Below are 72,089 nucleotides of genomic sequence, written 5' to 3'. Positions count from 1 at the left end.
GGTAAAAGACAGCACAGAGGTTCAAGTAGAAGAAACTTCCAGCAAATTTATTGTGAAATGTGTGTTTCGAATGTGTGTTAACAACAAGTGGTTTTCTTATGGACACAGCTGTTTAGTCCCAATCTTGTGAGTTCTCATCACATTGTGAGTGTGGAAATGCTCTTAATTTCACTATTAAACGCAGCCATGAATTCTACTGTCCATTTTCTTATGATTCAACTTCAACAAGCGTTTATGTGATCTCTGATCATGGTCAGTCAAGATTTTTTCCATCCACATTTTTTCCGCAAACTCAACAGTTCACCATGATCCTTTCAGGTTTTAATAATGTGTTGGTCAGTTCTTAACCCAATTCAAATCATTGCATCAGTTAGGGTTAAAAGAAGGCTCTTAAATATTTGCTTACTTAAATCCAAAAGGCCTTGAAATGAATAGTTTAAGGCCTTAGCATAAATGCATTACAAGGCTGAGAAATTCCTGCCTCAATGGGCCTCCATTCAGTAGCACTTGTTGCAACTCCCATGTTTGACCACTAGGTGCAATAATTACTCTATGCTATGGCGATCAATGGGGCAGTGAGCACACTACACCACCAATTGTCCAACATTTAGAAAGGTGAGCAAACCAACATTTGATGTTTTAATACCAAAAGTGAATCACTATCAATGCATAACAGCTGCAAAAACTAGCTGCAAAAACAAATCCCCTGGTCGCATGTGTTCGGTCTCTGTAGGACACTTCTTGGACCGAGTTGAGGGTTACAGTAAGGATCCTGCCAAAAAGTGTGGAGGGTAAAATGCCAAGGGACATCCTCACCATCTGAAGTTGATCATCCACATGGCTACTAATTGCAGTCTTGCTGATCTTAAAGCAGATACACAGAACCTTTATTTTTAAATACATTTCTGAGTGGATAGTATCTCCATCTTTGACTCTTGTATGCTGCATAAATGGGAATAAAAAATATATATTTTTGAGAGTTAAACTCGACCACAAAGTTGGCATTTGAGCTGCCCTGCTGAGCCAGCCATGCCTGAGTGTGTGACGTCACTGCAGGAACTGGTTTTAAGGCCAAAGCCTTTTACAGCTATAGACCAAAGTCATATAAATAAAAATTTATGGTGAAAGTAAGAAATACCATTACCGACTTGCTCAACTAAGACTGATTTGACTTCATTGGCTGTGGGTTGACTCTCATTAAAACAGGATAGGTGTTATAACTTACGCAACATATATGTACATACATGCATTTTCACTGATAAAATGTAAAAGGCTAATTAAATAATCAAATGAACTGAGACAATCACATTCTGAAGCAAATTAAATAATCTTATACTGGTAACTTAAATACACAATACAAGTTACATGTATTAATCTAAATGCAGGTAAACAACGTGTTGTTTTTGTTGTTTTTTTATCTAAATGAGAGTTGGAGCTTACCCGTCTATGTTCTCACTTCTTGAAGGCCGATCTTGTGGCTGATTGTTTTGAAACAATCTGACTTTCAGTTGTTCGCTCAGTTCTCCGTTCATTCACTTCTTCCATGTAACGGAGAGATGGCAGCAATATCTAGTTTAGAAATAAGACGGCTGGTCCATTCATTCTCTATTTTGTCCATATGGAGTACTCCACCATTACTGCTCCGCTCAGGCAATTACTAAAACCCGGGATGGAACAGGACGTCACCGATTTTAGCAACATCTGCGGAGAGGTCACTGCCCGAGCGATATGTCACGTCCCGTTCCATCCCGGGTTTTAGCAACAACCCTCGGCTCACTCCGGAAGGACTGGTGCAACTGAATTTGTTTTATAAAAAAATAAATAAATAAAATAACTGCAAGAAAAGGGGGCGGCACGGTGGTGTAGTGGTTAGTGCTGTCGCCTCACAGCAAGAAGGTCCGGGTTTGAGCCCTGTGGCCGACGAGGACCTTTCTGTGTGGAGTTTGCATGTTCTCCCCGTGTCCGCGTGGGTTTCCTCTGGGTGCTCCGGTTTCCCCCACAGTCCAAAGACATGCAGGTTAGGTTAACTGGCGACTCTAAATTGACCGTAGGTGTGAATGTGAGTGTGAATGGTTGTCTGTGTCTATGTGTCAGCCCTGTGATGACCTGGCGACTTGTCCAGGGTGTACCCCGCCTTTCGCCCATAGTCAGCTGGGATAGGCTCCAGTTTGCCTGCGACCCTGTAGAAGGATAAAGCGGCTGGAGATAATGAGATGAGATGAGAACTGCAAGAAAAGGAAAGTATTTTTCTTTTTCTTTAATTGTTGATACTGCACCCTCTTTCAATACGTGCTTATAGCCAATGCTCCTCAACAGATCAGAGGTCTCGTATGAGTCTTCAGTAAAATGTGCAGAGCAGAGGAGAGACCACTTCATAGGCGCCCAATGTGCCTGTGAACTTCTCGCAAAACGCGTCCAAATCTTTGCAGTTTGAACATTCCTGGCGGGTGCAGCAACACATCTATGTGGCATGGCGATAAATTAGCTTAAAATGGAGGATCGGAGTTGCGTTTTAGTATAGCGGAAATGGCGATGAGACCGATAGACTTCCTGCTGTGACATTACGGACATCAAGGTCATTCACTCAGACCGCTACCTATATAAATCACTTTAATCATAAAAATTACTATATTAGATGTATTGTTAATGCTTAAAACTATTCCTGTGCCATTCTTGAGGTCTCAAGGCATTTATAAACAAAAGTGAGGCCATGGCTCTGCATATATGCTTTAACTACTGAAGTAACACTGGTCAGAAAATGTCCCTGGTTAGGTTACTATCCTATATACACTATACTATAGTATCCTATCCTCAGTGTTTATTTACACTCTTTCTGCGTTGCTGCGGGGGTTGGACTGTCTACCACGGTAATTACAGTAGGCTAGCCTGGTGATGTCTTGATGAGGAAGTTTTTTATGAATGTGTCGAGAGCATCATGGTAGGAAGTGGTGGCACCCCTGGATTAACGAACATAAAAGAAAAAAACTTAAATAACTTAACTTTAACCTGGCTGGGATATTCTACACTACACTGTACATTCCCACACAACACCTGGAACCAACAATTACCTCAAATAATCTTAAAAAATACAGACACAAATGATTCTCACTGTTCTTTCTTCTCTCAAATATGACCGTGTACTGTAAGTGACATCACACTTTATGGAAACCATTCGGAAAGCAGCTCGGGTGTTTCTGGCAATATTTCTGCCTTTTTCCATACAAGTGTAATATAATGCATAGTTTCAGCCTCGTTTTACAGGTAAAGAGTTCGAGTTTGTCCGTAAGTCAGGGTTGCATCTCATTAATACACTATTTCAGATGTATAGTGAAAACAATCGACATTGTCACCTTAGTGGACCTTTAATTACAACAAAGCAATAAATCATTAGTTCCTGAGGAATAAAAATATTAATTATTTCAGTGTGGGGAAAAAAAAAAAATACTTACTGTATGACCGTGAAGACACCGAGTTCATCATGAGTTTCCATTGCAGTGTGTGTGTGTGTGTGTGTCCCCTTAACTCTCTCCTGTAAATCCTCTGTTGGGTTTTACTGCTTTTCTGTTCTCTTATTTTTTTGCACTTTTTAGCTTCATTTTTGTTTGTGTTTTGTTTGGCGATGTTCTGGAGTTCAAGCTTGCTGGAAAAAAACTAATATATAGTGTGTTCTAGTTCACCCTTAGGCAGAGAGAGAGAGAGAGAGAGAGAGAGCGCTCCTGCCTCAATAATGAAATAATGTTACGGTCCACTGCTTGGTGAATCAATGCAGAGCATCTGCAATTTGATTTGTGGGAAGCGAGAACAAGAGAGACAGAGTTGGAGACAGAATGAGAAAGCAAAAAATAATTTAAAAAAAAACCCCACATCACTTTCAGATTGTGTTTGTCGTCCTGTTTTGTAAAGTTAAGAAAGTGTGTGAGAATAAAGCAGGATGAAAGTGTGAGTGCTCAAATTATTTTAAGAGTTAACTACAAGGGTCAAAGTAAAGAGGCAGGAGTGGAAACCAGGAGCCTTATTGTTAGTGAGCTATCTCATCTCATCTCATTATCTCTAGCCGCTTTATCCTGTTCTACAGGGTCGCAGGCAAGCTGGAGCCTATCCCAGCTGACTACGGGCGAAAGGCGGGGTACACCCTGGACAAGTCGCCAGGTCATCACAGGGCTGACACATATGGCCCTTTTCCACTACCCTTTTTCAGCTCACTTCAGCTCGCTTCAGCCCGACACGGCTCGCGTTTCGACTACCAAAAAACAGCACGACTCAGCTCGCTTCAGCCCTGCTTAGCCCCTAAAACTCGCACCGTTTTGGAGTGGGGCTGAAGCGAGCCAAACCGTGCCGAGTGAGGCTGGGGGCGTGAGCAGACACTCCCCTGTGCACTGATTGGTGAGGAGGAGTGTCCTCACATGCCCACACACTCCCCGCCAGCACGCTGGGATCTGTAAACACCGTAAACCCGGAAGAAGAAGAATTACGAATTATGAGAATTTCTGAAGCCTTATGCACCTCGCCTCATCTATACGCTCTTGCCAGTATCTGTTGGTGTTGTCGGTGACAACAAGCCACAGCACCAAGACCAGCAACACTAACGACTCCATGTCCTCCATGTTTATTGTTTACTATTCGGGTCGTGAGACTACCGCTTAAAAGCTCACTGATGTCACTGTTTGCGCTGCTTAATGACATCACCTGACGTCCACCCACTTTCGCTAACTCCACCCAATGTGTCCACCCACTTCCAGCCAGCATGGTTCAGCGCGGTTGTAGTCGAAATGCAACTCCAACAGCCCCGCTCAGCCCGACTCAGCACGGCACGGCTCAGCCCGACTCAGCCGCGTTTGTAGTGGAAAAGCGGCAATAGACACAGACAACCATTCACACTCACACCTACAGTCAATTTAGAGTCACCAGTTAACCTAACCTGCATGTCTTTGGACTGTGGGGGAAACCGGAGCACCCGGAGGAAACCCACGCAGACACGGGGAGAACATGCAAACTCCGCACAGAAAGGCCCTCACCGGCCACGGGGCTCGAACCCGGACCTTCTTGCTGTGAGGCAACAGCGCTAACCACTACACCACCGTGCTGCCCTGTTAGTGAGCTATATTTAATTTTAATATGATCTGAGCCTGGATCTCATGTTGTGCATGTGTCTACAGATCTGTCGAGCATATGTAAATGCTGATTTACACTAACTGACTCATTAAAAAGAGCCAGAATTCCCATCACTATTCGCTGGCTCTTGTGACTTATTTCAAGCAATGAAGCTTAAACTGGTTAAATTATGCAAGCAGTTTGTTTCTGATTGGTTGGCTGATAAAATAGTTTTGTCAGGAGTATTTTAATTGGCCACTTCTGCCTTATGTCACTAATTTAGGTTGATTATTGGATGAATTTAAATGGAAGCTTTTGATTGGCTGATTTACAGAAATACTTGACCTGTGCAGCTCCAGAGACTTTTGTAGATTGTAGATTTTGAAAACAATAACTCTTTACTGTTGTTTGAATGTTTATTTCCAGTAAAGCTAAAATAAGCTGAGCTAACATACATGAACTAGCATATGCAACACAATGTCATGCTGTTACAGGAAAATGATCAATGATGAGGTGGTGTGCAGAAGCAGAAGGTTGACACGTAACTTTTTTCAGTTTATAGTCACATTTAATGCGGTGGAACGTCAGCGAAACAAGTTCGTTCCCATTCTCACTGACGTTATAGAAGCTAGAAATGAGCCCGGTTTCTATGGAAGTTTTACACAAAATAGAAGCAACGTTTTAAATAATTTTGATAACACAAACCATTTGCATTTGTGTTTTTCCACTGAGTGATGTTATGTGATTAAAACTGCATTTCCTTTTCTTTTTTTCAGAAAGGTAGCTTTTCCATTTGCTTTTCATGTCATGTGACTTAAATGCGAAAAAAATGGTGGAACAACTCTGACTTTGCGGGGAACAAAGGAACTGGAAGCAACCTTCAGAACAGGTGTGTTCTTTTTATTTTCACACTTTTCAGTGACTGAAACAACATATAAACACAACACACATACACAACGGGGTGTCACAGCTCTCACTCTCTCATTCCTGGCTGTCTGAAAGACACACAGAGACAGATGTTAAGAGACAGCCAGTCAGACGGCCAGACACAGGTGCACCTTATCACGTGTTACCTACTGGTTCAACCTGACTCCTCACCGTTCACAGCCGACGCTCGACCACGCCCCCGCTGCCACATACCCCCACCGCCTGACTTAGGCTGGGGAGCCGTCCGGCCTGCAGCTGACTCCCCCCCCCAAGAGGGAGCGGTAATCCGCCACCACCATCTGCGCCCCCGGCCTGTGTACCACCTTGAATTTAAAAGGGCCAGATACCAACAAGTGATCCACACACTGGCATCCCTCATGCAGTAGAGCCATTGGAGCAGGGCATGGTCTGAACAGAGGGTGAATGAGCATCCTAGCAGGTAGTACCAGAGATTGAGGACCGCCCACTTGATGGCCAGACACTCTTTTTCTACAGTGCTGTACTTTAACTCTTGCATAGAGAGTTTGCGGCTGATGTACAGCACCAGACGCTCCTCCCCCTCCGCCAACTGGGACAAAATGGCCCCCAGCCCTCTGTTCAATGGATTGGTCTGCAAAACAAAAGGGAGAAAAGTCAGGAGAATGCAACAGTGGGCCCCCCCACACAAAAGCACGGCTCTGTCCAGTGGACCGGATCTGGTGCCCCCTTTGTAGTGAGGTCAGTCAGTGGGCTGGTGACATCCAAAAAGTTAGGCATGAACCACCTATAATAGCCATCCAGCCCCAGGAACTGCTTCACCCCCTTTTTGGTCTTAGGTCTCGGGCAGGCTGCAACTGCTGCAGCCTTATCAATTTGAGGACACACCTACCTATGACCCGAGTGGAAGCCCAGACACCATACTTCCACCTATCCAATTGCACACTTTTTCGGATTTGCTGTGAGCCCAGTGTGCCTCAGCGACCTCAGGACGGCCCTAAGATGCCGTAAATGCTGCTCCCAATCATGACTATAAATGATTATATCATGTAAGTAAGCTGCCACATATGCATTTTGGGGATGGAGAATTTGGTCCATGAGACACTGAAACATCGCTGGAGCCCCAAACAACCTGAAAGGAATGGTGACAAATTGGTGTAAACCAAACAGAGTGGAAAAGGCCATTTTCTTGCAGGATAATGGAGTCAAGGGGATCTGCAAATATCCCATTGTTAAATCCAGTGTCAAATAAAAGTGATCCGCGCCTAACTGATCGAGCAGTTCGTCAATGTGAGGCATCAGTTATGCGTCAAATTTACACACAGCGTTGACTTTTCTATAGTCCACACAGAATGGACTGACCCATCGGTCTTGGGAACCAAGACCACTGGGCTGCTCCAGTCACTGTGTGACTCCCCAATTACCCCCATCTTGAGCATAGCCTGGAGTTCATCCCAAACCACATTTTTCTTGTAGTCAGGGAGCCGATAAGGGTGGCTGTGCACCACCACCCCTGAGGGAGTCTCAATGTGGTGTTCTATGAGGTCGGTGCGACCAGGGAGGGGCAAGAACACATCACAGAATTCCTCCTGCAATCTAATAACCTGTGCTCTCTGGGAAGGTGAAAGGTGGTCTCCACAGGGGACTGGGGGTGAATTGGGCTGCACTTTTTAGACTTGCCTCCGGTCCCAGCTCTGCCCTCTCCAGAACTACCATCGCCAGAGCCACAGGAACCTCCTCTCTCCACGGTTTCAGGAGATTGAGGTGGTAAATTTGACATGTCAAATGTCCAGATGGGGCGACACCTCATAGTTGACCTCCTCAATTCATGCGTGACATAAAAGTAGTGCCTTGATCAGTCAGGATTTCTTTCGAAATCCCAACCCGTGTTATCTCCCGAAAGAGTGCTTCCGCAACACTGCATGCTGAAATATTGCGAAAAGGCACTGCTTATGGATATCGCGTTGCATAATCCACTATGACTAATACAAAGCGATACCCGTGTGCAGATCAATCTAATGGCCTGATGAGATCCATGCCAATTCTTTAGAAGAGGATCTTAATTAATGTTAATGTGCGCAATGGCGCTTTTGGTGTGGCCGCTGGATTTACCAGCTGGTATTCGTGACATGCCGCTGGCCAAAAGAAACGGGCTATGAGACGATTTAGTGTTTTATCCTGTCCCAAATGCCTAGCCATAGGATTATGGTGAGTCACATGGAATAAAAGTTTCCTACGGCTCTTCGGAACCAACAACTGTGTCATCTTTTATTTCGTTTGAGTGTCCTGTGCCACTCGATATAGCCTGTCCTTAACCCTCTAGGGTCTGAGGATATTTTCTGGCACTCTAATTATTTTGGTATGCTCTGATTTTGTCAATTTTAACAAATTTAAGCAGTATTTTCAAAATAATATGACTTTTTTCTATTCAGCACAAGTTCAGCAACTATAATATCTATGTAGTATGTATGTATGTCATGATTGTACTTTAAAAAAAAAGATAAATGCAGATAAAAACAGTTTTAGAACTGTGTTGGAATGTGTGAAAAAAAACCATGACCTTACCCATTGTGACGAACTGTTTTGACCACTTGAGGTGATTCTGTTCAGTCTTAGGAATATATCAAGCATAGAAACTTAAATCTGCTCCATTGATTTGGACAATTAACTGGCCATCAAAAAATGTATGTCCTATTGTTTTGGGATAAAGGGTTGGCAGTGGGAGGGGTATTCAATGAGAAGGGTACAAATTTCCATTCCATTCAATGAGAAGAATAAAAACCCATCCCGCTGTCAACTCTTAATCCCATCAGGTCAAGTCACAATGGGTAAGGTCATGTTTTTTCACACATTCCAACACAGTTCTAAAACTGCTTTTTTTCAACAGCTTCATTTATCTGGTATTTGACTTTATTTTGGTATTTGACTCTATTCATTGTGTCTTGAAATTAACTCTTTTACTCAGTTCAGAGCCACAGCCTAGTCTGTTACACAATTACTCTGTAATTTTGCTCCAACTCCAAATTTTACTCTCTAAATTCAAAGTAGAGCAAAATTAACTATTTTTGAGAAAATACTTTTAACTCTGGCAGAATTGCGGAATTCACACGCTGGAGGGACTATGTCTCTCGGCTGGCCTGGGAACGCCTCAGTGTTCTTCCCGAGGAGCTGGCCGAGGTGTCTGGGGAAAGGGAAGTTTGGGCTTCCATGCTTAGACTGCTGCCTCCGCGACCCGGTCCCGGATAAGCGGAAGAAGACGAGACGAGACGAGAATTGCTCAGTCATTTTTCCTGTGTATGCACTACAGCGCACGCATAACAACCAATCTGCTCATAATAAACAGAAGAAATATTTACACTTACTCAAGCTGATCTTCAGCTGGATCAAATTGAAGTGAAAAAAAAAAAGGCATCGCTCATCATCAGTGTCACAGTTCTCAAGATTGAATTGAATCGCTGTCCTGAATCATGAAATGATTCATGAATTGAATCGCTATCCTGAATCATCCAAAGAGCATAAAATCCGCGTGTCATCTTGCAATAAGTTTTACCTCCAAATAGCCTAAACTATTAACTATTATTATTAACCTAAACAGATTTTATCCTGTTTACAGTGGGCATTCCCACCGCAAAAGAGAAACCAATCGAAACCAAAAGAATGAACGTGATTATCATGCTGTTACCATGTGAATAGTTTTTTATGGATGTGTAAGTAGGCACTCAGCGCGCCAACTCCACTGAGTATGGTGACAAGTTTTATGTTTCATCTAATTTAGGTAATTTAAAAACTATAATATTATTTGGCAGTGGGCACATAAGAAAGTGTAAAGTATAAAGTTTGTCAATATGGTTATCATGATTGTATGATAAACTCGTGAAGATATTTATCTAAATACATGACCTACTCATTCTAAACCTGTCGAGCTTTGCCAGTGAAACTCTCGATCCCAGAGAGTTAATAATACAGAAATAAGGGAAGGAGAGCACAATGTTACATTGGAGGATTTGACCATCAATTACTTTCATTTGGTCCAAAACGTATCTCAGAGACTCCTCACGCAACTGCTCCAATGGGAAAATCCCCCTAAGGGATCCCCCAGAGAGAGAGAGGAGCACTCTTCTCCCTCTCCATGTAATCATGACACGGAGCTCACACAGACAGCCCTGGGACCGCCTCCCCAGCTAACGTTGCAGCGGGATTCCCCCGTGATGTGCTACTGCAGGACCCACCCACTACTAACTGTTTCATTAACATTTTAAACCCCAGCCAATCTGTTCTCAAGATCAGTGGGTGGGTGAGGCTCACACAAACTGCTGCCTCCACACTATGCTTTTCTTCTCGGAAGTGAATAGTGACGGGCATTAGCAGATATTTATGTACAACACCGTGCATACACTTGACCTTCACCAATCATGCATTTGCTGCTTTGCGACAATGTTTATTGTTAAAAGCGCTATACAAATAAACTTGACTTGACTTGACATTTCCCAGTGCCCAGCACTGAATCAAGCTTTGATGCATGGAGGTCTGATTACAATCAGAATCCACCAAAGTCTGATGTGTACCCCCTTGAATACTCACAACTATCCTGTACACCCCCACTCAATCAGGGGAAGCCTGTGGTGCATCGGGGGCATGAGTGAGTGGCTGTGCCTCCTTGCGGAAGTGCTGATTCCCCGCCTTCCCTCCACGCTGACAGACCTGCCTGGGCTTGCTCTCAGTTCTGGATGAGTTCACTTGTGGAAAGAGAGAGAGGGAGTTAATGGTGGCACAGACACAGAAGGAGAAGGGAGAGAAGAAACATGACGATGAGTGCGGGGAGTAGGTTTCAGGGTAATTGGCCCCCGTTTCTGCAGGGTTGGGGTCGGGAAGGGGTGAGGAGAGGGAGGGGAGAGGAAGAAAGTGAAAGTGAGAGAGAGAATGGAGAAGTAGTGAGAACACCTACTCCCGGAAATGCCATCAGGTGGTCTTCCGCCAGCCAGACTGCCTCCTCCAGTGACGCCGCTCGGTAACACCGGATTCACGCTGACGTCAGACTTGGCAGCTGGGTGACAAACTGCTCCAGTGTCCCTCACTTGAGGATGGTCTTGATGTCGCACTTGCCTGCCAGCACCCACTGTCAGCAGGTGTCCCGGAGCTTTTGCACAAACGCAAATGGCCAGCCCGCTTCGCCATATGCCAGCAAGCGAAAGCACTGGCACTGCTCTTTTGGGCTGCAGCTGGCCCGCTGTAGGATGGCTCACTTCAGGTTGGGGTACTCCAGCATGCTGGTGGCCGGGAGATGCCGAGCAGCGAGCTAGGATTCCTCCGACAGGAGCGGCAATAGGTGAGCCGCCCACTGCGAATTTGGCCATGAGCTCACCTCTGCAACATGCTCGAACAGCTTGAGGAAGGTGTTGGGGTCATCCTGTGGCCCCATCTTGACCAGTTGGACAGGCACACTGACCGGAGGGGCAACCGCTGGAGCATCCGTTGACTGGTTCCGGCTCTGGATCACCTGCTGGTCTTCTGCCTGGGCTTCTAACAAAGCCCAGAAGTGTCATCCCTGGTCTACTGACAGCATGACGAAGGCATGCTGCTGCCGCTGGAGGTCGTTGGTGAGTGTTTGGAGGAGCTCTCGGACTGGTTTGGACTCCATGGCGGCATTCGTTCCTCAGTCCCAGGTTTCGGCAACAGTGTAACAACTCTGGGACTTTGGGGAAACAGAGGAACTGGAAGCACACTTCAGAACAGGTGTGTTCTTTTTATTTTTACACTTTTAAGTGACTTATAATGACACACACACACACACACACACACACACACACACACACACACACACAAGATGGGGTGTCACAGCTCTCTCTCTTTCATTCCTGGCTGTCTGAAAATCACACAGAGACACAGGTTAGGCTGGGCAGACACTGTGCGATTTTTTTCAATCGCGGTATTTAGCTGCTGCTCACACTGTACGAGTGAATCGCAGGGGTAAACAGCACGCAGCTTACGATTCCTGTTCTCACACTATACGATCCGATGCTCGGATGCAATCTGACTGCTCACACTGTACTTCCATACTTCCAGATTCTTGTATCCGGAACTGCAACGTGAATAGTGTTGTGACGTTCGCGAACGAACCAATTATTTTGAACGGCTCCTAGGGATGAACGATGAGAACTGAGTCTTGAGCTGGGGGAGCCGTTCTTTCTGTCGTTCTTTTTCTGTACTGTGTTTCAGATAGTTTATAATGTTGTTGTGTGATATTAATGATAATATTGTGGGAAAACTACTTTGCACGGACGTTCATTTAATTTATTCTATCGTCATTTTGTTTGTTCTATTTTTGTGTATTTTATTTATTTATCTGTTTGTTTAGTTGTATCTATTTTGTATCTCAGACTTAAATATTTTTGTAAAACAAGTGTTTTTCTATAAAATATTCTTGCGTTCTTGATAACTATGTTCTTGAGTGGGTTCTTTTTTTTTTTAACAGAAAAGCCGTTCTGCATTGACATTCATTGAAGCCCTCATTGTTTTTTAATGGTTATTTATGAGCATTTAGGGGTTACAATAATGTAAGTCTAGGTTGCTTTATATAAAAGGTATGTCCAGAAATATTGATGTCACTGTCTAAGCAGAGGGATCTGGCTTCTTTAGACGCTGTCTTCTTAAAACTGAATAAATATTTTAAAAAAGAGCCAAATGAGCCAGTCTTTTGAACGGCTCTTTTCAAAGAAGGGATCACAAAGATGCGGATCCCATCAAAGAGCCATAAATCCGATCTCTAAGGCTACGTTCACACTGCAGGCTGAAGTGACTCAAATCCGATCTTTTTGCCCATATGTGACCTGTATCCGATCTTTTATTGACAATATGAACGACACAGATCCGATTTTTTCAAATCCGACCCAGGCCGTTTGGATATGTGGTGCTAATTCCGATTCCTATCCGCTCTTTTCATATGCGACTTCAGTCTGAACCGCCAGGTTGCATTCATCCGACTTACACGTCATCAACAAGCCACAAACGTCACTATTCTGCGCTGAAGTAGGCGGCGGGTCTCTCAAAAAAGTTACAACAACATGGCGCATAATCACGGGCGCAGATAGAGGGTGGGATGAGTCAGATTTAAATTCACCTCGTTCGGTCCCCCCCACTTATAGGGAGGAAAAAACGTCTGTGCTGTCTTTCTTTGCATAAGGCAAACCTCACGGAAAAATCAAAAGACTAATTACCATTCGGTTTATTGAGGTGCACGGCAGTGTATACATAGTTGCAACAACTCACATAAAACAAAACAAAGACTGATATTCGGTTGGTTGAGCTGCGCAGACTGCACAGGTTGCGAGCTCGAGCTTGGTTGCTATGGTTACTAACAACAAGTTTGACAGGCATATCGGGGTTGGGGTTGGTTTGCTGGCAGCTTTGTCCCCCCCAGTTCAAAAAACGTATCTGCGCCCCTGCGCGCGCATGACATCAATGCGAGGGACGCTTCGGGCTGTGAAGGTTCTGAATCTTCTCAATGGAAGGACGCAGAGGTTAGGGAGCTGATTTCCATTTCGGGGGATGCAGCTATTCAAGCTAGATTGGATGAGTCATACCGCAACCGGGCGGTTTTACTTCCGTAAACACTGGCCATGCTCACTGCGTGTGACGTCGTCGTATCCTGCAGTGCGCATGCGGAACACTTTTAGGTCGCTTTTCGTTCATACTGAGGATCACATACAAGTCGCATATATTTGTTAATGTGAACGACCTCACAAAAAAATCGGATTTCACAAAAAAATCGGAATTGAGCATTAAGCCTTGCAGTGTGAACGTAAACGTGAAGAAGAAGAGGAGACCGGAAGTGCTGCTCAGTGTTTGTTTTCTCTTCCGTATCTGTGTTCGCGCATGTGTAGTGTGACAGGTTGAGGTAAATCGGCTCGTGACATTGCTTCAACAGTGCGATAGCCTCACGATGGGCGACCAGGATTTCAAACATATTTGATTTTCATCCGATCGATCGGGAGGAGGTCATGAGGTGTTAATCGCTTGTCGTTACCCCATGTATACTACACGATCCGAGACGCACGATTGAGCCAAAAATCGGCCCAATCTCCAAAATAGTCGCACGAGTGAAAATCGTGTCAAAATCGGGCCAAAAATCGCACAGTGTATGCCCAGCCTAAACAGACAGCCAGTAATTAGACACAGGTGCACCTCATCACATGTTACCTACTGGTTCAACCTGACTCCTCGCCATTCACAGCCAACACTTGACCACACCCCCGCTGCCACAAATGTGTTTCCATTTTAATTTAGCAAAATATTGCTTTATTGAATCATCTATAAAACCACCTCATATGAGTGTCAAAACTTTTTTGTAATATTTTAAGTTATTGTTTCAAAATTCACATTTACTTTTTTTTTAGCTTGCTATTTCAAATTGCACATTAAACAGGTTAATGGAAACACAGCTACAGTCTTTCCCTCACCAGCTTCTCTCTTTTTTTGGCCCCCCTCATGACCTCATGAATTAGCCCTGAGATCTCTGCAGGTTGCTCTGGAAAAGGACATCTGCTAAACACTGTAACTGTCAATGCAATTTGGTGGATCGACCACAAGAAGGAGACATTACAAAACTTTTCATCACCATCCAACAAGCTGTAAAGGTGCATTAAGTCAGATTTGTCAAAAGTTATCAAGATTAGGTCTCTAAGATAGATAGATTCTTTATTGTCATTGCACATTACAATACAATGAAACACTGTTTGAGGGCTCAGATCACAGCAGCATATCAATAAATAAAATAAAATTATATATCATTATTATCTCTAGCCGCTTTATCCTGTTCTACAGGATCGCAGGCAAGCTGGAGCCTATCCCAGCTGACTACGGGCGAAAGGCAGGGTACACCCTGGATAGGTCGCCAGGTCATCACAGGGCTGACACATAGACACAGACAACCATTCACACTCACACCTACAGTCAATTTAGAGTCACCAGTTAACCTAACCTGCATGTCTTTGGACTGTGGGGGAAACCGGAGCACCCGGAGGAAACCCACGCGGACACGGGGAGAACATGCAAACTCCACACAGAAAGGCCCTTGCTGGCCATGGGGCTCGAACCCGGACCTTCTTGCTGTGAGGCGACAGCGCTAACCACTACACCACCGTGCTGCACATATATATATATATATATATATATATATATATATATATATATATATATATATATATATATATATATATATATATATATAAAATAAACAAACCTTTTAAAAAGTAGCATGTAATTATTCAATGTCTCCAAACACAGTAAGGTGCAGAGTGCGAGTCCAAGTCCGGATCAGGCCTCCAGCAGAGCTTTTACAGCCCTGGGGAAGAAGTTATTTTGGTGTCTTGCTGTTTGTGACTTTATGACCCTAAGCCTGCTAGAGGGAAGGGTGTCAAAAAGACATTATCTGGGATGAGTGCAGTCAGTCCTAATCTTTGTGGCTCTGTTTCTCAGCCTGGCAGAGTAGATCTGTTCCAGGGATTGGAGAGGGGTACCAATGATTTTAGATGCAGTCCTGATGATCCGCTGCAGATCTTTCCTCTCCTCTGAGGTGCAGCTGGAGAACCACACTATGCATCCATAGCTCAGAACACTTTGTATGTTGCACTGGTAGACGTTGGTGAGGAACTAATGTGAGAGCCCAGTTTTCCTCAGGGATCACAGGAAGAAGAGTCTCTGCTGGACCTTCTTCACCACCTCTCTGGTGTTCACTCCCCATGCCAAGTCCTCTGAGAGGTGAACACTGAGGTACTTGAAGCTCCCCACCTGTTCCACCTCCTCTCCAGAGATCACTAGGCCGGCATTTGTTTTATCTGGTCATTTTCTGAAGTCAATGAAAAGCTCCTTTGTTTTGTTGGTGTTGAGGAGCAAGTCATTGTTCTGACACCAAGATGTGAGGGCCTGAACTTCCTCTCTGTAGGCTGCCTCATTGCTTTTGGTTATCAACCCCACCACAGCTGTGTCATCTGCAAACTTGTAAATATGGTTTGAGTTATGAATGGGAGAACGGTCCTGTGTGAAGAGTGAATAAAGGAGTGGACTAAGAACACAGCCTTGGGGGGGTGCCAGTGTTTAAGATGGTGTTGGATGAGATGAGGTCTCCAAGTCTCACATGCTGTGGTCTGTTGGAGAGGAAGTCCTTAATCCAGCTACAGAGGTGGTGGTCTAGGCCCAGAGACAGCAGCTTGTTGACCAGCTTGCTCGGATTGACAGTGTTGAAGGCCAAGCTGAAGTCAATGAACAGTATCCTCACATAGGTGTCAGGGTTCTTCAGGTGAGTCAGTACAGTGTGGAGCATAAGGGAGATGGTGTCCTCAGTGCACCTCTTGGTTTTGTAGGCAAACTGGTACTGGTCCAGGTCAGCAGGGATGGAGGCTTTGATGTAGTTCATCACCAGTCTTTCAAAGCATTTCATGATTATTGCTGTTAGTGCAACAGGCCGATAATCATTCAAGCATGTGACTGCTGAGCGCTTTGGGACAGGGATGATAGTTGCAGCTTTAAAGCAGGAGGGGACTATGGCCTCCTTCAGTGACTTGTTGAATATGTCAGTGAAAACAGCCGCCAGTTGGTGTGCACATGCTTTTAGAGCACGTCCTGGGACCCCGTCTGGACCAGTCGCCTTCCTACCATTGATGTTGAGCAGGGCCTGCTTAACCTGGTACTGGTGCAATACCATTGGATGTCTCTCCTTCTGAGGGGGGCTGGAGGTGTGTGACGGACATTGACTGTGGGTGAGGGATGCTGGGGATGGCTCATTCATGTTGGTAGTGTTGCCATCAAAACAGGAGAAGGCGTTCAGCTGATCAGGGACGGAGGGGTCGACTGTAGAGGGTGGGAAGGGGTTCTGTTTGTAGTTAGTAATTGTTCTGATTCCCTGCCACATGCTACGGGTATTGTTGACTTTGAAATGCTGTTTGATTTGCATTTTCTATTTGTTTTTGGCAGCAGTGATCCCTTCTCAGATCTGCTCTGGATCTCCTGTAGGTCTCCCGATCACCTGATTGCAGTGCCGCATTCCTGGCTTTCAGAAGACTGTAAACAGTGCTGTTGAACCAGGGCTTTTGGTTTTGGGGCACTCTGATGTTTTTGGTTTTGGTGGAAGTCTCAACACAGAACCTGATATAGTCCATTACTCTGGAAGCATACTGTTCTGTGTCTTCCTGATCAAAGATCTCCCACCTTCTGTCCTCAAAACAGTCTTGCAGTGCTGCCTCAAGGCCAATTTATGCTGACAACCCAGTCCTCGCAGATAGCGTCGCAGACAGTGTCTGCGTAGCCCCCCCCCTTTGCAGACGCTCTGCGCGCACCTCCCAAAAATTGTGACCACCGCAGAAGCCTCGCAGACAGCGTCGCAGACAAGAGGGCTCTGATTGGTCCACTCTACATCTGCTGTACACGCACTTCCGCTTCCCTACTTTCCCGGTTTGGTTCACTACCGCCATTTTTAAAAACATGAGCGAAGATGGAGCAGCACGAAGAGTGGTTGATCGAGGAAGTGAGGAAGTACATACATCTATACGACTCCAGTTCTAGTCATTATAAGTAACCAGAGGATAAACACTCCACTAACCACACCCACCAACTACTCCTAGCGATTTCACGATTTCTCGCCCCCTTGCGTTGTGGCGGTGAATAACACTGCGCACGCCTATTACTCCCCGCTCAACGATAAATTACAACTGTCTGCGAAAAGCTATCTGCGAAAGCCTTGTCGCAAGAGCATGCAGAGGCCTTCAGTCTCCTCAGACCAGATCTGAACTGTCCTGACCTGGCTCTTTGTTTTGCTGATGAGAGGTTGATAAGAAGGTGTTAAAAACAGAGCCAAGTGGTCTGATTGTCCAAGGTGGGGGGGCTGGGTGGACTTTGTAGGCACCTTTGAAGTTGGTGTAAACCTGATCCAGTGTTTTTCCATTCCGTGTCCCCATGTGGATGTTTTTGTAGAATTTGGGTAACACAGACTTAAGGTTTGTGTGATTAAAATCCCCTGCCATGCTGATGAAACTGTCTGGTAGTCTGTTTTGTTGTTTACTGATCACCTCATGCAGCCTGCTCATGGCTAACTTTGCATTAACTCATGGGTGAATGTACACAGCAAAAACAAACAATGCACTGTGCTCACGGCTGAGATGGAATGGCCTGCATTTTAGCGCCAGAAACTCCAAGTCTGTACAACGTCTTTCCATAACAGTGACATCAGTGCAAAAATTGTCTCTTACATAAACACACACACCTCCTCTTTTTTTCTTCCCCGCCTCTGATGTACGGTCTGCTCTGTAGACGCTGTGCCCCTGTAGTTCCACAGCTGAATCTAGGATGTTTCCATACAGCCATGTCTCGAAAATTATTGTTATACAGCTGCCCCATCGGTTATTCACAAATCAGAGTCTCAAGTCATCCATTTTGTTGACAAGAGAGCGAGTGCTGATGAGGAGTAAGCTTGGAACAGCCGGTCGGTGTGGAGCACGATGCAGCCTCGCTCAGCAGCCTGCCCTGTTGCCTCGTTTCCTCCGTCTGTGTCTCCGCGGTCTGGGTCCCACTGTTGCTCAGATTAATTGCAGGCATTTCCGTGGACGAATAATCCGTTTTGGGAAGGATTTTATGTCCTCTGGAACAAAGGGTAAAGAAGGTGGAGCTCAATAAGTTTGGAAAGATTTTTTGAGCCTGCCCCCATTTTCCCACCAATGAACACAAAGCAGTGGTTCAACTAGAGTTAGCATTAGCAAGGACTGTGACATGACATCACTTTCAGGTGCACTATAACACTCTAAACACACAAACTCCAGCTCATACTGATTTATGAGAATGGTCAGGAGTGTAGTGCAGTTGCTGTGCTTTTTTCTTCATAATAATAGGCATATCAGGTGCTTGCTGGCCGTGTTTTGAAAATTGTGCATGCAGATGCTCATGTGAGTTTCCAAATCTGTCATTGCTTCACTCTTGAATATTTTCAAGAATACTATTGTGAATCATTAAAAAGCTTATAATCTCTGCTTTCCAAAGAAATTTATCTTGTTAAAATCTGTTCAGTACTTAACAACAGGTTGAAGTTGGTACAACAGAATACACTCTGCTCGCGGGATGTCGGGAAACTGCCGGTGCTTTCTGCTGGTGCTTTTTGAGTCACAGGAAAGCGGTCAGGCTCTCTTCTGATTGGTTTCCAACTGGATTACTCATGAATATCAATCAGATAGCTTACAGGGATGTTCTCTCGCTCTCACTGTTTCTGATGACGTATTCAGCAAAATTTTTCCATCAGCTAGTTTTGATGTTATGCTTTACGGAAGACTTTGAAGTGAGTTTTCATAGCTTTACCTACTTATTTTTTTCAAATTAAACTGATTCATGTAAATAATAACTATTTTAGAATACAACTGCAGTTGTTTTGATGAAAAATATTGAGATTGTAGTGGTCAGAATGAGATTTAAAAAAAACCAGAAGTCAGGAATATGAGTGTCAATTTCATCTCATTATCTCTAGCCGCTTTATCCTGTTCTACAGGGTCGCAGGCAAGCTGGAGCCTATCCCAGCTAACTACGGGCAAAAGGTGGGGTACACCCTGGACAAGTCGCCAGGTCATCACAGGGCTGACACATAGACACAGACAACCATTCACACCTATGATCAATTTAGAGTCACCAGGTAACCTAACCTGCATGTCTTTGGACTGTGGGGGAAACCGGAGCACCCGGAGGAAACCCACGCGGACACGGGGAGAACATGCAAACTCTGCACAGAAAGGCCCTCGCCGGTCATGGGGCTCGAACCCGGACCTTCTTGCTGTGAGGCAACAGCACGAACCACTACACCACCGTGCCGCCCCAAAAGCTGTGAATATTAATCAAAATAATCATTTATATTCTTTCATAAAAACACAAGTAGGCCCTACTGAGAAATACAAAGACCTACAGAGCACAAAGAGGGTATTAAAAATAATCTTTTATTACTTTTTTATTTTGATAGAGAATGGTAGATGTGAATGACATTCAACGCTTATTTATGCATATTTTATCATTAACAATGATTTCTCCTTCTTTGTGATGCATAAATGAGAGTTAAGATCTGCTTTATATTGCACATTTGGTGAAACTTTGAAGAAGAGAGTGTACCGATTTAATGTTTTACCTAATTAGCATAATTAGTAATAATTAAATACTTCAGAGGTTTTCAAAGTGTGGGAGAGTCAGCCCCCTCTCAGAGAGCAAATAAACAACAGCGCCCCCCCTCACAATTTTTGTTGTTGCTATACTTAATGTTCCATTCGTATTTAAAAAAAATGGTTGTTGTACACATTTTTCTTTTTTTCTTTTACACATTTTAAACATCTGTGCTTTTTAAAACATCTTTTTTTTTACACATTTTAAACATCTGTGCTTTTCTTTTTAAAACATCTTGTTTTACACATTTTAAACATCTCATAGCATCGTTAGCTAGCACCTCTTGGCAGACAACACACTGTGGCAGTGGAGCATCTTCAGATCCAGTCCATGAAAATCCAAACTTTAAATAATTGTGGTCATATTTCCTTCTTTTTTCAGTCCCCCCAGGATTTCGCGGGCCTTTTTTGTGATTGTTGCAGGCTAAAGTGTCTGATGTTGCGGGGGTTTTCCAAAAAATTGCAATGAAAGTTGCAGTGTTTTTTAGGTTTTTGTTGCGATTACATTGCGGGAGGAAGTGAAAGTTGCAAGAAATTGTTGCGATTTTCTCTTTTTGTGATTAAAATTGAGTGATATGTTAAATATTAAGTTATTACTGAAAAACTATTGATTAAAAAAACAAAGACACTGAGAAATGGTCCTATAAACAACTTTACCAATATAAAAGATTATCAGGACTACAAAAATGCAGAAAAATAGGCTTTACTTACCCAAATGCACCTGTTGGTTCAAAAGTTAAAGTGCATAGAACCTCACAGCACAACATGAAGTTACCTTAAAATATAATATAAATGCCTCAGCTTTCATGTAAGAAAAAAAACTATTAATACTAGGACTGTGTGCAGGCAGTCTCTCCTGAAGACTAAATTAAACAATAATTATAAACTAATAAAATAAATGGCTCAGGCTTCATAGAAGAAAAAAAAAACAATTTGAACAGAATCTCACAGTATGATGCTGAAGCTGCCTAAACAATGGAAAATAAAATACCATTTTGGCAAAAATGTTGGCATCCATTAATTTCTTGTATTAAGTAAAAAAATAATGTAAAGTGCACACAGTCCTTCACTGTAAACATAACACACTTTCAGTAACAGAATTTAAGCCTATATAAACATTGTCTCGCACATGCAGTGTTGCCAGATACTGCTGACGTTTTCCAGTCCAAAATATGTTCAAAACCCGCCAAAATGCACTTAAAACCGCCCAATCTGGCAACACTGCGTGCATGCTGCTTCTCTTGAACGTATACACGGAAGTAAGGCGGAAGGTAATTTGTCGACGTCACCTCAAGACGATGCCAATGATTGGTCAAATTTGCGGGAAGGTTGCGGTGATTGGATATAATTGCAATACTGCCTTGAATTCGCGGGGATTGGTCGAATTTGCAAATCGCAACATCGCAAAATCCTGGAGGGTCTGTTTTTTTGCTTGGCCCAGACTCTGTCTCCTCACTCACTGTAGCTTTAGGTACTAAAAATCGATCCATTTTGTCTCTGGCAAAGGCTAGCTGAAGTTCGCTAAATGTCCAAAATAGTAACTTATTCTGGTTTATGTTTCCTCACGTTGCGCCCCCCCCCCGAACAACTCTGGCGCCCCCCAGGGGAGGCACGCCCCACACTTTGAAAAGCCCTGAAATACTTATTTGCATAATTTGTTTTTACTAATTTTTCAAACTTTGTATTCAGTATACAACCTTCTATGTGTCTGCCAATTTCCGTGTAAATGACTTGAAAAATAAAAAAAATATATAAAGAAAAAAACTTTTGATCTCATTCTGTAATTAGGCCCGTTTTGGACCATGTTATCCTACTACATCTAGTTTTCTAAAAATTATGCCATCTTTTCAATCTTTGATTGGTAATATCTCATGAACAGATAAACATATTTTAATTCTGTAAAATGTATGTTGTTCTGCATTCAATTCTGAATTCAGTGAGACCAGTTTCAAGCAAACTTCAAGGAAACTTTTCACCTGACATGCCTAATAATAAGCTGTTATGAGTGCTAAGCTATGGTATTAGCTTGTTAACAGGGGGTGGAATAAAGCGGTCTGAGGGAGTGTCTATAAGATGACTGACAGGAGGGCCGTGGAAACACAAACAGGACCAGAACACAACCCAGTTGTCTCAGAACCACATTATAGGTTTGTCCTGAGGTCATGGCTTAAACGCTGGGTTTTATTACAGTCTATATATTTTTTCCAGATTATTGTTATCATTAATAAGAAAAAAATCCACTACTGCACCTTCAATTGGTTTATTTAAATATATTTTACTCGACACCTTCCACTGGAAAAAAATGAGTTGATTCCCGATTACTTAGCGTATCAGATTATGTGACACCGTGCCGCAATTATCAACATCTAGATGATTATTTATTTATTTATTTATTTATTTTTTAATTACTATGTGGTATTTAAGTTAACAAAACGGTTTTTATTTACAATTTGTTTTACACAGACTTATGTTTAGTACAAAATATATTTTATATAAATATATTGATGTGGGTGCTTACGTAAATGAGGAAGTAATTCTAATGTTTGTAAACAAATGAACTGATAATGTTTAACCTGTGTCAGAAAATCTTTGTTCTGCTTTCTACCCACTTTCTAAGTATTTTCGTAGATCACATTTTGTTAATCATTTGTTGTTGTTTGTATTAATTTCTAGTTTTGTAGTTTACCAATAAATTTTAACAGGCAATTGACATTGTAACCACATGAAAATCCAGGTCAAAGGTCGAGATTATATATATATATATATATAGTATTATATATAGCTGGATAGTACAGTGGTAACGCTCACTGACTACGATGCAGGAGATCGGGGTTTGAATCCCGGTCGGGGCAAAACATCATCCAGTAAGGGTCCTTAGGCAAAACCCCTCATGATATATCAGCCTACCTCAGGAATGAGTGAAAACATAACTGATAGAGTCATACCGGCTCAGACGTTGCCCGGGTCAACAAGGTCTGCGTCAGTTGCTAGGGAACCAGGGCAAACTGATGAGAAATGGGCTACTGGAACAAGACATCGATGGATGAGGACAGAAAATACGGATTTGCTGGAATGCTACTATACAAGCAATCCCAGAGAGAGGGGATACATGCAGCGAATGTGGGACCATTGGATACTTCGAAACCCACAATCAAAACTAACAAAGAAACAGCTATTAGCCCAGTGTTCCAACATCCATAATTGAAATCTGCTATCACAACTAGAGATTAATGAAATACAACAACGATGCTACGGCAAGGGGGAGCCAGGAAGACAGGTCAGCGGGGAGATGTCATCATCCCCACAACCAGAGATTGGGTACCCAACAGCTAACAGCCTCAACACAAGAGCTGCTGACCTGAGAAGGAAGATCATGACCCAACTGGAAACCTGGAGCCCCCGACGAATACTGAAGCTGAGTTGCCAAGTACCTTCAGAAGATCTACTAGTAGATGTGAATGCTGCTCTGAAGACAATCTCCACAAGAACCATCACTGAGACCAACAAGCTGATACACAGTACAGCAACAGTAATCATGGAGATGCTTGGACACAAGGTGGGCTCGGGACATAACAAACAGTATCCACCATGGAAGAGATGATTAGAGGCCAAGATAAAGCCAGCTAGCTGAACTACAGAAAGGGAACATGGTGAATAAAGCCCAGGAAGTACAACTCACTCTCCATACCAGAGGCACTCGAAACTGCCAAACAGCGACTAACAGCTCTGGCCACCCGGTTGAAGAGATACACCAAGGAAGGAGAGGCCAGGAGAATAAACAAGCTGTTCTCCACTGAACCAGCCAAGGTGTACTCTCAATGGCAGGGGAACAACAACCGGTCAGACCCACCAAGAGCTAAGGTGGAAAAATACTGGAAAGACATATGGGAAAGAAAGGCATCATACAACACCGATGCCCAATGGTTAGTGGACCTAAGAGCTGACCACAGCAACCTTCCAGAACAAGAACCAGTAACCATCTCAATGGCAGACGTCCAAGAAAGAGTGTCAAAGATGAAGAGCTGGACAGCACCAGGCCCCGATATGATCCATACGTACTGGCTGAAGAAGCTAACTGCACTCCATGAACGCCTAGCAGCACAGATGAACCAGCTGCTGAGGGATGGAACCCACCCAGAATGGCTAACCCAAGGCAGGACAGTCCTAATCATGAAGGGACCCATCCCATCCAACTACCGGCCAATTACCTGTCTCTGCACAACATGGAAGGCCCTGTCAGGCATCATTGCGGCAAAAATGAGTAAGCATGTGGCTCAATACATGAGCGAGGCACAGAAAGGAATTGGCAGTAACACCAGAGGAGCCAAGCACCAGCTACTGGTTGATAGAACAGTCGCCCGAGACTGTAAGAAGAGACAGACCAACCTGTGCACTGCCTGGATTGACTACAAGAAAGCCTACGACTCAATGCCACACACATGGATACTGGAATGTCTGGAACTGTATAAGATCAACAGGAACCTAAGGACCTTCATACAGAACTCAATGGAAATGTGGAAGACAACCCTAGAGGCCAACTCAAAACCCATTGCCCAAGTCAACATCAAGTGCGGCATATACCAAGGAGATGCGCTATCACCACTGCTGTTCTGCATAGGCCTGAACCCCCTCAGTCAGATCATCACGAAGAGCGGCTACGGGTACCGATTCCGTAGTGGGGCAACAATCAGCCACCTGCTCTACATGGATGACATCAAGCTGTATGCCAGGAACGAGGGAGAAATAGACTCGCTGATCCACACCACCCGGATCTACAGCGATGACATAGGGATGTCATTCGGATTGGACAAGTGTGGCCGGATGGTCTCAAAGAGAGGCAAGATGATCCGGACTGAAGGGATTGACCTACCAGAGGGCAACATAGGTGATATCCAAGACAGCTACAAGTACCTTGGCATCCCACAGGCTAATGGAAACCATGAAGAGGCCACAAGGAAGTCAACCACAGCCAAATACCTCCAGAGAGTAAGGCAGGTCCTGAAAAGTCAGCTGAATGGTAAAAACAAGGTCCGAGCCATCAACATGTACGCACTACCAGTCATCAGATACCCCGCTGGTATCATAAACTGGCCAAAGGAGGAGATAGAAGCCACAGATATCAAGACTAGAAAGCTCCTCACCATGCATGGAGGGTTCCACCCCAAGTCCAGCACCCTGAGACTATACACTAAGCGGAAAGAGGGAGGCCGAGGGCTAGTGAGCATCAAGACCACGGTCCAGGATGAAACATCGAAAATCCGAGAATACATCAGAAAGATGGCCCCAAAGGATGAACTGCTAAGTGAATGTCTCAGGCAGCAGAACCCTGATGAGAGTGCAGAGGAGGAGGAGGAACAGACAACCTGGAGAGACAAACCCCTACATGGCATGTACCACCGTCAGATAGAGGAAGTGGCTGATATCAAGAAATCCTACCAGTGGCTGGATAATGCAGGACTGACAGACAGCACAGAGGCACTAATCATGGCAGCACAAGAACAGGCCATAAGCACAAGAGCCATAGAGGCCAGGATCTACCAGAGTAGATCAGACCCAAGATGCAGACTGTGCAAAGAAGCCCCTGAAACAGTCCAGCACATAGTAGCAGGGTGTAAGATGCTAGCTGGATCAGCGTACATGGAGAGGCACAACCAAGTGGCTGGGATAGTATACAGGAACATCTGCAACCAGTATGGAATAGAAATACCCAAGTCCCAATTGGCCATACCACAGAAGGTGGCTGAGAACAACAGGGCCAAGATTCTGTGGGACTTCAGCTTCCAGACTGACAAACAGATCCTGGCTAACCAACCGGACATAGAGCAAAGAGCAGGTGGACAAAGAGCAGAAGAGGGTGGTGGTGATGGATGTGGCGATCCCAGCTGACGCCAACATCAGGAAGAAGGAACATGAGAAACTTGAGAAGTATCAAGGGTTGAAAGAGCAGCTGGAACGGATGTGGAAGGTCAAGGGTTGCGTGGTCCCCGTGGTAGTGGGGGCACTTGGGGCAGTAACCCCCAAACTGGGAGAGTGGCTCCAGCAAATCCCAGGAACAACATCTGAAGCCTCAGTCCAGAAGAGCACAGTCCTAGGAACATCAAAGATACTGCGCAGAACCCTCAAACTCCCAGGCCTCTGGTAGAGGACCCGAGCTTGAGGATGACATGGATACCACCCCCCCCCCCCCCACCGGGGGTGAGAAGATTTTATATATATATATATATATATATATATATATATATATATATATATATACACTATATCGTGTATATATATATATATATATATATATATATATATATATATACACACACACAACACCGATTCCAAAAAAGTTGGGACAAAGTACAAATTGTAAATAAAAACGGAATGCAATAATTTACAAATCTCAAAAACTGATATTGTATTCACAATAGAACATAGACAACATATCAAATGTCGAAAGTGAGACATTTTGAAATTTCATGCCAAATATTGGCTCATTTGAAATTTCATGACAGCAACACATCTCAAAAAAGTTGGGACAGGGGCAATAAGAGGCTGGAAAAGTTAAAGGTACAAAAAAGGAACAGCTGGAGGACCAAATTGCAACTCATTAGGTCAATTGGCAATAGGTCATTAACATGACTGGGTATAAAAAGAGCATCTTGGAGTGGCAGCGGCTCTCAGAAGTAAAGATGGGAAGAGGATCACCAATCCCCCTAATTCTGGGCCGACAAATAGTGGAGCAATATCAGAAAGGAGTTCGACAGTGTAAAATTGCAAAGAGTTTGAACATATCATCATCTACAGTGCATAATATCATCAAAAGATTCAGAGAATCTGGAAGAATCTCTGTGCGTAAGGGTCAAGGCCGGAAAACCATACTGGGTGCCTGTGATCTTCGGGCCCTTAGACGGCACTGCATCACATACAGGCATGCTTCTGTATTGGAAATCACAAAATGGGCTCAGGAATATTTCCAGAGAACATTATCTGTGAACACAATTCACCGTGCCATCCGCCGTTGCCAGCCAAAACTCTATAGTTCAAAGAAGAAGCCATATCTAAACATGATCCAGAAGCGCAGACGTCTTCTCTGGGCCAAGGCTTATTTAAAATGGACTGTGGCAAAGTGGAAAACTGTTCCATGGTCAGACGAATCAAAATTTGAAGTTCTTTATGGAAATCAGGGACGCCGTGTCATTTGGACTAAAGAGGAGAAGGACGACCCAAGTTGTTATCAGCGCTCAGTTCAGAAGCCTGCATCTCTGATGGTATGGGGTTGCATTAGTGCGTGTGGCATGGGCAGCTTACACATCTGGAAAGACACCATCAATGCTGAAAGGTATATCCAGGTTCTAGAGCAACATATGCTCCCATCCAGACGACGTCTCTTTCAGGGAAGACCTTGCATTTTCCAACATGACAATGCCAAACCACATACCCGTACTGCATCAATTACAGCATCATGGCTGCGTAGAAGAAGGGTCCGGGTACTGAACTGGCCAGCCTGCAGTCCAGATCTTTCACCCATAGAAAACATTTGGCGCATCATAAAACAGAAGATATGACAAAAAAGACCTAAGACAGCTGAGCAACTAGAATCCTACATTAGACAAGAATGGGTTAACATTCCTATCCCTAAACTTGAGCAACTTGTCTCCTCAGTCCCCAGACGTTTACAGACTGTTGTAAAGAGAAAAGGGGATGTCTCACAGTGGTAAACATGGCCTTGTCCCAACTTTTTTGAGATGTGTTGTTGTCATGAAATTTAAAATCACCTAATTTTTCTCTTTAAATGATACATTTTCTGGCGGCACGGTGGTGTAGTGGTTAGCGCTGTCGCCTCACAGCAAGAAGGTCCTGGGTTTGAGCCCCGGGGCCGGCAAGGGCCTTTCTGTGCGGAGTTTGCATGTTCTCCCCGTGTCCGCGTGGGTTTCCTCCGGGTGCTCCGGTTTCCCCCACAGTCCAAAGACATGCAGGTTAGGTTAACTGGTGACTCTAAATTGACCGTAGGTGTGAATGTGAGTGTGAATGGTTGTCTGTGTCTATGTGTCAGCCCTGTGATGACCTGGCGACTTGTCCAGGGTGTACCCCGCCTTTCGCCCATAGTCAGCTGGGATAGGCTCCAGCTTGCCTGCGACCCTGTAGAAGGATAAAGCGGCTAGAGATAATGAGATGAGATGAGATGAGATGATACATTTTCTCAGTTTAAACATTTGATATGTCATCTATGTTCTATTCTGAATAAAATATGTAATTTTGAAACTTCCACATAATTGCATTCCATTTTTATTTACAATTTGTACTTTGTCCCAACTTTTTTGGAATCGGGGTTTTGTGTGTATATATATATATATATATATATATATATATATATATATATATATATTTATTTTTGTTTTAATTGAGATTTTAAATTTACATCTAAAAATATAAAATGTCTACTGATATTGTAATATTTGGTAGATATTTACAACAAACTGCAAGAAGAAATTTCTAAAAAATCTAAATATTTCAAGCATGTAATTTTTTATCGGCTCGGAATTTAATTCTGGTCTAATTGTATTTATTGCAATAGGATTCCAAATACTCTATAAGCATTCCATTCTGTTATGAATCAGAAAAAAATTATTATAAATCATAGCACTTTTATTTTTTAAAGTACTTCATCGACTTCAACGATGTTACACAAAGATCGATACATAACAGTTGTAAATGTCACTTAACTCCACAGGGTGTCGATAATGGTGGACACCGGTGTAAGTGATCACTATTATCGACACCTCACGTGACTTCTCAAACGCACGTTTAGATATAAAATGCCAACTGTCAAATGAAACAGTAAGAAACAAGGTAGGTTTCGACAAGGATATCATGAAATATCGGTGAATTTGATAAGTAAAAACATGTCCATGATCTTTCCACCATGCTTATCTGCAATGATAACGTCTGGGTTTTCCTCAAATTGCTGATCGTGCTAAAAAAATTCCATCTCAGGTAATGAGCTGTGTCATCAGACGACAAGATCAAAGGGCGGGGGGGGGGGGGGGGGTCTACCAGTTGATTAATTAACCAATAATAACTGTTGTAACTGAAACTCACCTTTGTAAAATTGTTTTTTTATTGGTAAATCTGAAAAGGTGTCCATAAGTATGGAGTGTTGATAATTGTAGCTGCTGCTCTATGTTACTTTTGTATTCTATCATCAGTACCATTTAATAATACAGTGTCACTCTTTTTAAGGGGTTTTCATGTGTTGTTAACTTCTATATTATAGACTACATTAAATATTTAAATAATATTGGCTGGCTTTGAGTGGTATATCACATATATTCCATTCAGCTAGCATGATATTGAACGAGTTGAAGACGAGTTCAATATCATGCAAGCTGAATGGAATATACCTGATATACCATGAAAAAAAACAGGCAATATTATTATTATACTTTTACTTTACTTTACTTTGGTCGAGCTCCCGCTCGAACCAGACTTGAAAGCGTCTTCCACTTCACTCTATCCTCCATCAGGGACTTGATTTCCTTCACCTCGGTTAAGTTGGTGTCGGTTCTTAAGTTGTCAATGAAGTTGAACTTTGGCCTCCCTCGGCTTCTTATTCCTTTTGTAGGTTCCCATAATACTAATTTGGAAGCTATAGTGTCAGGGTGTCTGATGCAGTGAGCTGCCAGTTTCATTCTTCTTGTCCTTATTTTCTCTGTGACTAATGGCAGATCTTGATATAGTTGCTCATTAGTGAGTTTTTGCTCCCAGGAGATGTTGAGACACAATTGGAGCATCCGTGTGTAGCATCCATTTAGCCTTCTCATTGTGGATTTGGTAAGTGTCCATGCTTCACTACCATATAACAAAATGGATTCTACAGTGGCAATGAAAAGTTTCAGTATGATTTTCCGTGACAACCCTGTCTTCCAGATTTTCCTTAGCTTATGGCAACTGCTCCAGGCTAGAGCCTTCCTTACTTGAAAGTCCTTTTCTGAGCTTTCCATATTGGAGCCAAGGTATTTAAAGTTTTTGACTTCCTCCACTAGGTCTCCACTCCTAGTTTTGATTACAATAGGAGCTACCTGATTGTATGCCATAAGCTTGGTTTTCTTGGCGTTAAGGTGCAGTCCCACTTTTGCTGATTCATTTTCCAAACGGAAGAGCATTTCCTGTGCTTGCTTGATCTTTTCTGCCAGCAGAGCTATGTCATCAGCAAAATCCAAGTCGTTGACTACAACTGGGGGATAATGACTACTTTTTCTGCTTTCAAGTTCGAAACCAAGCTCTGTTTCTCGGTCCCCAAGTGTTTGTCACATGATGAAGTCAAGGACTATTATAAAGAGGTAGGGTGCAAGCGTATCCCCTTGCAAGACTCCTGCTGTGATATTGAAAAGATCAGTTTCACCATCAGGTGACAGGACTTTGGCACGAGTGTTCTCATATAGTTTGTTGATTACATTTACAAGTTTCTCTGGGATTCCATAAGCCCTTAGGATGTTCATCATTTTTCCCCTGTGGATACTATCAAAGGCTTTACTGAAATCGATGAAGATGATGATTGCCTGAAGATTTTTACTCAGTACACCTTCGATCAGTCTTCGAAGTGCAAGGATTTGGGAACTTGTTGAGCGACCTGGACGAAAACCATTTTGGTTAGGTCTGAGGAGCTTATCAATCTCAGGTTGTATTCTGTTCAGAATCATTTTGTTGGTGATTTTTGCTGCGACAGAGGTGAGCATAATGCCCCTGTAGTTGGTGTATTCACTTAAGTCTCCAGATTTTGGGACAGGAACAAGGTTTCCAATTGCCCACTGCTCAGGTCTTTCACCTTCAAACGGTTTGTTGGAGAAAGACAGTATGATATTGTCAAAATCACACAGTTTTAAGGCTTCTGGAGAGATTCCATTGGGCCCTGCAGATTTCCCAAGTTTTAGCTTACTCTTTGCTGCAGAATATTCTTCCATTGTGAAAGGATCAGACCAGATATTGAGATTCTGATGTATTTGGGGAATCGCTTCATCGGGTGAACCATCCACTACTGGTTCAAAACCAAGAAGTTGAGGAAAGTGTTGTTGCCATTTCTTTAATCTATCCTCTTTGCTAGTTCCCTTAAGTACACTCCTTTTCACACTTTTCCTTCCTGTGATATTGTTAATCAGCTTCCAGCTAACACTGTGCCTATTAGTTGTTTCAGCTTCTTCGACTTGTTGTATCATTAAGTTTAGTTCTTTCTCAGTAACATCCTTATATGCCTCTTCGAGCTTACTTTTAGCTTTTTGTAGGTTTTCACAGTTACTGTTGTTTGGAAGTTTCTGGTACTTATCGAACATACATCGGACATTGTTCCTGCCAGCAATCACCCTGGCGTCTTCAGAAGAACGTTTCTTCTTTGACCTCTTTTTCCGAGGTATAAGTGACCTTGTAGCTTCACTGTTTGCCTGTATGAAGTGCTCGTATGCCTCTGTTGTGGTGTCACTGTCTGTTTGCAGTGCAGCAAACCTGTTTTTTACCTCCACTGTGTACAACTGCTGAACATGTTCGTCCTTTAAGATGTTCCAGTCATACTGTATGTCACCCTTGGAGGACTTTTACTTGTTCGCAGGCTCAACTTCATCCTTGCAGTAATTACTCTGTGGTCTGAGCCTATGCTACTGAATGTACTGTAAACTTCACAGTTTTTCACTGAGTTTATCCATTTTTTGTTCACCATGATGAAGTCAACTTGGGTTTTACAGTAGTTCCACTCATGTCTGAGATGAAAGTCCATAGTTTGCCTGGTTTCTTTTGAAACTTGGTGTTGGCAACTATAAGTCCGGCTTCATCTACCAGATCACTAACAATTTTCCCATTTTTGTTGGTACTCTGATGGTATGTAAAAGGTACAATGTCATTTCCAAGATGTGCGTTAAAGTCACCAATTATCAATAATACATTATGCTTCGGGGTGGCACGGTGGTGTAGTGGTTAGCGCTGTCACCTCACAGCAAGAAGGTCCGGGTTCGAGCCCCGTGGCCGACGAGGGCCTTTCGGTGCGGAGTTTGCATGTTCTCCCCATGTCCGCGTGGGTTTCCTCCGGGTGCTCCGGTTTCCCCCACAGTCCAAAGACATGCAGATTAGGTTAACTGGTGACTCTAAATTGACCGTAGGTGTGAATGTGAGTGTGAATGGTTGTCTATGTGTCAGCCCTGTGATGACCTGGCAACTTGTCCAGGGTGTACCCTGCCTTTCACCCGTAGTCAGCTGGGATAGGCTCCAGCTTGCCTGCGACCCTGTAGAACAGGATAAAGCGGCTAGAGATAATGAGATGAGATGAAACATTATGCTTCGGTATTTCTTGTATTACTGATCTTAAGTTTTCGTAGTGATCTTCCGCCTCCTCACTACCTTCAACAGGTGAATAGTGGGTTATGACAGTTAGCGATGGATATCCTTTAAAGATGAAGTTAGCCACAACAATCCTTTTGTTCCAAGGTTTCACTTCTGACAGTGCGTTTTCTGCTTCTCTGTTAATTAGCAACCCTACTCCACCAGCGGCAGCGTTATTGGTGTTTCTCCAGGCAGAGGTGGTGATCAATGAGTAGTTTTCATAAGTTTGAAATACTACTGGCTTATCATTGTTCTTGTATACTATCTTGTGATCAACTACTCCAAGTATTGCATAGCATTGCAAATATTGCATAAGTGTTACATAAGTTCACAAGTACATACCGCTTGCTTTCAGATCGAAGGGACCTCACATTCATAGTTGCCACATTTAAGAAGTGCTTGCAATCAAGCAGTCTGTCTCTTTGGTTACTACCATCGACTTCCTCCCTTCCTCCTTCCCCCCTACCTCATCCAGGAGACTTTGGGGGGGAAGTGTCATATGTTCCAGTGGGGAAACTAGTTTCCTCAGATGCCCCTTTTCCACCAAAGCAGTTCCAGGGCTGGTTCAGGGCCAGTGCTTAGTTTGGAACTGGGTTTTCTGTTTCCACTGACAAAGAACTGGCTCTGGGGCCAGAAAAACCGGTTCCAGGCTAGCACCAACTCTCTGCTGGGCCAGAGGAAAGAACCGCTTACGTCAGCGGGGGGGCGGAGTTGTTAAGACCAACAACAATAACAAGACCGCGAAAGATCGCCATTTTTAAGCGTCGAGAAGCAGCAGCTGTACAAACGCGAAGTCATCCATTATTATTATTATTGTTGTTGTTGCTGCTGCTTCTTCCGTGTTGTTTTTGCTTTGATATTCGCGCCAAGGTTTATGTAAACGTAGCGCCGTAACTGACGTATACAGCGATGTAATGACGTATACAGCGACGTAACTGACGTATACAGCGACGTAATGACGTGGCTCCGCTTAGCACCGCGAGCTATGGAAAAGCAAACTGGTTCTCAGCTGGCTCGCAAGTTGAACGAGTTGTGAACCAGCACCAGCACTGGCCTCGAACCAGCCCTGGAACTGCTTTGGTGGAAAAGGGGTAATTGAGAGTAGTAGGGGCTCTAACCCTAGTGCTGTAAAGAGCTTTCATGACTGGTTTTTCATTTGCTAAGTTACTGACAGGGGTCGCAACTTCTCTTGCAGCCGCAGTTTCCATCTGGCTCAGAATATTGGGCCTTTTCCATTGTCTGTGAGATCATCTGCAAAACACCCAGATAGAACAAATTCAGCAATCAAGTCTGTCTGATTCTGCAAGAGTCTAAATCCGGTACCCTACTGCCGATACCTTCTACCGTTACCCGGGTAACGGTGGCTTAACGGGTGGTATGCCTTGCCAAAGGGCATCCCGTGATTTTATCCGGCACTACTTATTGGATATTCACAGTTAACCTCTATATCTAGAGGCCATTCCCCTATCCGCAACCTGGGGAGCCAGTGGATGGGAGTTATCATCACCACACCACTATTATTATACATACACATTCAATGGAACAATTATAGATTTTACAAAAAGTTAAGAACAGGGGGGTAACTTACCATTGAATGCTGAATCTGATTGAATGTAATTCAATGTTCTGTCAATCCAATGTACATGTACAAAGTCAAAGTTCTAACAATAAATATGGTACAAGTCCAAAAAGCCTGAATAACAACCCAACTTATATACAAGCTATATCCAGGCTGACAGTTCAAGTTCAAAGTTACTTTTGGAAGTAGTTCATTGTTCCATTGCAGTTGTTTAAAGCAAAAGGGCTTTGCTAAGTGAAGTTCATGAGTGAAGTCCTCCTGTAAAAGTCTCTGTCACTTTTCCTCACCTACAAGTAGAACTCTATATTTCCGCTATAGCTCTCTTTTCCAGTTTTGCGATGTCTGTTGGTATGTTTTTCTTATATAAATATGCGTGAAGAATATCCAGTGAAGTTTTTGTAGGCTTTCGGGTGATCAGCACATCTGTCTCTATTAAATCTTCTGCTTTTAATGAAGCAAACCTCATGGCCATTTTTGTCACAATCACTTGCTAGCGCTGAAGTTTGAAGTCTCCAACGTGTGTCTTTTCCAGTTTTTCCATATATTTAATGTGGAAGATTAAACACGTGAAAAATATCCAGGGAAGTTTTGGTAGCCTTTCGGGTGTTCAGCGCGTCTTTCTCTTTAAATCTTCGGCTTTTAATGAAGCAAACCTCATGGCCATTTTTGTCACAATCACTCACTAGTGCAGAAGTTTTACATCTCTGATGTGTCTCTTTTCCAGTTTTTTTATGTCGGTATGTTTTTCTCTTGTAAATATGCGTGAAGAATTACATAATGAAGTTTTGGTAGCCTTTCAGGTGTTCAGCATGTCTTTAGTTTCAGTTTATTTATTTAGTGTTTAAACCTAGCACTGAATTAACCCTGTCTTTTCTCTCTTCCGGCCGACAAAGAAATGATTGTGCGCATGTGCAACAAAAGTTTTGTCACTGGATCTTCACGTGTGACGTTGTGTTGTCTTGACAACGTGCAATATTATAACAATATTGCACGCTCATTCTCCATTGGGGAGAGCGGCGTACATGGAAGATAAGCGATATAACAACATTGCATGCCATCAGTAAACCAGCTAGAAGGGAATAGAATACAGGTTTTTATTCCATGGAAAAAGTAGCCCGTATGTATAATAATTAACATTAAGCATTTTCCCTGAATGTGTTACAAAACAATTAATAAAACTTCTCCATAGGTAAGTTCTGACCAATCATAGGCTGCTGACAGTTTGTGACGTGACGTATAGCTCCACCCCCAAACCCGGAAGCGGAGCTTTTATGATGACGTTGAATGTTGATGTAGGCGGCAAGATGGCGTGCACAGAGCAGTCTCTCCCGGAACTCGCGGATAAAGAAACGCGGGAGAAGCTTGCTCTCTGGGACCGGAGCTCTGAGCCTATGGCGCCGCTCACGGACAAACAGATGGACTCGGTCCTGGAGATCCGCTCCGCCGCTGAGACTCTCCCCATTCCCGCAGAGGTGAGCGTCAATGAGCTGCAGATGGACCGTGTCTCAAATCGCGCAGTACTGTACTTCATAGTGTGCGAGAAATATTTAGTGGTTCAAAGTATATAGAGTGTCTTTACTTCGAGTATAAAATGCAGTCTGTTCAGTGCAGTAGAGGTATTTTTATCCGCTGTTATGTTCCTACACATACAGTCATGTAATATGTTAAATTATGGTAGCGCACTATTTCGATATGCTATGCCACTATTTGGGACGTAGCCGTAGAGCTGTACATGTTGGCTAACAAGCTAGCATTAAACTTAAATTCAATTTAAACCCCGACATTTTGAGTGACAGTCACTGAATTTTAATGTTTACACTACATATTTATAATAAACACACTCCTCATGTGCTGTTAAATTTCAGGGAGAGTTTCAGCAACAAACTGCACTTTACCTGAGTAAAGAAATCAGCAAGAACTCTGAAAAATATTTAAAAACAATATTATACTGATGATGCTCCTGAAACGCCCCGCCTATTTCTCAAAATATTTACAAACTGGAACTCCCCGCTTCCTTACTCAAAATGTCTATAGACCCCTTCGCACAAACCGACCGTTGCCAGGATGCGCGCGCAGCCTGGACTCAGAAACAATGGCGCTGCCCATAGACCGGCATTATGAGCTGTCAGATTATGCAAAACAATTGTCGTTACAAGATCGAGAATGCTACATAAATAAGTTAACTCTAACAAGTGGACATCGCCTACCGGATCCGTATTTAATTAAAGAGTGGACGGACGATGTTAGTAAGTTCCCTGGTACAGGCCCGTAGCCAGCATTGTGGAGGGGAGGGGGGATCTTTTTTCCCCAAAAGTGAACTTCATCTGGCCCCCTACTCCCGTACCCCCCAAATACACGAGCACACTTCAAATCTTCTAATTTAGACATTTTTTTATTCGTTATAAGTTCTCTGTTGTCTAACTTATTGTTGTTATCTTCCTACAACTGTGCTGTGACTTCATTGTCTGTCTCTGTTGCTCACCTCAGTTGTCTGTTGTTTCTCTTTTCCATTGCCTGTCTCTGTTGCTCTCCTTCATTGTCTGTCTCTGTTGTTGCTCTCCTTCACTGTCTGTCTCTGTTGTTGCTCTCCTTCACTGTCTGTCTCTGTTGTTGCTCTCCTTCACTGTCTGTCTCTGTTGTTGCCCTCCTTCACTGTCTGTCTCTGTTGTTGCCCTCCTTCACTGTCTGTCTCTGTTGTTGCCCTCCTTCACTGTCTGTCTCTGTTGTTGCTCTCCTTCACTGTCTGTCTCTGTTGTTGCCCTCCTTCACTGTCTGTCTCTGTTGTTGCCCTCCTTCACTGTCTGTCTCTGTTGTTGCCCTCCTTCACTGTCTGTCTCTGTTGTTGCCCTCCTTCACTGTCTGTCTGTCTCTGTTGTTGCCCTCCTTCACTGTCTGTCTGTCTGTTGTTGCCCTCCTTCACTGTCTGTCTGTCTGTTGTTGCCCTCCTTCACTGTCTGTCTGTCTGTTGTTGCCCTCCTTCACTGTCTGTCTGTCTGTTGTTGCCCTCCTTCACTGTCTGTCTGTCTGTTGTTGCCCTCCTTCACTGTCTGTCTGTCTGTTGTTGCCCTCCTTCACTGTCTGTCTGTCTGTTGTTGCCCTCCTTCACTGTCTGTCTGTCTGTTGTTGCCCTCCTTCACTGTCTGTCTGTCTGTTGTTGCCCTCCTTCACTGTCTGTCTGTCTGTTGTTGCCCTCCTTCACTGTCTGTCTGTCTGTTGTTGCCCTCCTTCACTGTCTGTCTGTCTGTTGTTGCCCTCCTTCACTGTCTGTCTGTCTGTTGTTGCCCTCCTTCACTGTCTGTCTGTCTGTTGTTGCCCTCCTTCACTGTCTGTCTGTCTGTTGTTGCCCTCCTTCACTGTCTGTCTGTCTGTTGTTGCCCTCCTTCACTGTCTGTCTGTCTGTTGTTGCCCTCCTTCACTGTCTGTCTGTCTGTTGTTGCCCTCCTTCACTGTCTGTCTGTCTGTTGTTGTCTGTCTCTGTTGCTCACTTCAGTTGTTGTTTATGGCATCAGAACACTCCTGATCTGCCCATGCTTTAGCATAAAAAACAACAATTTCTAATTGAGATAAATGTTTCAAGTAATCCTGAGATTGAAATAATATCGCACAGCCCTATAAGGACAATTAATTTAAAATTGCCCAAATGCAGCAACAGTGGGTGTTTTCACACACACTGGTCTGAACATTTTCATTTTTCAGCTAGTGCACACGTTTCTTTTCACTCTGATCCAAATGCCAAACCACTGACAGGGCGTCATGTTACCATGACAGGGCGTCATGTTACCATGATGCCATGTTACCATGACGACTGAAAAACACGTGCTCTTAAAGTCTCGCATTTTACTGTCTTCACACCACACCACAGCTCCGATTTCCCAAGCTGAAAAAAAAAATAAAAGCAGCCCCAGGTCCGACGCTACTAGTACCTAGCCATCGAGCCACCTAACTCATCTCTGTGTGCACGTGTCACTGACACACATAGACTGACGGACGGGCTGACGCTACCCCCCACTGATCACTCTGACAGATCGATCTACCACTACTGCTGTAAACAAAAGAAAAACAAAGTCCTGCACTCAGCACCTTACCCATTTTGGCCCTTTTTTGGAACATGGCGCCAATATTTTGGGACAAAGTAGCAGCAGATTTCTTGCGTTTTCTGTCTTTATCTTCTTTTTTCCCCATTTTCTCTTCTATCCAGGGCTACCGCGTGACGTCACCGTACCGCGAGATTTTGTTAGGCGCCATATTGGAAGACCAAGTACATGCACTCACAATATAAAACAAAGTACGAGCGAGAGTAAAGTGACACGATGGCTGATAATTCTGGTTATGTGAGTACATTACCAGTTGCAGAAAGGGCACGGTATGTGTAGAAACTGGCTGTGATTGATGGGTTTGACCCATATGATAAGACTCGGGGCAAGGGAGAATGGATTTTTTTATTTCATAATTTATTTTTAATTTACTACTTATCTGTTTTTATTTATATATATTTGAATTATTTGGACATGGGGAAAAACTATATTTAAAATCCAAAGAGGGATGGAGGGAGGAAAATTTAAAACAAAAGAAAGAAATGAAATATAGAGTAGAGTATATTTGATAAAATTAAGGATGTTTTTATTCAGTAAACATTTTAAAAAAATGTTCTACAACACTCTAGCCTAGTGACTCAGATCCGCTCTGCATAAAGCAGCTAAATACTCTCTCTGTCTCCTGGCAGAAAGCTCCTTGGTTTGCTCACCTTGTGTCTCAATCACAGCTGGTATCTGTAGAAAGACTTCTTTTCACCTTTCCCATCAGCTTTGTTGGAACACCCTAACACAGCACAAAAGTTTACCATTGTAGATTTTTGATGAACCAAGTGCCTCGTGGGTTCACATACCGCGCGCTGCCGTTATTTCCCCCTAATCACGAGTTTGTTGGTCTTCCAGTATGGCGCAGGGTTTGTTTACTTCCGGTTTCGGGTGACGTCAGTGAAAGGGGTCTAATGGGGGCATTACCGCCACCCACTGGATTGGGGTGTAAAGCAGTCTGAACAAAACGTGTAAACATAAACATAGGAGAAATGAACCCGTTTTTCTAACTCGTCCTCACTTAGTCTACTTTTCTTTTTTGATTAGTCTGGATTTGATATTGTAAATTTTAAATGTGAATCAATGTATATTCATCGGACATGAACAAATGAATAAATCTTGAGTAATCTTGAGGGGCGTGTGTGTCCGGGGAGGGGGGGGGCGATGTCGCGGGGGGGGATCGAACGAACCCTCCGATCCCCCCTGGCTACGGGCCAGTGGTATGCAATGGCCAGATATATACTCGTACCTTATTGACAAGACTTCAGTGTACACCCACGAAAAACTTCGTGCCTACAAGTCTTTAGACGCATATGATTATGTTATGTGCGGGCATGTACAGAACGTATTTTACACTGAAATTAATGAAAACTTCTGTGCTCTGAAGTCAAAAATCTTACTAAATCAGCGTCAAGGTCAGAAGGTTGCTATGTATGAAGCCTGGGTGGTATACAACAAGCTGGAAGGCTACGTTTTGACAGCCAGTTGCGTATGGCAGGGTAAGTAATCTCCTACAAACAAAATTGCATGCAAAGCTAAGTTAACATGCTAACAATATTCATTACATTGTGTAACTATGACCCAGCTAATCAGACAAACGTTACCAAAGTATTTTGCTACATCAATAAACGAAGACTAGAAAGAATAAAAAAGAAAGATTTAATAAATAGTCTGATCTTACCTGTGATGAAGTGGGCGCTGCAAACCCGCTCATTTTTGATAGTGCTTTCATCCCAGTCTACACGTTTGATGGTTTGTAGCCATAGATGTCGGCGATTTTTATTTTTTATTTTTTTGGAATGGGTGAGATCCTGCTGGAATTCTGTACATTTTAACCCCATCACTGCTACGATTCTGACACCCGACAACACAACAACTAGGCATTTCTTCCAAATATTTCTTCTCGTCTCTACCGTCACTGAGTCTTTTTTGGGTCTAGGCTGCGCGCGCAGTTTACTGCGAAGGGGTCTATGGACCCTTTTCACGTGACGTCACGACAAACGCGGCCGCCATTTTGGACATGTACTACCAGTAGTTTACCACAGCCAACATTGAGGAACGGCAGCAAAGAAAGTGTTTATTTTCAGCAAGACTTCCATCTTGCCACTATATTGTTGTGCACCTGGATGTAGTAACCATCAACAAACAAGGCAAGGGTTATCCTTTTATCGGATCCCGGTAGATGCTGACCGACGGAGAAGATGGATAGCGGCATACCAACGCTTGTGTAGTGACCACTTTGTTGGAGGTAAGACGAATAAAATTAGCCAGAAAAGGCATTACATTGCTGTTAACATTCCATTCTAGTTTACTGTAATTATGATCTGGCAGCTATTTACACCGGATCCAGCATAAATAGCTGACGGATCCAGTGTAAATAGCTGCCGGAGCCAACGTTCGAGCTTGCCAGAGCGCTCCGGCCGGCCGCGAGCTAGCGCGCTCCGGAACCTCGGACGTTGGCTCCGGCAGCTATTTACACCGGATCCAATGTAAATAGCTGCCGGAGCCAACGTCCGAGGTTCCAGAGCGCGCTAGCTCGCGGCCGGCCGGAGCGCTCTGGCAAGCTCGAACGTTGGCTCCGGCAGCTATTTACACTGGATCCGGCAGCTATTTACACTGGATCCGGTGTAAATAGCTGCCAGATCATAATTACAGTAAACTAGTAAATACAGTTTTCTGCATCTCGCTCCTTTTTCTTTTATGTTTGTCGCCTTCCTCGCATTCAAACCGATTCGAGCCGAAGTCCACTACATGTCCAAAATGGCGGTCGCGTTTACGAAGGTCACGTGACTGAAAAGGGTCTATACGCTAAAACGCCCCGCCTCCTTTGTCAAAAATGATTATAAACTGAAACGCCCCGCGTCCTTACTCAGTGTTGATACACTGAAACGCCCGCCTCCTAGGTGAAACGCCCCGCCCCCACACTCAGACGATGAAGTGTGATGGAGCTGAACCTGGGGTTTTGATTCTTGTTATTTTCTTGACTGCCTATTATCTGTGTTTCGGACCCCTGGCTTTTTGTCCCTCGCTCTTCCCCTTCCAGCTGCCGATTGAGGATCTGTGCGTCCTGTCGTCTCGCTCTCTGCTTTCTCCGTTCACGGCCGCTGTTCCTGCCTCCATGGAGGACGTGCTTATGAAGGGTTTCCAAACGCTGCAGTTGGAGAACAATCGGATTGAGACAGCTCAGCAGGTAGGAGTGTTTCAGATGCATGACTTTAAATCTTACACTACAGTCTCACACAGGCACAAGGGAAGACCTTTCCTCTGGAACTGTGGGAAGTGTTTCCGGTTCTCGTAGCCTAATGGGTGTGTTGTACTAATAAAGTTCTGAAGTTTTAACTTCTTAAGTCTTTTCTTTCTTGCAGTTTTTCTCCTGGTTCTCCAAACTACAGACTCATATGGACCAAGAAGAAGGTGCCAAATACAGGTGTGTATTGTTTTATACATCCCACCTCTATTGTGAGTTATTTATTAATTTTTTACAAGCAACAAAATCCATGAATCAGCAGATTTTACTTTATAAAGTGTAAATCTCAGTCGGTGAGAACGCATTACGCAGTACTGATGCAGGTAACAAGCCCTTTGCCATAGCAGCACAATTCTTGCTGTATAAAAATCACTTTTCTCAGCAAATAAAAACAAACAAAAGAATGGCAAATACAAGGAAATTTTAATTTTATTAATCATCTTTAGGGTTGTTTACAACAATTTTGAAGCTATGTACCCACTAGATCTCCGCATTGGTAAGTCATGTAGCATGTAATAGTGATGTCAGAATCTCAGATTCTCTCGCATAATTTATACTCTGAGCATGATATTTGAACCTGGGAGAGCGTAAGATGTCAGCACCCAGGGACATTGTTTTTCTTTAAAAAAAAATGTGTACACAGTATACAACTTCAAATATGAACAAGTGCACACTTGAACATGTCTTGTATGGATAAAGGAGTTTATTTTGGGGTTTTGTTTGGCCATTAAGCATTAAGAACCTGTTCCTGTTTATTTTGTGAGATCAAAACTCACATTTTGTATTTTTCTCTTTTTCCTCTGCTTTTATTCTTAACTTTCTGTCTTTCTCACACACTTCATTTATTTCACTCTTCTTTAATACCATCACCATTTTATACATTCTCTTTCTTACTGCAAGAAAATGGTGCAGTTTAATGCAGTTAACTCTCTCTCTCTCTCTCTCTCTGCAGGACAACGCGGGAGTGTTTGAGCTGTTATCAGGAGCAGTGTGATGCTATTTTAACAGATGTTAATGAGGGTCTTAATCATTTGGACTCTCTACAAAAACAATATTTATTCGTTTCCATGAAGACAGGAACGCTACACGAAGCTTGTGAACAGCTCTTGAAGGAGCAGGTGTGTGCACTTTATTAGGAACACATGTAACCCCTGCTTTTTCATGCAGTTATCTAGTCAAGTTGGCTAATCACGTGGTGGTAGCACAGTGCAAAAAAAAAAAAAATAATAATGCAGCTACACCTCAAGAGCTTCAGTTGATATTCACATTTCAGTGTGTGTGTAACTGTGACTCGTGAGCATCCTTTAATTAACCTGATTTATACGTGTGCATGAGGATGTACAAGCTCTTCGCTCAGGTGTGCCTGCTCACAGACTGCACTAGGGGGTGGTGTTGCGTGACTTAAACCAGAATGGAACCCTGATGGGAATTCTGGCTCTTTTCAGCGAATCAGCTCACCACTAGTGGTCAATTCTTTCAGGTTCCAAACAACACACTGCCAAAGTATGTAACATTTTGACTAGAGAGAGTGGGGTCCCCCCCACCCGGAAAAAAAAAACAATAACAAGGATGTTTCAGCACTGTTTAATCATAAATGTGGCCCAGATGACTCCTTTAAGAAGAAGAAAATAAAGTGACTCATACCGTCACTGAAATTGTTTAGCCTGTTTGCATATCTGTAGTATATGTATCATCTGTATTTTATATTGTTTTGTGATTGTTTTTAATTCTGTGGAGTCATTTACATTGTTTAGTTTGTTTTTTCTATTACATGCCTGTTGAAGATATAATCTTATGTTATCTTTATTTTTCTCCTCCTGTAGTCAGAACTGGTGGACCTGGCCGAAAGCATCCAGCAGAAACTGTCTTACTTTAATGAACTGGAGAACATAAACACGGTAATGTACGAATGTTAGTTTCTCTGTGAAGTGTGACTGTTGGCCAGCATTATTGTTTCTATGGTAACGACTTGTCCAGCAGACGTTCCACAATCTGTAAACCCATTAAAATGCATGGAATAATTTGAGTTCAGCTGTAGATGTTCACAGTCTGATGTGATCTGTGCAGAAACTGAACTTGCCCACGTTGTCTGTGAACAGTGAGGGTTTTATACCAACACTTTCCAAATTAGACGACTGCATCGAGTATGTTTCATCACATGTAAGCTGAAAGTCATTTATTTTTAGTTTCAGGTATTTGGCTACTTTCTGCCCGTTTTTATAAAAACATGTTTAAAAATGTATATTTTTGAATTTTTAGTAGCATTTACTACTGCTACTACTAGTAATAAATCATCATGACTTATTTAATTGAACCATACAATGGAAAAAAACACATTTTTAAAAAAAAAAACTTTTTAAAGACCATATTTTAAAACACACCATTTTATTTAGCATTTCTAATAGTTTGATTTAATTACTACTTGTATGTTTCCATATATTTAGGCATCTATAATAATGTTTGATTTTTATATTGATAAATATAACATAAAATCTGCCTTTTCTCTCTTTCCAGCCGAACTTTAAGGATTATCCGGTTTACCTCGCCAAATTCAGGCAGTGTTTGTCCAAAGCTTTGCATCTCTTGAAGACTCACATAATCAACACGTTGCAGAATCTCACAAATCAGCTCACGAAGCGGGTGTGTAAATTTTACTAGTTTTAATGTTTATTTATATAGCACTGGATTTATTTTTTTAAAGAAGTTGAAGCTTACAGCAAGTATGTACAGATATGGTACTGAATACAAATATATTTTCTGTAATTTTTGTTGATTTTATGTTGAACCCCATCAGGACCCTGTGGCCACAGCGAACATGGACAATGCCTTCACACTCTACTACGTGAAGTTCCGAGCTGCAGCACCAAAGCTCAAAGTAAAGAGCATACACACTTTGCTTATATAATCACAGAAGTCAAAAATCAGAATATATTATTTTGAGGCAGAATATTAGCCAAAAAAAGATGCATGTAAAAATGCTGTCTTTTTTAACAATTTTTCTATTGGTAGTAATTGGACATTCGTGTAAGGTTTAACATTTTAACACGTTAAGGTTTACTGTTAAAAACTTGGGGGAACACTTTAGTTGTTAACATTTTGAGTTTTTAAGTTCATTTATTACTAGCTGGTAGTTGTATGGTGGGGTGTGGGGTTTTTATCCCCCGCTGGCTGAAAGGCCCAAAGGGGGATTATGTTGTGGCGAAGTCCGTCTGTCTGTCCCGGGACGGGTACTCACCTTCTGAAATCAACTCCTCTCACAATTTTTGGAGGAATTTCACGAAACTTGACAGAATTCTTTGTAATATGTCGGTAATACACATTGCAATTTCATTCAATTCAGTCGCATTTTACCAGAGTTATGCCCCTTGATTATCAAACTTGTACTTTGACAATTTCATGAAAGTGTGCTTGTCTTCTGAAATGAACTCCTCTCTCAATTCTTGGAGGAATTTCATGAAACTTAGCAAAAGATTTGGTTATATGTTGGTAATACGCATGTTGCAATTTAGTTCAATTCGGTTGAATTTTTTCAGAGTTAGGGCCCTTGATTACCAAACTTGTACTTTGACAGTTTCATGAAAGTGTGCTTGTCGTCTGAAATGAACTCCAGGTTTTGCAGGAACTTCCCAAAACTTTGCAAAAGGCTTTGCTATATGTCGGTAATGTGCATATTATAATTTCGTTCAATTTGGTCACATTTCACCAGAGTTATGGCCCTTGATTTCCAAACTTGTACGTCGACAATTTCACGAGGGTGTATTAAGCACTTATGGCATAGATATAGTTGCCAGTGAGGGATATTGTGCTCTCCAAGCACTCTTGTTTGTTTGTTTTGGGTGATGTGACATTTAAACATTATAAATACCTTAATACCACTAATTATATTTGATGATAATCCTAATCTATCTGTCTCTGGGTCCAGACATTAATTGAGCAGGTTGAACAGCGATCAGAGAAAATCTCAGAGTAAGTGTTTTTGTTTTTTTAACTCTTTTTATTGTTTTTGAGAAACAGAAACCAGCTGTTTCAGATTTAACTGATAAGAGGCTGTAATGTACCTGAACATGAACATCTGGTTAATCATAAAACATAGCATTAAACAGAAGGATTGCTGTTGGAGAGCCAACCATACACTGATAACTGACTGCTAGTCTGTAAAATAAAATTATGAATAAGATGAACCTGCAACATTTCTGTGAAGAATAACCTTCAACCTCACTGTGAGGAACTACCTGTAACAGGTTTTTTTTTTTACACAAATATCATTGAATGTGATTTTAAAGGATGACTATCAGTGTTCATGTTAATTCTTGTATTGTGTGTGTGTGTGTGATCAGGTATCAACAGCTGTTGGATGATATCCATCAGTGTTATCTGGATCAGAGAGAAGTTCTGCTCAGTCCCAGCATTAAGTCCACAATCACTGAGCTGACAGGACAGAACAACAAGGATCACTGTGCTCTAGTACATATACACACACACACAGTTCAGAGAAGTAACACTGAGCAACAACACTACAATTGTACCTTTTTCTTAAGGTCGTTCTTTATTACCGCTAATACTTTTGTTAATGTTAAAGATTTTAAAAAACCCTTCATGTTAATGATAATTCTTCAGGATGGGGCTTGGTTCATGCTAAATTTTCTTTTACACTAATTCCTTTGGTATGATGATACTTGACAGTTTTGTGTGTGTGTGTGTGTGTGTGTGTGTTCAGGTGCGCAGCGGCTGTGCTTTCATGGTTCATGTGTGTCAAGACGAACATCAGCTTTATAACGAATTCTTTTCCAAACCTACAGCCAAGCTGGAGTGAGTGACACTCCTGCTCCTCTGAATTTCCTCTCAGTGTTGTCATGTTGTAACCTGGAACTGAAATGGATGTAATTGAGATTATATGTCGTGAATGTATACAAAATGGCACATATTGGAGTGTGTTTTTTACAAAAAGCACACTGGACATATTTTGTGTGGATGCTGCTCATCACCCTGAAACCACCTTCCACTTCCCACTGTGAAACATGTTGGTGGTAGCAAGTTATCCTTGGAGTCTCTCTCTCTCTCTCTCTCTCTCTCTCTCTCTCTCTCTCTCTCTGACTAATCCCCTCTTTCTGATTTTGCTGGATGGTATTCTCTAAGCAGAGTAGCTGTTTTGCCATATTCTTTATATTTTTTAATAACTGATTTAATGTCATGCTGCATGATGTTCCAAGTTTGGTATTTTCTAATAACCAAACCCTGTTTAATACTTATCCACATCTTTGTCCTGGAAGTGTTTTGGTTGTTCCTTGGTTGTTTGGGTGTGTTGTTTAATAATCTCTGGGTTCTTCCTGTAACAGGCATGTTTATTTATCAAATCCATTCAGTTAATATGTCACTCCTGGTGGCACCACAATTAATTTAGGGGTTTCACAGTAATGGGGGGTGAATACTTGTTTGGTAAAAAAAAAAAAAGTGTTCTATTTTGTGTAGATTCATGACCTCTAATCCCAGTGAAGTCCGTTTTAGTTCCAGGTTGTAATACTACAGAATGGGGAAAAGTCCCATAGTTCCATAAGGGGGTGAATATTTATTCAAGGCACTGTTTTTTGGTACAGGGAGTAGCTTGTTGTGGTAACCAGAAGGATTTGCTAATTAATTAGTATCAACCACAGATTGTACACTATTTAAGAGAATGGAGTGGTGATTTGGGACAAACTTTTTGATGGAGCAGTTTTTGATGTCATCACATGTTAATTTGATGAACGCATGTTTTGCTTCAGCGAGCTGCTCGAGAAACTGTGCATTTCTTTATATGACGTCCTGCGGCCACTCATCATCCACGTGGTCCATCTGGAGACGCTGTCAGAACTCTGCAGCATTTTAAAGAACGAGATGCTGGAGGATCATGTGCACAACAACGGTAAAGATATTATTCTAGGTTCTTGAGCTTGGATGGGAAGGCTGGGGTAACTGACTCTTCGGTGATATTTGTGTGTGTGTGTGTGTGTGTGTGTGTGTGTGTGTAGCAGTGCAGTTGTGTGCGTTTGAGGCCGTGGTGAAACAGATGCTGGAGGATGTTCAGGAACGACTGGTCTACAGAACACACATCTACATCCAGACAGACATCAGCGGATACAACCCAGCACCGGGAGACCTCGCCTACCCCGAAAAACTGCAGATGATGGAGGTCTCTCTCGTGCACGCGCGCACACACACACACACACAATGTGCAGTAATTACTTTGGTCTAGACTAGTACTTTCCACACCACTCTGTAGATGGATTTGAGGGGAAAAATCCAAACTAAGGGCTTTGCCTGAATAATAGATAGTTGACAGAGAATTCAGAACACATCCAGTCTTTTCTGCTTAAAAATGGAAACATGCGTGGGTTTATATTTTAGAAAATTGCTCAGGCCCTGAAAGAGGAGCAGGTGAAAGTCGACACCTCCTTCAGCGATGTCCAGCTGGAGGAATCCGACTCCAGGAAGATTGGAAATACAGGTGTGTGGTTTATTTTATTTTATTTTATTTATTTATATTTAAGGAAAGATACAAATTTTATTTCCAGCTTATGTTATTTAGCTTCAGTTCGTATCAGAGACTCACAGGAACTTAGCGTTGGTGTGTGGCCGCAAAGGTCTTGTCATTAGGACAAATGTTGTTTGGGGGTTATGAAGGTGTTCTTGCTGGAGACACAGTCTAAATGGTATAGATACGGGGGATATAAAATTTTCCTTCAGGGAAAAAAAAAGGCCAAGTGGTGTAATCTGGAACATGGCCAGAAAGGGTTTGTCTGGGATTTGGCCCAAACGGTGTCATTTAAAACATGAATCTCCAGCAGTGGTGTTTTCAATGATGTGGCCCAAATGGTGTCTTGGACATGGCCTCAGTGGTGGAGTCTGGGGTGCAGCCTGAGTACTGGTATTGTCATGGATGTGGCCCAAAATGTAATGCTGTATGTACAGTGGTGCTTGAAAGTTTGTGAACCCTTTAGAATTTTCTATATTTCTGCATAAATATGACCTAAAACATCAGATTTTCACAGTCCTAAAAGTAGGTAAAGAGAACCCAATTTAACAAATGAGACAAAAATCTTATACTTGATTTATTTATTGAGGAAAATGATTCAATATTACATATTTGTGAATGGCAAAAGTAGGTGAACCTTTGCTTTCAGTATCTGGTGTGACCCACTTGTGCAGCAATAATTGCAACTAAACATTTCTGTTAACTGTTGATCAGTCCTGCACCGGCTTGGAGGAATTTTAGCCCATTCCTCCATACAGAACAGCTTTAACTCTGGGATGTTGGTGGGTTTCCTCACATGAACTGCTCACTTCAGGTCCTTCCACAACATTTCTATTGGATTAAGGCCAGGACTTTATTAACATTAACTTTATTCTTCTTTAACCATTGTTTGGTAGAACGACTTGTGTGCTTAGGGTCGTTGTCTTGCTGCATGACCCACCTTCTCTTGAGATTCAGTTCTTGGACAGATGTCCTGGCATTTTCCTTTAGAATTTGCTGGTATAATTCAGAATTCATTGTTCCATCAATGATGGCAAGCCGTCCTGGCTCAGATGCAGCAAAACAGGCCCAAACCATGATCCTACCACCACCTTGTTTCACAGATGGGATAAGGTTCTTATGCTGGAATGGTCCAATCTGTCCACAAAACCTTTTTCCAATAGCCTTCTGGCTTGTCCACATGATCTTTAGCAAACTGCAGATGAGCAGCAGTGTTTCTTTTTGGAGAGCAGTGGCTTTCTCCTTGCAACCCTGCCATGCACACCATTGTTGTTCAGTGTTCTCCTGATGGTGGACTCATGAACATTAACATTAGCCAATGTGAGAGAGGCCTTCAGTTGCTTAGAAGTTACCCTGGGGTCCTTTGTGACCTTGCTATTACACGCCTTGCTCTTGACGTGATCTTTGTTGGTCGACCACTCCTGGGGAGGGTAACAATGGTCTTGAATTTCCTCCATTTGTACACAATCTGTCTGACTGTGGATTAGTGGAGTCCAGACTCTTTAGAGATGGTTTTGTAACCTTTTCCAGTCTGATGAGCATCAGCAACGCTTTTTCTGAGGTCCTCAGAAATCTCCTTTGTTCGTCCCATGATACACTTCCACAAACGTGTTGTGAAGATCAGACGTTGATAGATCCCTGTTCTTTAAATAAAACAGGGTGCCCACTCACACCTGATTTCAGTCAATGAGATGACAAACACCTGTCTCTAATTTCACCTTTAAATTAACTGCTAATCCTAGAGGTTCAAATACTTTTGCCACTCAGATATGTAAGATTGGATAATTTTCCTCAATAAATAAATGACCAAGTATAATATTTTTGTCTCATTTGTTTAACTGGGTTCTCTTTATCTACTTTTAGGGCTTGTGCGAAAATCTGATGTTTTAGGTCCTATTTATGCAGAAATATAGAAAATGCTAGAGGGTTCACAAAAGTTCAAGCACCACTGTCCTTGTATGGGCGTGGCTATTTCTTATAACTGTTTGTCTGCTGTCTAAATTTTGTGTCCTTTGTCCACCAGGAGGCATTTCACCTGCTGATCTACACGGAATGTGGTATCCAACAGTCAGACGCACCTTACTGTGCTTATCTAAACTCTACCGCTGCATTGATGTGAGTCCACATGCACGTGCACGCACGCACTCTCTCGTTTCAGTATCAGATGATTCATACAGATATAAAGCTCATAAGTGTACCTTAATGGATATTCCAGTACTGCTTATAAAATTTTATTTGTATTTAAACTGGATGTTTGTCATCTGTTCACTCTTCTTTCACAGAGGGCTGTTTTTCAGGGTTTGTCTCAGGAAGCACTGTCAGCTTGTATCCTGTCTCTGCTTAAAGCTTCTGAATTCATCCTCAAGAATAAGGTGAGGAGAAGCGAAAGGTGTGGTTTGAGTTTTCAAGTTCATCTTGTGTTAGAGTTGTGGTGACTATTAGGGCCAGGTTATAGATGGTGTAATCGGATATCAGCGATGACTGACTGATTGACTGACTGACTAACACATGACTGGTGCCTGGAAAGATGATGATTGCTCATTTCTAGGAAGGGACACACACAAACAGGAAGAAATTTTAAACAGCTTCTGAAAGTGAGTAGTATTCCCCTAAATATTTTTACATTTGTAAATGATGCACGTAAGAAAAAAAATATCAGGCCACCATAAACACTTTTTTTTAGGATTCAGGCAGTTCTTAAATTGGCGCAGGCACCTCAATTCACTGTGAATGAGAAGACAAAAAATAGACGCAACGTAGCCAATATTATAAACATTTTATTTATTTATTACAAAATGTAGAAGTCTAAACTGTCCTCAGATCAAACTACAATGATTTTAATTTCAGCTTGTTATTTTTTAACTTCTTCATGGGATGTTTTTCTTCTCCTCGTACTCCGTGTGTTTCCATCAATCAGGAGGGATCACAGAGCCGCACACAGGCAGGATTTTTATTTTTAATTTTTTTTAAAGCCAAAAAGGCAGAACAACCATATAATTTAGTGTTTCATCTTCATCAGTTATACAGATTACCATGACAGCCCTATATTGACTATAAACAGGTATGTGGGGTTGTGTAGTCAACATAATTGGTTGTCGTGTTTATTTTATTCTAAATTTTTTTAAAAGTATAATTATTTTTCAATATCATCCAACTCTTCACTGTTTGTAAAAGTCAAATGTTGAACCCTTAAACGACTGGCTCACCCTTTAAAAGAATTCAAAAAGGAACGGGTTGGCATTTCCAATGCTAGCGACATTCCAAAAATGATCCACAATTTGCTGACTTCCTAAGCCACTGATCTTAAATTGTAATGTGAAATTGAAGATGTTTTCTCAAAGTAGTTATATTTTTTTTAAAGTCTTTTGATTGATCTGTTCATGTACGGTTATTCTGTTGTCATGGACCAGAACCGGTCTCTGCCGTCTCGGGGGCAGCCGCAATGAAAAGAAACTATCAGGTGTATTTTATCCAAAACTTCCACTTATGAAACGTAGATAAAGAAAAAATTTGAGAGGAGTTTTGAAGAGATCACGAACAGTGAATTTGTGGAGGTTTTGCTGCACAGAGAGCTAACAGAGCTAGCAATCACTTGCTTTCAAAACAAAAACAATGAAGTGGGTTGTGGGAACGCTGAGCTGACTGCTTTAATGTTTCTTCTATACCCTTTTGGGAAGTTAATGACTTGTTTTGTTTTTCATTTGATGCCGTGATGATAGCTCTTGCTTGTGGTGTTTGAGTATCTTCAGTAGACTTGGCAGTTTGCTAATCAACTTAAACATTTTACAACCCCGATTCCAAAAAAGTTGGGACAAAGTACAAATTGTAAATAAAAACGGAATGCAATAACTTACAAATCTCAAAAATTGATATTGTATTCACAATAGAACATAGACAACATGTCTCACTTTCGACATTTGATATTTTGAAATTTCATGCCAAATATTGGCTCATTTGAAATTTCATGACAGCAACACATCTCAAAGTTGGGACGGGGCAATAAGAGGCTGTAAAAGTTAAAGGTACAAAAAAGGAACAGCTGGAGGACCAAATTGCAACTCATTAGGTCAATTGGCAATAGGTCATTAACATGACTGGGTATAAAAAGAGCATCTTGGAGTGGCAGCGGCTCTCAGAAGTAAAGATGGGAAGAGGATCACCAATCCCCCTAATTCTGCGCCAACAAATAGTGGAGCAATATCAGAAAGGAGTTTGACAGTGTAAAATTGCAAAGAGTTTGAACATATCATCATCTACAGTGCATAATATCATCAAAAGATTCAGAGAATCTGGAAGAATCTCTGTGCATAAGGGTCAGGGCCGGAAAACCATACTGGGTGCCCGTGATCTTCGGGCCCTTAGATGGCACTGCATCACATACAGGCATGCTTCTGTATTGGAAATCACAAAATAGGCTCAGGAATATTTCCAGAGAACATTATCTGTGAGCACAATTCACCGTGCCATCTGCCGTTGCCAGCTAAAACTCTATAGTTCAAAGAAGCTGTATCGAAACATGATCCAGAAGCGCAGACGTCTTCTCTGGGCCAAGGCTCATTTAAAATGGATTGTGGCAAAGTGGAAAACTGTTCTGTGGTCAGATGAATCAAAATTTGAAGTTCTTTATGGAAATCAGGGATGCTGTGTCATTCGGACTAAAGAGGAAAAGGACGACCCAAGTTATCAGCGCTCAGTTCAGAAGCCTGCATCTCTGATGGTATGGGGTTGCATTAGTGCATGTGGCATGGGCAGCTTACACATCTAGAAAGACACCATCAATGCTGAAAGGTATATCCAGGTTCTAGAGCAACATATGCTCCCATCCAGACGACGTCTCTTTCAGGGAAGACCTTGCATTTTCCAACATGACAATGCCAAACCACATACTGCATCAATTACAGCATCATGGCTGCGTAGAAGAAGGGTCCGGGTACTGAACTGGCCAGCCTGCAGTCCAGATCTTTCACCCATAGAAAACATTTGGCGCATCATAAAACGGAAGATACGACAAAAAAGACCTAAGATAGTTGAGCAACTAGAATCCTACATTAGACAAGAATGGGTTAACATTCCTATCCATGAACTTGAGCAACTTGTCTCCTCAGTCCCCAGACGTTTACAGACTGTTGTAAAGAGAAAAGGGGATGTCTCACAGTGGTAAACATGGCCTTGTCCCAACTTTGAGATGTGGTGTTGTCATGAAATTTAAAATCACCTAATTTTTCTCTTTAAATGATGCATTTTCTCAGTTTAAACATTTGATATGTCATCTATGTTCTTTTCTGAATAAAATATGGAATTTTGAAACTTCCACATCATTGCATTCCGTTTTTATTTACAATTTGTACTTTGTCCCAACTTTTTTGGAATCGGGGTTGTAATACCTTATTTTATGAAGCTTTTTAGCTAGCTAACTCAGTGTAATGTTAGCTAGTTTACTTTCTAAGCTTGCTTGTGTTAGCAAACAGCATATCAAATCAATATCAGTCTACATCAAATATTTGTTTGTTAGACTGAATCATGGCTAGCGTTACAAATGCGCAGCTAGCTGCCATTTTGATCGGCTTTCTTTAGAATTCAAGGTAAATGTTTCTGCTGGAATTTTTACACCTCATAAGCAAACCATGTTAGTCATTCCTAGCTGCTAATCAAGAGTGGAAAAAAATTACAGGCTTTTAAACTAAAACTTATGTTCAAAATGTCATTCGGTGGAACACATGTAGGCGATTATGGCCATGTTTGCTAGGCTGTTGGCTTCCTGTAAATCATGTTTGGTGTTCAATTTCAATCTTTTTTTTTTAATTTTTCATTTTCAGAGTCCAATCGATGGGCAGCTCTTCCTTATCAAGCACCTCCTCATTATGAGAGAGCAGATTGCACCGTTCCATACCGATTTTGCCATTAAAGAAATCTCACTCGACCTGAAGAAAACCAGAGGTGGGCCTTTTTATCAAAACAAAAGCAATGCGAGTGTACCTTGGGGTGGGTGCAGTTTGAAAAAAGACGTCTAAATAATCTTTAGCTTCTTTTCCATTGAGCTTACACAGTAAGGAGTTCTTGGGGCAGCCATATTGGCTGGTTGCCTAGCAACAGCATTCTCTTAACTTTCCTAGTGACCTCATATCTGAAGTAAAGCAAGCTCATTAGTTAAACACAGGGTCTTCAGGTGAAGCTTGTGTTCAAGCTGAAGATAAAACAACAAGCTCCACTCCATCAGTTCCTGGTCTCCTGGTGCTTCCGGGTCAAAGCGTTTGAGAAAACACTTACTTGTTTTTCTGAAATAAATCCAGAGAAGTTATCATGCAAAGCTCAGAAGGAATATTATCTAATGTGATCTGTTTCTTGTTCAGACGCTGCCTTTAAGATCCTGAACCCCAAAGCTGTGCCCAAGTTCTTCCGTCTCAATAGCCACAACGCCATCCTGGAGTTCCTGCTCGAGGTATCGGTCCTGGGCAATCATGCTTTTCATGCGTGTATACAAATTCGTGTGTGTACGCACACACACACACACACACACACACACACACACACACACACACACACACACACACATACATACATACATTATTTTTATATATATATATATATATATATATATATATATATATATATATATATATATATATATATATATATAAAATATCACACACATAGGGCTCGAAATTCATATATTTTTTCACCAGCCTGCCGGACTAGTTACCTTCCAAAGTAACTCGCCAAACAGAAAATCAACTCGCCAAAATTTGCTCATGTATGAATTTTACTTCTGTCAAAAATAACACAAAAGAGAGTAGTTACCATTGTTCATGACTAATGTGCATTTATTTCAAGACCCGAGTATTTTGATACCGTTTTTTTTTTGCACACTTAACAAACTGGCATTTGTTGTTCCATGTCCTCCTCACGATATCTAAAAAAAAATGCCAGATGACTGACCCCTTACTAGTTCTTTTAGGAACCAATTCATCCGCTTCCATTTTTAATTTGTCGCTGAAATTGACAGAGCTTACACGGTAGCCTATGCAACACCAGCGATTGCACAAACTGAGTCAGCACTGTAAACTGAAACTAGTAAATCTTCCCACAAGTTCCTTTCAGCACCTAGATGTCGCCTGGGATTGGTTGGCGAGTGTGTCTTTTTTTTTTTTTTTTAATTTATTTTTTTTATTTTAACCCTTAGGCAGCCTCTCACATTACTGTCTGAGGGATAGGGAGAAAACCACCGGAAAAGGCTTTAAACAAACGCAAGTTGGCAGATGACCATAAAATACTCGATAGTTACAATATAATAATTATATGGATCTCGCACAGAATTTTCGGAGATATATCGAGTATATTCGATATATCACACAGCCCTAGTCTGAATCTTCACTTCATATATATATATTTTTTATTTTCAACTAGCCAGCCGGGCTGGCTAGTGACAGGAATTACCCGCCAAATGAAAAATTAAGTCGCCTCGGGTGACCGGACCACCGCGAATTTCAAGCCCTGATATATCATTATCTCTAGCCGCTTTATCCTGTTCTACAGGGTCGCAGGCAAGCTGGAGCCTATCCCAGATGACTATGGGTGAAAGGTGGGGTACACCCTGGACAAGTCGCCAGGTCATCACAGGGCTGACACATAGACCCAGACAACCATTCACATTCACACCTACGGTCAATTTAGAGTCACCAGTTAACCTAATCTGCATGTCTTTGGACTGTGGGGGAAACCGGAGCACCCGGAGGAAACCCACGCGGACACGGGGAGAACATGCAAACTCCACACAGAAAGGCCCTCGCCGGCCACGGGGCTCGAACCCGAACCTTCTTGCTGTGAGGTGACAGTGCTAACCTTTTTTTTTTTTTTTTTTTTTTTTTTTTTACATTTAATTTTACTTGCACTCACTCACTCATTAGGGAACTCCAGAGATCAAAGAGCACTACATTGACTCAAAGAAGGATGTGGACCGGCATCTCAAGTCCAGCTGTGAGCAGTTTATTCAGCAGCAGACTTGCATGTTCGTGGGAAATCTGGAGGAGTTTCTGACCAAGGTGGGTTTGGAACACTGTGTGTGTGTGAGACACACAAAATCCTAGAAGTTATTTTGATGCTTTTCATTTCACTTTGGTCCTGTGCGCCTGTAGTTGGCGCAACAGACAGAGTGATCGATACATGCAGCGCTACACTACATAGCCAAAAGTATGTGGACACCTGACCATCCCGTCCACATGTCCTTGTTGAACATCTCATGCCAGATTTATTCCTCTTTCCTGTTATAATAAGCTCCATGTTTCTCCACTAGATTTTGGGGTGTGGCTGTGGGGATTTGTGTTCGTTCAGTTACAAGAGTATTAGTGAGATGAGATCCTGATGTTGGGATGTTGAGGCTCCAGTTCATCCAAAAGGTGTTTAGTGGGGTTGAGTTCAATCAGAGCTCTGTGCAGGACACTTGAGTTCTTAACTCCAACCTTCACACACCATGCCTTCATGGAGCTCGCTTTGTGCACTTGGTCATGCTGGAACAGGTTTGGATTCTTAGTTCCATGCTACAGCATAAGACATTCTGTACGATTGTGTGGCAACAGTTTGGTGAAGACTCTCATATGGGTGTGATGGTCAGGTGTCCACAAACTTTTGGCCATGTAGTTTATATCACTGACATGTATAATCTCTGGGCATGTTCAGGTGTCTGCGTTGAAGGCAATGGTGGTTGGAGGAGGGCCGAATTACCAGCTCTCTCAGCAGCCCTGGGCTCAGCCTGGTAAGTTTGTGTGTCAGTGAGTGAGGTGTGGGCTGTTTGGTGTAGCATTATTTCTGTCCATGTTAATTCAAGTCAAATATACAAATGTAATAAAACACCTGATGTGCAGTATTGGATCCATGTGTGTGTAGCAAAGATCAATGACCTAGTGATGTCCACATATCGGGTGATGAAGACCAAACTGCCACTGACGTTACAGAGCATGACGTTGTACCTGGCAAACAAAGACACGGAGTTCATCCTGTTCAAACCCGTGAGGGTGAGATGCATGTGTTCACTTCACCTCAGCAAACACCAGTACACCCATTCATTCAGCATCAACATGTGTGTTTCAATCACCTCACTGAGTGTATTGTATGTCTAAGATAATGGCCACAGGGAATACTCATTTCTGAGTGGTTGGGAAGTCTGCATTACTTTCTTATATCCGAACACTGAAACTGTGCTCCTCATACTGTAAAGGTGTTGGAATGTAAACCTGTTTCACCTGTTGTCACATTACACCCCCACACTGTTGAGCCGTGATTCTATGTTGCTTTAGAATAACATCCAGCAAATGTTCATGAAGCTCCACACGCTGCTGCAGGAGGAGTACAGTGGAGAGGACTTGCAGATCATCGCCTGCCCTTCCATGGAACAGGTGTGTGCTTTTGTTTATTTCATTAATACATACCACACAGAGGAGTGTTTTAAATTAAGTGTGTATCAGCTGTTAGATTTAATACTGATTTCTCAGACTGCTAGTCAGTGATGCGTCTCTCCAGTCAGGCAGAACATTACATTTCATTAGAGGCATTTTGCAGACATACAGCATACCCAAAGCAGCCTGGGGAGCAATTTGGGGTTAGGTGCCTTGCTCACGGGCACTTCAGCCATTTCTACTGGTCCAGGGCGAACCAGCAACTTCTTAGTCCCAAAGCTGCTTCTCTAACCATTAGACTGTGTTCCACGGCGTGGCCCATCAGGATGGCTTCTCGTACCTGGGCCATGCTACAGGATGTAGAAAATCTTAACTGATCTCTGCTGAGTAAAACACCATCTTACAACTGATGGTTCCAGACTGATGGAGAGAGACAGATGGACAAAGACAGACATGCAGACGGAGAGGCAATCAGTTGAAGAGAAAAACAGATGGAGATGCAGGCAGATGGTGAGAGATGGATAGACAGTTGTAAACATGGACAAAGACTGGTGAAAAGCAAGACAAACTGAAAGAAGCAGATGGAGACACAGACAGATGGAGAACCAGTCCACTGGAGAGACAAATGGATGGAGAGAGACTGGTGAAGAGACAAACACTGGCAGATACAGATGGAGACAAGGAGTCCACTGAAGAGACAAATGGATCGAGACATATATAGAGACACAGACTAATGGAGGGTTCTTCCATTGGTGAGAGAGACTGATGGAGAAAGGAACGTTTGACAGACAGATGGACAAAGACATGCAGATGGAGAGACAGAAGTTTATAAATCTCAGCTGTAGAAAGTGTTTTATTTTTGCTTCTTTGCAGGTCAATCTGTTGCTGTCAGTGAGTAAATAGATGAGAAGCGAAAGCACAATGGACGTGATGAAGATGAAATTGAGTTCTTCGCCCAACACAAGATTCAGAAAATAAATGTGTTAGACAAAGTTTCTTATTTTTACATGAATTTTTTTTTTTTTTCCTAAAGAAGAATCCGGAGCAGTGTGCTTCCATAACATTCTGCGAGCAAAAATGGCTGCAGTTTCCAAAGGAACAGGACGTTTTGAATACAAGTCCTTCCTGAGCAGCATCTCGTCCTGTTTCCATGGAAACAGTGTGTAACTACACTGCTATTTTAACTCCAGATAACTAAACATGTGCAGTAAAGAATGCAGCTGCAGAATAATGCATTTTGGGAGGTCAGGTTTTTTTTTTATTAGTGTATTATAGATTTTATAATATATTCTGATGAATGTAAATGTACAGATAAAATTTCACACTTCTCATGATCAGCTGATGTTTATTCTTCACATGACTTCCTGTCTGAGAAGGAAATTATTAAAAAAAATGGACATGATGAACATCTTTCTCAATTGAAGACCCCTGATCCTGTGTTCTTAGTACGTGTTTGTGTGATGGAGTTTGTGCTCATCTCTCTCTCTCTCTCTCTCTCTCTCTCTCTCTCTCTCTCTCTCCCCTCCCATCTGTCTCACTATCTGTTTGTATGCTTGTCTGTCAATTTTATGTCAGACTGACTGTCTTTCTGTCCGTTTCTGAGTGATGGTCTGTTTGTGTGATTGTATCTCTGTATGTCTATCCCTCTGAGTGACTTTCAAAACAAGGTCCTTCCCAAATCAGGAAACTTTTTGAGGATGGGCGGCACGGTGGTGTAGTAGTTAGCGCTGTCGCCTCACAGCAAGAAGGTCTGGGTTCGAGCCCTATGGCCGACGAAGGCCTTTCTGTGTGGAGTTTGCATGTTCTCCCCATGTCCGTGTGGGTTTCCTCCGGGTGCTCTGGTTTCCCCCACAGTCCAAAGATGTGCAGGTTAGGTTAACTGGTGACTAAATTGACCGTAGGTGTGAATGTGAGTGTGAATGGTTGTCTATGTGTCAGCCCTGTGATGACCTGGCGACTTGTCCAGGGTGTACCCCGCCTTTCGCCCGTAGTCAGCTGGGATAGGCTCAAGCTTGCCTGCGACCCTGTAGAAGGATAAAGCGGCTAGGGCTAATGAGATGAGATATTTGAGGACAGCCACCTAACATTTTGATCAGATTTATTTCTATTTTGGGGTTTTGTTGTATTCCAGAAAGATCTGAATGTACTAAGAAGCTGAGATGCAATTGCAGTGCTGCTTTGAGTCAAAATGGGGTCCTTTTAACCAACACTTCATTATCATGCCCGTTTGAATTTCCGAGAAAACTTTCTTTTAATAATGAACATTCATTTAAGAATGACTTAAAACATGCTCCCTGAATATAGTGTTATTAAAATTACTTAAAAGAATAAAGTGCTTTGTGGAAGTATAAGGAGTAGAGGCTGTATAAATAAATCAGAAATGTGTGCGCACCACTGATAACTTGTGCGCAAGTTAAAAAAAAAAGAATCGCATATGCAAATGTGGTTTCCCTTTTGGGACTTGTTTAAAAAAAAAAAAGAACACTAGCAGTGTTGGATGAGGTTATGTTTTTTTTTTTTTTTGCCTGTCTTTCCAACATGACTCAAAAAGTAGTGAACAGACTTTGGTGAACAGCTTTCATACTATCCTAGGTTACCAGAGTTGTACTAGCGGGTTTTTTTTTTTTTTTTAAATTGTAGTTGAGATTTTGATTAAACCTGGCAACTCTGCATGTAAACTTCATACCCATGTTTTTCAAGCTTTGCAAGAAAGTGAAAATCTCAAAAAGAAGGAATATTAAAATTTGTTTCAAACACACATATTCAATCTAAATGTATTCACGTTTGGTTACAAACCTTATGCAAGGTTTTTAATTTCATGTGGCGCTTCAGAGATGCTGATCTTTCTAGAATACAACAAACCCAAAAACAAGTAGAACTCAACACCAACGATTAGATTAGATAAAACTTTTTATTGATCCCTTTGGGAGGGTTCCCTCAGGGAAATTCAGATTCCAGCAGCATCATTACAGATAAACAGAAAAAAGAAATGGAGAAAACTAATAGATAAATTAAAATAAATTAAGTATTTACATATACAAGTATAAAAAGAATAAGATATGGGGAAGAGAGGAAGGGGGAGAGGGAGATACTCCCACTGCTAACAAATCTAGTCAAAATTGTGAGCCTGAAATACCCTTGAAATAAGCTTCAAACAAGGTGGATGTTGCTGAAATAAAACTATCAGACATTTGACCTTGCTGTGACCTTGATACTCTTTGGGTCCATTCCGAAATCTAATTGGTTCATCTGCTGGTTACAATGATTCTGTATAAATCCTACAAACACTCAAGTTATCGCACTAACAAGAATCTTGGCTGGACATATGCTGTCTACTGGCAGAGGCACAGCCAATGTAAATCAGACCAAATATTATTTGCTGTCAAATTTAAACAACTCGTCCCTAATGTGGGAAAGACATTCTTTTGAAACATACAGTAGTTTGCTTGCTTACTCAGTCACATTAGAAGATGGAAAGCTTGCCAGAAAGTTAGTATTGTAAGGGTGGACCAGGGAGTTAAAAATAAAGAATGCAATAAAAACAGTGGCTGATTTGCCCCATTGATTGGCATTAAACCCTATCAATTCATCACTGTGTCCAAGTATAAACGCAAATTAATTTCTTCTGAAAGTTTCTGCATCATTAACAGCAGCTGCAGGCAGCTGAAATGTGTGAGGTTCTTCACAGCGTGCCTGGAACAGCATAGAACGGGGTAAACATGCTTTAATACACATACTCTGACAAAAATAAAGATACACAGCCCTGTTACCAGCATTCATATCAGTTGAAAGGTTAAATACATTTTTCTTAAAAAAAAAAAGAAGGAAAGAGAGAGGCAAGATTTCTGAGAAGAAAACCGGGGACGTTTTCGGTTCGGCAGGGAAACTATCATTAACACATCTAATGTTTTCATCTTTGTAATAAAAAGAGGGGACATTTCTGGTTTTCATGTATTTTGATCATGCATTGCATAAAAAGTGGGATTTTCCTCACTGAGTGCACTGTAGGCCTATTCTGCAGCTGCTTTAGATCAACATTAATTAAAGACGTGAAAATCTCTGGTATGGGTACATAGTTTAGATTTATAGACTCTTAAATTGTAGGCTAACTGACATGTTTTAGACCCATGAAAGTAAATATATTAAATGAATTACCATATATGCCACTAGTAATTGACAACCACTACATCTCAATACAGTGTGACAAGCAATGTTCTGTCATATACAACAAAGCAAAAGGTAGCTTACACATTTAAAGGCTAAATAACATTTAGACGACAAACAATGTCACTTAGGCCTACAAAAAAAGACGATGGTTTACCTGTCCAGGAGTGGACGAAGCGATCTGTCAAAGCTGAATGAATGACTTTAGTTTAGGCAAAGTTTGTAGCACTCCACTAAAAAGTTGTTCCTCAGCTCCACCAATAAAAATACTGGAAAGGCTATTGCCAGAGGTGTTATAGAACAGTGTTACTCAACCACTGGGCTGCAGCCCATTAGTGGGCCATGAAGTGCCATCTAGTGGGCCACAATTTTTTTTTTCATGTTTGAAGCCAAATAGTAGTGTCCCAAATCCAGTAGCTGGTTTGCCGTACACTTTTCAAGTGGAATAAAAACATTTGTGAGTAAATTAAGAACAAGCCCTTATTTTTGTCACATCTCTCCTCAACATGATAAGTTGATCAGCAGAGCTGGTGGGGTCATGCATGTACAGATACGTCTATCCATCCATTATGTGTAGCCACTTATCCTGTGTAGGGTTGCAGGCAAGCTGGAGCCTATCCCAGCTGACTATGGGTGAGAGGTAGGATACACCCTGGACAAGTCACCAGATCATCGCAGGGCTGACACGTAGAGACAAACAACCATTCGCATTCACAACTACGGTCAATTTAGAGCCACCAATTAGCCTAACCTGCATGTCTTTGAACTGTGGGGGAAACCGGAGCACTTGGAAGAAACCCACGCAGACACAGGGAGAACATGCAAACTCCACACAGAAAGGCCTTTGTTGGCTGCTGGACTCAAACCCAGGACCTTCTTGCTGTGAGGCGACAGTGCTAACCACAACACCACCATGCCGTCTGTACAAATACACATAATTACAAATACAAATGACTAAAAGTATACACAATCTTAAAAAAAAATTAAATCTTTAATCCCTTTTGACTGAAAATGTCCTACATGCAAGGTTTGGCTTCTGGCACATCCATACAGTTTTAAATACAATACCTACAATTAAAAACAGTTTGTTTTATTGCATTTATTTAATTCTTGGGCTCCCATCTGTAACAGGGAGTGATACTGCATTCAGTTAATACACTTTACAAGAGATTATTAGTTTCTAATAGGATACATGAACCAAAATAATTGGGGATCTTTTTTATTGGACCTTGACTCGTTACAAGTATGAATAGGTGGGCCTTAAAGTAGAAATGATTGAGAACCCCTGTTCTGAAACATCTCTGCTATCGGCCTGAGCCTGTCTTAAAGTGATCCACAAAACAATACATGAGCCGTCTGCTGAAATCTGGTACATGTTTCGATCTGGAGTTTTTTCTTCTTTTTTCGCGTCTGTCAGACATGGTTAAAAATGGTGACATTTCCAGGGACAGCTCCAGCTGGGGACAGGCCATCAAAAATGTCAAGTCAAGTTTATTTGTATAGCACTTTTAACAATAAACATTGTTGCAAAGCAGCTTTACAGAATTTGAACGACTTAAAATATGAGCTAATTTTATTCCTAATCTATCCCCAATGAGCATGCCTGTGGTGAGAGTGGCAAGGAAAAACTCCCTCAGATGACATGAGGAAGAAACCTTGAGAGGAACCAGACTCAAAAAGGAACCCATCCTCATTTGGGCAACAACAGACAACATGACTATAACATTAACAGTCCTAACATAAAGTCAGCTTCGTTGATGCTATAAACTCCCCACCGACGGAAACCCGAGCGCAAAACCGTTCACGACAACTGCAGTCCCAAAGTCAGCAAGTCAACTTCAGTCCCCAGCCACAAAAGCACCACTGCAAGAGTCCAGATCGTCCTCCAGGCTCGACCCCCAACTGTCCACATGGGGCCGCCCTCCACAGGAGCGATGCAATGAGACTCCAACCAGACACAGGGCACCAGGATGGATCAGGCAGGTCTGAGGAGCAGAAGAGGTCAGCATCTCGATCCCAGGATCGACATGTAACTCAGAGGGGCAGGTTGGGGGGGGGGAGGGAGAGAAGAGAAAGAAAACACAGGTTGTTAGGTATTCAGTTACATTTCACCGGGTCTGGGACATGCGACAGAATGTCTGACGGACGATTCCCTGCAGGCTATGAGAGCCAGTCGAGGTCTCCACCCTCTCCACCAAAAGATTTCCTGTTGACTCCATGTAACTCAGAGGGACAGATTTGGGGGGTGGGGGGAGAGAGAGAGGGAGAGAAAACACAGGTTGTTAGGTATGCCCAATGTCACTTGAATAAGTAGGAACAGTATACATATTGCACTGAGTACAAGCAGGGACTCCGGCAACTAACTATGACAGCATAACTAAAAGGGGAGACCCAGAAGGTAACACAGGCATGAGGGAGCCCCAGGACATAAAGCAGCCAGCCACTACACCGTCAACAAATTCGAGTGAGCAAGTGAGTGGGGGACTGACAGCATCCATACATCCCAGTTTACCAAAACACTATGTCTGAGGACCCTCCAGATCTACACCTTTACCCAGCGATGGGAATAACGGCGTTAGAATAAACGGCGTTACTAACGGCGTTACTTTTTTTAGTAACGAGTAATCTAACTAATTACTTTTTACATCGTTATAACGCCGTTCCCGTTACTTACAATAAAATACTATGCGTTACTTTATTAAAGCTGTTCTCATCTGGCACGCTGCTCGTTCAGCCTTTCTTTACTCTGCTTTAGTGTGGGGCGGGGAGACACGAGACAACGGCACAGTAAGCCAATCAGAGTAGATTTGGACAACATATGTAGGTAGGCCACGCCTACTGCACTACTGCGCACGCTTTCAATCGGAAGACCCAGCGATGGCGAGCGGTCAGCCCAGCACTGCGCTTTCACACTGGAAATACAGCCATTACTTTTCATTACTTGAAATAAAAGGCAAGAGTGTTTACGTGCAATGCACATTATGTCGAGGAACAAAGCGTTTGTCCTCGTCAGTGGCCAGTAATTAGTAACATAATTTTAATAACTGCAAAAATATATTACATTTGATAGATGTCTTATCTCACATTGTCCCACAAAAATATTAATATAGTGTAGATAATGTTACTAACTGGTTCTGTTAAGTGTCCATTTCAGTCATTAAACACATTTAACATTCACTTTTATTATGATTACACTAATTGAATTTGATTTTTTTTTTGGGGGGGGGGAACAAAATGTAACGGAATAATTACTTTCCCTGGTAATTAGTTACTTTTATGACAAAGTAACTCCGTTACTAACTCAGTTACTTTTTGGGAAAAGTAACTAGTAACTATAACTAATTACTTTTTGAAAGTAACGTGCCCAACACTGCCTTTACCTCATAAACACCATTAACAAAAGGCTTGACTAAACAGATATGTTTTCAGCCTAGAATTAAACACTGAGACTGTGTCTGATTCCCAAACACTACTTGGAAGGCTGTTCCATAACTGTGGGGCTTTGTAAGAAAAGGCTCTGCCCCCTGATGTAGCCTTCACTATACGAGGTACCAGCAGATAGCCTGCACCTTTTGATCTAAGTAGGCGTGGCGGGTCATAGAGGACCAGAAGTTCACTCAGGTACTGTGGCGTGAGACCATTCAGTACTTTAAAAGTCAACAGTAGTATTTTATAATCAATACGAAATTTGATTGGGAGCCAATGCAGTGTGGATAAGACAGGGGTGATGTGGTCATATTTTCTAGTTCTAGTAAGGACTCTTGCTGCTGCATTTTGAACTAACTGGAGCTGGTTTATGCACTTATTGGAACATCCTGACAGTAAGGCATTACAATAATCCAACCTGGAGGTAATGAAAGCATGAACTAGTTTTTCTGCGTCATGTAGTAACATTAAATTTCTTATCTTAGCAATATTTCTGAGATGAAAGAAAGCTATCCGGGTAATGTTATCAATGTGAGTTCTTTTACTGCTGCACGTGAAGAAACAGAAAGGCCATCCAGAGTTACTGTGTAATCAGAAAACTTACTTCTAGCTGCATGTGGTCCTAGTACAAGTACTTCAGTCTTGTCAGAGTTAAGCAGAAGGAAATTAATAAGCATCCAGTGTCTAATGTCCTTAAGGCCTTGTCCACACGGCAATGGATTCAGGTGAATCCGATACAATTGTTTATCGTTTCGGCCTGGCGTCCACACGGCACCAGCGTTTTGGGTGCCCCAAAACGCAATCTTTTGAGAACAGGTTCCAGAGTGGAAAGATCTGGCAATGTTGCCGTTGCGAAGTCGTCTGGATGAGTAGAACGGATTTGTTTACGATGACGTCACAACCACATAACTGTCAGTGCTTCACGCCGGGTAGAAGTGTAACGAACTCGATGCGAGTTGTCAACAAATCCTATAACTTGGTTCATGAAACGCGCTTACAAAATATTTTCGCTGTGAATATTTATTGTGTAATGGTGCAAAGTGAGTGAGAGAGAGAGAGAGAAAATAGCCCTTAGGGCAGAGTCAATCCCGCCAGCAAAATTAGGGAAAAAAAGGAGCGATCTCACCTCTTCAGATGTTGGTTTAAGTCCTACAATACATTCCTCAAAAAGGGCGTAGAAAAACAAATTAATCCATCAATGTGTAGCATTCAATTTATTCCGGACCATTAAAGACGCCGCCTTCCGCGTAGAATCCTACGTCATCCTCGCCGCCATATTGGATAGGTCAAAGTGGAGAATAAAGATGCCTCATTCATGTGCTGCGTTTAACTGTACCAACAGGTTTACTGTCCAAACGAGATCACATGGGATTACCTTTCACAGGTGAGACTGGAAAATACTTTTCATTGTATTTGGTCATTATAATGTAATTTTATGAACAGATTTTTCTGACATTGTGGCTAATATGAAGTCTCGCGCATAATAGTTTATGCGCATGCGTCCTTACTTCTTCTATTGTTCTGGTGTCTCCGAAGGGGCCGTCTTACAGCGCCCCTAGAGGTGTGGCATGTGTATTGCATCGTTTTCAGCAAGCGTTGCGTTGCCATATGGACCTGATATTTTACTGATCGTTGCCCATTTGGACGCGATATTTTTTTAAATAACATCTCGTTGCCATTGTCGTGTGGATGTAGCCTTACACATTCCTCAATTCTATTAAAGGTGCCCTTCCACCAAAAACGTTTAATACTGGCTTGTTTTGAAATACCATAGTTCACTCCGAGTTGCATATGCATGCTGCATGTGAAAATGTAATTCTACTCCCATTCCCTGTATTAGCTTATGAAAGAAAATAGTCGGAAAAACGAGCGGATCAGAAAAGGCCATACGAAGTTACGTCACTTCGAAAATTAGTATTCATGGCCTCGCCCACCTTGGCTTGCGACCGCCCACAGGAAGAAAGCGCGAGGAGAGAGACGTAATTCGCGGCGCGGTGCTCCGCATCAGTTTTGTTTCTAACAGCGGCTCCAGCCCGACTTTGCACGCTCATAACTTGGGCAGGGGAGGTCCCAGCCTCCCCAGACTTGGCAGCCAGCGGCCTCTGCCCTCTCCCGAACAAAAGAGTGCTCCCAGGGCGGGCTAGCTTCGCGCCATGGGATGTAATTCGCCCTGAAGCGCGGCGCGGTGCTCCGCATCAGTTTTGTTTCTAACGGTGGCTCCAGCCCAACTTTGCACACTCGTAACTCGGGCAGGGGAGGTCCCAGCCTCCCCAGACTTGGCAGCCAGTGGCCTCTGCCCTCTCCTGAACAAAAGAGTGCTCCCTGGGCGGGCTAGCTCCGCGCCTTGGGACGTAATTCACCTAACCCTAACCCTTGGTCCCAGCATCCCCAGACTTGGCAGCCAGCGACCCCTGCCATCTCCCAAACGAGCCAGCGCTGCCAGGGCCCGTCAGCTCCCAGCCAGGGGACATTATTCCCCCCACACACCCCGAGGCGAGCTCCGCTCTGTGCCTCGTGCCTTGATGAGAGCCGCTGCCGCAGGGAGTATTCAATTAAATAAATAAATGAATGAATCCCTCCCAGTTGCGCGTGCGCGCGCGCACACAAACACACACACACGCACATGCATGTTCTCGTTGGGGAGAGAGCTCCCTTCCTCTGCTCTCCCTCTCCTCTTATAGGGCGCGGTCACTGGGGACGACACACAAACACGTTAATTCCCGTCAGGTGCAGTGATTCTGCCACTTACCATACTTTCCCTGACTCCGCCCTCCATTCACAGACCGACGCTCGGCCATGCCCCCGCTGCCACATCTACATTGTTATTGGTCAAAACATCGATGTCGAGCCATAATAGCCAATCGAAATAGTTTTTACAAAGACACCCACATCCGCTTGTTCTGACCCACTGGAGTTAGCGTCACAGTGCTGTTAGCCAATCAGAGGTAACATGTTTACTGATTGCTGTTAGCCAATCAGAGGTAACGTTTACATGTCATGAATATTAATGAATAAGAGCTGAAATCCTGTCGTTCTCCCGCCACCCACTCCTCCACCAAACTAGAACAGCCTGAAACAGGAGAACCACAGCATTTTTTTCACCAAAACTGGCTCACAGGGCATTCATTCATACTAGAGACCACCGCACAATTAATGAAAAAAACGATGCAAGGGGACCTTTACGCTGGTGTCTCGCATCAGGTTTTGCAGAAACATACAACTGTGTCATCAGCATAACAGTGGAAACTAATACAATGTTTACGAATAATATCACCCAAAGGTAACATATATAAAGAAAAAAGCAGTGGACCCAAGACAGAACCTTGTGGAACACCAAACTTTACCTCAGTATGTCTAGAAATATCACCATTTACATCAGCATACTGATAGCGATCAATTAAATAAGACCTGAGCCAGGAGAGGGCCGTTCCCTTAACTCCCACAACATTTTCTAGTCTATCCAGAAGAATGGAATGATCAATGGTATCAAATGCTGCACTAAAGTCAAGCAACACAAGCAGCGAGACACAGCCCTGATCAGACGCCAATAGAAGATCATTTACTACTTTAACCAGAGCTGTCTCTGTGCTATGATGAGGTCTAAATCCTGACTGATACATTTCATGGATGTTATTCCTGTGTAAATATAAGCATAACTGCTGTGCAACAGCTTTTTCAAGGCTCTCGGAGATAAAGGGGAGGTTTGACATTGGCCGATAATTGGACAGCTGACAGGGATCAAGGTCAGTTTTTTTAATCAGGGTTTGATAACTGCTAGTTTAAAGGATTTGGGTACATAGCCAATCCTAAGAGAATAATTTATTATTTTTAGATGCGGTTCAATTACTTCAGGTATTATCTGTTTGAATAGATGTGTAGGTAAGGGATCTAGTACACAAGTTGAGGCTTTTGATGCCGAGATTAATGGAAAGTAATTCAGTTTCTTTTAGGGGAGTAAAACATTCTAACTGATGATCTGATAGTTATATTGTTAACTACAGGGTCACTTACATTGTCTGACCTTAAATTAGTAGTTTGAATTTGTCGGATATTCTAAATTTTGTCATTAAAAAAAATTCATGAAATCGTTGCTACTACATACTGCAGGTGTGCATGTGTCTATAGAGATCTTGCAGTCACGTGACCGGAAAGTACACAACCGCCATCTTGTCGGTCAAAAACACCGCTGAATACTGCTGCACTCGTGTACAGAATGGATCAATTTCAACCGACGGACTACACGGCTCATTTTTCTAATGAACAGATAACTAGATATATGTCTAAAATAAACGATCTACAGATTAGTGACCCTTATGGCTTTCCGGACGGAGTTTTCACGACTGGATTTTGAACTGCCAGCGGAATACCCGGACGTGTATAATTACCTCATTAACTTTCCCTCGCTGTTCAGTGGTGAAGCACTGCGTGCCTATAAATCTCTGGACAGTTATCTTTACAGAAATTCAGGATTTGTCAGCGACTCAGATGTGGCATCTTGTAAACAAGAATCCTCATTGGATGGGTAAGTCACTTAAGTATTGAGTATAGCACTGACCAGCCAATTATAGAATAGAATAAGGTAATTCCAGCTGTAATTCCAAGTCGTCCGTCTTGTTTACATGGATCTGGCGTTGGAGAGATAGAGGCTTGGCAGTGGAGGTTTGAGTGGCTGTTTTCTGAGCTTAGTCAACAGGCCGGCTCTGCCTGCAGCCTCGCTTTTGCTTCCTCTCCCGACGCTGCCTCCTTCGCTTTGCTTCCGATAACAATCCACGGAGACCCCGCTGGTCTCGCTATCTCGTCCGGAATGTTGTGCATGCGATGGAAATCGCTACAAACCGTCATTTTCTGCTGGAAACCAATGCCCAGTAAGTCCATACGGTTGTAGTGGATATTGAAGTCCGGTACAGACGAACAACACGCAAAAATACACACAAAAAACATAAAAAACGTGCACAGGTAGGGAGAGCTTGTAGCCGCAGCCGTTGTAGTAGAATTGTATATAGTAGGGTTTTCCAGAAGAAAAGGTAGAAGTAAAAGCAGAAGTAGAACCAGAAGTAGAAGGCGGAATATGGCGTTTGACCAACAAGATGGCGTCTGTCACAATCTGGATCGGCTGTGACGTCATATGCAAGTGCTCCATAGTGGACTTATTCCTGGTTAATTTTGCTACAGTATTAAATAGGAATCTAGGATTATTTTTATCTTCTATTTGGGAGGAGAGATATGTTGATCTAGCAGCACTAAGAGCTTTTCTATACTTCAGGAAGCTCTCCTTCCACGCTAATTTGAACACTACCAATTTTGTTTGATGCCATTTACATTCCAGTTTTTGAGTGGTCTGTTTTAATGTGTGAGTGTCATCATTATACCAGGGTGCTAATTTTTTGTCTCTGACCATTTTCCTTTTAAGAGGAGCTACATTATCTAAGGTATGGCGGAATGTTGACTCTAAGCATTCAGTTGCCTGATCAAGTTCTGCAGGGGCTGACAGTGACCCAATCAAAGTTGATAACTCTGGGAGATCATTTATAAAGCTCTGTGCAGTAGTTGACGTGAATGTACGTTTAATACAGTAGCGTGGTGAGGTGCATATATTATTACTCAGACATAGTTTGAATGAGATGAGATAATGATCCTAAGAACAGCATTTATTATTTTTAGAAGCGGTTCAATTACTTCAGGTATTATCTGTTTGAATAGACGTGTAGGTAAGGGATCAAGTACACAAGTTGAGGCTTTTGATGCCGAGATTAATGAAAGTAATTCAGTTTCTTTTAGGGGAGTAAAACATTCTAATTGATGATCTGATACAGTTATCTTGTTAACTACATGGTCACCTACACTGTCTGACGTTAAATTAGTAATTTGAATTTTTTTGTCGGATATTCTCAATTTTGTCATTTAAAAAATTCATGAAATCATATGCATGTGTCTATAGTGGACTTATTCTTGGTTAATTTTGCTACAGTATTAAATAGGAATCTAGGATTATTTTTATCTTCTATTAGGGAGGAGAGATATGTTGATCTAGCAGCACGAAGAACTTTTCTATACTTCAGGAAGCTCTCCTTCCACACTAATTTGAACACTACCAATTTTGTTTGATGCCATTTACGTTCCAATTTTTGAGTGGTCTGTTTTAATGTGTGAGTGTCATCATTATACCAGGGTGCTAATTTTTTGTCTCTGACCATTTTCCTTTAAAGAGGAGCTACATTATCTAGGTATGGCGGAATGTTGACTCTAAGCATTCAGTTGCCTGATCAAGTTCTGCAGGGGCTGACAGTGACCCAAAGTTGATAACTCTGGGAGATCATTTATAAAGCTCTGTGCAGTAGTTGACGTGAATGTACGTTTAATACAGTAGCGTGGTGAGGTGCATATATTATTACTCAGACATAGTTTGAATGAGATGAGATAATGATCCTAAGAACAGCATTTATTATTTTTAGAAGCGGTTCAATTACTTCAGGTATTATCTGTTTGAATAGACCTGTAGGTAAGGGATCAAGTACACAAGTTAAGGCTTTTGATGCCAAGATTAATGAAAGTAATTCAGTTTTTTTTAGGGGAGTAAAACATTCTAATTGATGATCTGATACAGTTATCTTGTTAACTACATGGTTACCTACATTGTCTGACCTTAAATTAGTAGTTTAATTTTTTGTCGGATATTCTCAATTTTGTCATTAAAAATATTCATGAAATCGTTGCTACTACATACTACAATTGTGCATGTGTCTATAGTGGACTTATTCCTGGTCAATTTTACTACAGTATTAAATAGGAATCTAGGATTATTTTTGTTATCTTCTATTAGGGAGGAGAGATATGTTGATCTAGCAGCACTAAGAACTTTTCTATACTTCAGGAAGCTCTCCTTCCACGCTAATTTGAACACTACCAATTTTGTTTGATGCCATTTACGTTCCAATTTTTGAGTGGTCTGTTTTAATGTGTGAGTGTCATCATTATACCAGGGTGCTAATTTTTTGTCTCTGACCATTTTCCTTTTAAGAGGAGCTACATTATCTAAGGTATGGTGGCATGTTGACTCTAAGCATTCAGTTGCCTGATCAAAATGTGGACTGTCCCTGGAAAACGGGGACGTCTGGTCACCCAGACCTTGGGATAGCTCATGTTAGCTGAATGAAAGCATCACTGGTGTTATACATACT

General features: G+C 42.3%; 1 protein-coding gene across 2 annotated transcripts; it reads left to right on the top strand.

The window, feature by feature from the left end:
• The first annotated feature begins 35,368 nt into the window (after window positions 1–35,368).
• On the top strand, window positions 35,369–58,723 carry cog3 (component of oligomeric golgi complex 3). 2 transcript variants are annotated; one of them, XM_060937247.1, is made up of 23 exons: window positions 35,369–35,573; window positions 41,221–41,367; window positions 41,543–41,604; window positions 42,377–42,542; window positions 43,248–43,322; window positions 43,492–43,584; window positions 43,939–44,064; window positions 44,219–44,299; window positions 45,347–45,390; window positions 45,762–45,888; window positions 46,142–46,233; window positions 47,184–47,323; window positions 47,433–47,590; window positions 47,806–47,905; window positions 49,956–50,047; window positions 50,215–50,304; window positions 53,749–53,869; window positions 54,283–54,371; window positions 55,837–55,971; window positions 56,606–56,681; window positions 56,813–56,940; window positions 57,223–57,321; window positions 58,195–58,723. In XM_060937247.1, exons 1-23 carry the CDS (start codon window positions 35,373–35,375, stop codon window positions 58,222–58,224), a joined length of 2,472 nt encoding a protein of 823 aa, XP_060793230.1. In that variant the 5' UTR covers window positions 35,369–35,372; the 3' UTR covers window positions 58,225–58,723. The 2 variants fall into 2 exon arrangements, with proteins under 2 accessions (XP_060793230.1, XP_060793229.1); XM_060937246.1 differs by having other exon boundaries at window positions 47,430–47,590.
• Window positions 58,724–72,089: the final 13,366 nt, after the last annotated feature.

Source organism: Neoarius graeffei, chromosome 13, assembly GCF_027579695.1.
Source record: "Neoarius graeffei isolate fNeoGra1 chromosome 13, fNeoGra1.pri, whole genome shotgun sequence".
Classification (NCBI taxonomy): domain Eukaryota; kingdom Metazoa; phylum Chordata; class Actinopteri; order Siluriformes; family Ariidae; genus Neoarius; species Neoarius graeffei.
This window is presented reverse-complemented; position numbering and strand designations above follow the sequence as displayed.

Excerpts from the sequence above, each read along its gene's own strand:
- cog3 (XM_060937246.1), top strand. The coding sequence starts at position 35,373 with ATGATGACGTTGAATGTTGATGTAGGCGGCAAGATGGCGTGCACAGAG. Across the intron at positions 41,605-42,376 it reads GAAGAAGGTGCCAAATACAG|GACAACGCGGGAGTGTTTGA; the intron begins GTGTGTATTGTT and ends CTCTCTCTGCAG. Across the intron at positions 44,300-45,346 it reads CTGCAGCACCAAAGCTCAAA|ACATTAATTGAGCAGGTTGA; the intron begins GTAAAGAGCATA and ends CTCTGGGTCCAG.